The 72,089-nt window shown below is 37.9% G+C and overlaps 1 protein-coding gene across 1 annotated transcript; it reads right to left on the minus strand.

The window, feature by feature from the left end:
- Positions 1–50,707: 50,707 nt before the first annotated feature.
- On the minus strand, positions 50,708–53,865 carry LOC145087697 (polygalacturonase At1g48100-like). Its single transcript, XM_079025731.1, has 6 exons — positions 53,138–53,865; positions 52,863–53,030; positions 52,726–52,770; positions 52,401–52,608; positions 52,218–52,299; positions 50,708–51,490 (listed from the first exon to the last, which is right to left on the minus strand). Exons 1-6 carry the CDS (start codon positions 53,534–53,536, stop codon positions 50,986–50,988), a joined length of 1,407 nt encoding a protein of 468 aa, XP_078881857.1. The 5' UTR covers positions 53,537–53,865; the 3' UTR covers positions 50,708–50,985.
- Between the last annotated feature and the right edge of the window lie 18,224 nt (positions 53,866–72,089).

A 72,089-nucleotide genomic window follows, 5' to 3' on the forward strand; every position in this document is an offset into this window, starting at 1 on the left:
TTTAAAAACGATTTAGCCTTTATGGTTAAAAACAATCTTGATAAAAAAGATTTTGAAAAATTCTTCGAAGTTATTGAAAGACAAAATAAATTAACTATCAAGTTAACCCAGTCTATTGACAAACATTCAATTCTTTTAGAAAACTCTTTAAAAAACAACCAATTTGTTGAAGAAGTCGCCAAAAAGGCAAATATTGAGGGCACTCTTAAGGAAACCAACATTAAGATCACTAATATACATGATCAGTTAAAACAACTAATAGGATGACCTCGATACCCGAGCTCAATAGATCAATCACCTCGATACCCGAGCTCAATAGATCAATCAATCTCCTTAATGAAAAAATAGATGGGCTGATTATAAACTTGGACTTAACATTCAATAAATACGTAACCATTACCCAGTTGGAAGTAGCATCTGCAAAAATTATTGCAGACATTACTAAAGAGTTATCTGAAAAGATTGACTCTTGCCCATGTAATAAAGACATACTTGAGCACATCAAGAATATCTCCATCATAGAACAAAAAACCAAGCCTGGAAAATATTCAGGTCTTAAGAAATACTCACCTCCCAATCCTAGTGTTGGAAACCCTGACTTAGGAAGCTCAAAAGATTCCCAGAAAATTAACATTTTCAAGAAAGAATAAAAATGAAAGAAACAATCTCTGAACGTCTCGAGAAATATTTCTTTAACCTTCAATATGAAGATTATGATAAAACTGACCAAAAGCTTATTCAGCTTTTATCTTTAGAAACTGAAGAATGTGAAGAATTGTATCAAAAAGAACCCAAACTTTTTGAACAATATTTTAGAATGACTAAAATAAATGAACCCGATACTGAATCAGAACAAGAAGATAATTTTAAAACAAATACAAAGACTGTTAAGTTCGAATATTCAGATATGGAAGATGATGAAGCAGAATCTTCTTATACAGCCACAAGAAGAGGCAATAAAAAGAAATACGAGTTCAAAATGCCTGTCCACAATGGAATTCCAAATAGTGGCCAAGGACCCAATACGATCAATGTACTCAATATTGATTGTATCCAAGATTTAAAACTCAGAGAAAGAGTTGTAGAAAAATGGGTTACTGAGATTTCACTAATCTTACAAACAAATCCAGACGAATTTGAAAAAGCAAAAAATGTTCTACTACTTTTAGAACACAAAACTGATGGAATCGTGCAGAAATTCCTAAGAAACAATAATTGGAATGAAGAACTGCATGGCTCAGATCTTTTTGATAATCTCATAAATGTCATATACACTACTTTCTTAGGTCTTGATTATATTTCTAATAAAGACTTCACCATTAATAAGAAGGTTGACATAGCAAGAGTTTCAATGACTAAACTCCAATTACATGATATTAGTCTTCTCGACAAATACACATGTATGTATGAATCATATTTGTATGATATTCCACAGAGAAGTGAATATGCGCAATGGATATCTGCTTATCTCATGAAAATTCCAATTATTGGAGAAACCTGTACAGACAGATGGAAAAAAGAAGCTACTGGAGAAATCCAGCAAACCAGTCTTTCTTACGCAACAAAAATTGCAAAAGAAGAAATTGATAGAATCTGTCAAGACAGATATAAACAACAAAAGCTTAAAACAATAAGCAAAGATTGTTGTAGCATTCTCTCTGATTTCAAAAACTTTGATATTGGAAAGAAAAATTATACTAAGAAAAAGCATAAAAACAAAAAGAAATACAAATCTTTTTGGAAAAAGAAAAGAAGAAAATTTTCACCAGGAAAATACTTCAAGAAACCATCAAAAGAAACACCTAAGAAAACTACTTCTTGTCCGCAAGGAAAGAAAAAATGTAGGTGTTGGATCTGCAATGAAGAAGGACACTACGCAAACGAATGTCCAAATAGAAAAAAATACCCTGACAAAGTCAAGGTTTTACAAACCGCTAACAATGGAGGCTATGAAGCTCTTGAAGCAGAGTATGATGGTACGCAACATGTTTTTATATATCATGTTGAAACAGAATCTTCATCAGACACTGAAGAATACGAATCAACAACGGATGACTCAGACTAGTCCCATACATACCTCGCTTTTCAGGGAGGAGGAGATTAACCATTTTTGCGTAAACCTCCAGAAGATTGATGATTCCCTTATCATGAATCTTACTAATCCAAACTCTATTTATGTTTCTGCCTTCCTTAACTTTAAAGGATATAAAAAATTTAGAGTACATTGTTTTGTAGACACAGGTGCATCTTTATGTCTTGCAAGCAAATTCATCATTCCGGATGAACTCTGGGAAAACGCTCCCAAAGAAATTAGTGCCACTATTGCAAATGGTGAAACCATAAAAATTAATAAAGTTTGTAGAAATATTAATCTCGAACTTTCAGGAGAACATTTCAATGTTCCCACTATTTACCAACAAAATTCAGGAATTGATATCATAATTGGTAACAACTTCTGTCAAGTCTATGGACCATTCATACAATGGATAGATAGAATTGCCTTTCATCTTAATAATGATATGGTAATTATAAAAAAGGTTACAGAGGCCTATAGCAAAGGAAAACCAGGTTTTCTTGAAACTCAAGAAAAAGGTTCTAAAGAAAAACAAATTCCAGGTACTAATATAACTCATGAAGAGATTAATAAAGAAAGGATTATTTCTATTCAAACTACCAGGTTCAAACAGATTGAAGATCTTCTTGAAAAAGTTTGTTCTGAAAATCCTATTGATCCAAATAAAACCAAAGGATGGATGAAAGCTTCAATCAAGCTTATTGATCCCAAAACGGTTATTAGAGAAAAACCTATGGTTTACTCTCTACAAGATAGAGAAGAATTTTCCAAACAAATCAAAGAATTACTTGATATGAGACTAATTATAGAATCAAAATCCCCTCATATGTCTCCTGCCTTTCTTGTCAATAAAGAAGCAGAGAAAAGAAGAGGAAAGAAGCGAATGGTTGTTAACTACAAAGCAATCAATGATGCAACTATTGGAGACTCACATAATCTCCCCAATATGCACGAACTCTTGACTCTTCTACGAGGAAAAAACATTTATTCAAGTTTCGACTGCAAGTCAGGTTTCTGGCAAGTTCTACTTGATGAAGAATCGCAGCTTCTCACTGCCTTCACATGTCCTGATGGACTCTTTCAATGGAAAGTACTACCCTTTGGGCTTAAACAAGCTCCTAGTATTTTTCAAAGACACATGCAGAATGCTCTTCGAGGCCTTGAAGGTTTCTGCACTGTATACGTTGATGACATCATGATCTTCAGCAAAAATGAACAAGAACTCTTTTTACAGCGAGTAATTCTTTTTCATTGCTATGGTAGTTTTTCTCAGCTGCTTTGAAACTGCCAGAGGTGTACCTGCAAATTTGTTCTTCGTTTTTGGGGTTTTTAGCTTTTAAAACACCTCCCCAAAATTCATCAGAAGCATCAGTTTCAATAATTAAACTGTCTTCAATGTTTGGAAGATAAAGTTTTGGAAAATTGATTAAAACTTTCTTTATCTTTTTGATGTAGTCTGTATCAGCATTTGACCAATTCCAAATGACATCTTTTTTTAATTTTGCCTGTAAAGGTTTTCTCATGGCTGCAAGTTTTTCAATATATGTTTCAGCATAAGTTAAAACACCAAGAAATCTTTGTAGTTGCTTTTTGTCTTCTAAAACATTTGGAAAGTCATGTAAATGTTCAAGAATATGCTTTTGAGGACAATGGGTACCTTCATTTATTTCTAAACCTAAAAAATTGATTTTTGTTTTGAAAAGATGAGCTTTCTTTTTTGAAAGTATTATACCATATTTTAAAATAGTTCTGAGAACCTGTGTGACATGAACATAGTGTTCTTGTTCATTTTTGTTGAAGATCATGATGTCATCAACGTATACAGTGCAGAAACCTTCAAGGCCTCGAAGAGCATTCTGCATGTGTCTTTGAAAAATACTAGGAGCTTGTTTAAGCCCAAAGGGTAGTACTTTCCATTGAAAGAGTCCATCAGGACATGTGAAGGCAGTGAGAAGCTGCGATTCTTCATCAAGTAGAACTTGCCAGAAACCTGACTTGCAGTCGAAACTTGAATAAATGTTTTTTCCTCGTAGAAGAGTCAAGAGTTCGTGCATATTGGGGAGATTATGTGAGTCTCCAATAGTTGCATCATTGATTGCTTTGTAGTTAACAACCATTCGCTTCTTTCCTCTTCTTTTCTCTGCTTCTTTATTGACAAGAAAGGCAGGAGACATATGAGGGGATTTTGATTCTATAATTAGTCTCATATCAAGTAATTCTTTGATTTGTTTGGAAAATTCTTCTCTATCTTGTAGAGAGTAAACCATAGGTTTTTCTCTAATAACCGTTTTGGGATCAATAAGCTTGATTGAAGCTTTCATCCATCCTTTGGTTTTATTTGGATCAATAGGATTTTCAGAACAAACTTTTTCAAGAAGATCTTCAATCTGTTTGAACCTGGTAGTTTGAATAGAAATAATCCTTTCTTTATTAATCTCTTCATGAGTTATATTAGTACCTGGAATTTGTTTTTCTTTAGAACCTTTTTCTTGAGTTTCAAGAAAACCTGGTTTTCCTTTGCTATAGGCCTCTGTAACCTTTTTTATAATTACCATATCATTATTAAGATGAAAGGCAATTCTATCTATCCATTGTATGAATGGTCCATAGACTTGACAGAAGTTGTTACCAATTATGATATCAATTCCTGAATTTTGTTGGTAAATAGTGGGAACATTGAAATGTTCTCCTGAAAGTTCGAGATTAATATTTCTACAAACTTTATTAATTTTTATGGTTTCACCATTTGCAATAGTGGCACTAATTTCTTTGGGAGCGTTTTCCCAGAGTTCATCCGGAATGATGAATTTGCTTGCAAGACATAAAGATGCACCTGTGTCTACAAAACAATGTACTCTAAATTTTTTATATCCTTTAAAGTTAAGGAAGGCAGAAACATAAATAGAGTTTGGATTAGTAAGATTCATGATAAGGGAATCATCAATCTTCTGGAGGTTTACGCAAAAATGGTTAATCTCCTCCTCCCTGAAAAGCGAGGTATGTATGGGACTAGTCTGAGTCATCCGTTGTTGATTCGTATTCTTCAGTGTCTGATGAAGATTCTGTTTCAACATGATATATAAAAACATGTTGCGTACCATCATACTCTTCTTCAAGAGCTTCATAGCCTCCATTGTTAGCGGTTTGTAAAACCTTGACTTTGTCAGGGTATTTTTTTCTATTTGGACATTCGTTTGCGTAGTGTCCTTCTTCATTGCAGATCCAACACCTACATTTTTTCTTTCCTTGCGGACAAGAAGTAGTTTTCTTAGGTGTTTCTTTTGATGGTTTCTTGAAGTATTTTCCTGGTGAAAATTTTCTTCTTTTCTTTTTCCAAAAAGATTTGTATTTCTTTTTGTTTTTATGCTTTTTCTTAGTATAATTTTTCTTTCCAATATCAAAGTTTTTGAAATCAGAGAGAATGCTACAACAATCTTTGCTTATTGTTTTAAGCTTTTGTTGTTTATATCTGTCTTGACAGATTCTATCAATTTCTTCTTTTGCAATTTTTGTTGCGTAAGAAAGACTGGTTTGCAATTTCCTCTTCTTTTATATTTATTCCCTTCTTTGTTAAAACATAAATTCCGTACACATCCACACACCAAAACTGGTATCAGAGCCTTGATAAATATGGCATTACATTATAATAAAGAGATTGAAATCTCTCAACATAAAAGAATACTTTTCAATAATAAAAAAGACTTGGTGCATATAGATTTTAGAATTCTACAAGCACAAAATAAACATACTCACGAATATATACCAAACTTGGTTAATATACGTATGTATCTCCTGCATAAGCAAAAAGTACATCAAGAACATCTTGATAGAAATAAAAAATTAGTTTCAAAACTCAGAAAGTTTATTTTAACTTGTTAGCTTTTCTTAAAATGAATAATGAAATTTTCAACAACACTGAAGAAAATAATTCAGAAGAAAAACAAATCTTAACTTATGTTGAAGATGAAGACGGCTTTCATGCAAATCTTTTAATAAAACAAGACCTTCTCTCTAGAGTTAAGAAAATTGATTTAAAAATAAAGAAAGAAAACATTTTCAAAAATGTTCCTTCTAAACTTAGTATTCTAAATCCCCTTAAAAGGAAAAATGAAATCTTCTACTTTGTTAGTACTAAAGAAATGTCCGTAGACATAAAAGATTTCTTGGTGTTTTAACTTATGCTGAAACATATATTGAAAAACTTGCAGCCATGAGAAAACCTTTACAGGCAAAATTAAAAAAAAGATGTCATTTGGAATTGGTCAAATGCTGATACAGACTACATCAAAAAGATAAAGAAAGTTTTAATCAATTTTCCAAAACTTTATCTTCCAAACATTGAAGACAGTTTAATTATTGAAACTGATGCTTCTGATGAATTTTGGGGAGGTGTTTTAAAAGCTAAAAACCCCAAAAACGAAGAACAAATTTGCAGGTACACCTCTGGCAGTTTCAAAGCAGCTGAGAAAAACTACCATAGCAATGAAAAAGAATTACTCGCTGTAAAAAGAGTTATTACAAAATTCTCTGTATATTTAACACCAGTAAATTTCCTGGTTCGTACAGATAATAAAAATTTTACTTATTTCCTCCGAACTAAGATTGCAGGAGATAACAAATTAGGCCGGCTAATACGTTGGCAAGAGTGGTTTTCACGATATACTTTCACTGTTGAACATCTCGCAGGAAACAAAAACGTACTGGCAGACTGCCTCACCCGTGACTTCAGGTATACCTTACATCATCCATGATCTCACTCGCTCCTCTCGAGCCCTATAAAAGGATATGATCCTCATGACATATTTCCTCACAAAAACTTCACCTACAAAAAAGAGAGGGGGGGATTAGAGAAAAAAGTAAACAAAATTTGAGTTTACAAAAATGGAAGACCTCAACACTTTGAGGATGAAGAAACAAATGCTCCTCATAGAACTATCTGCAATTGAGCAGAAAATCAACTTGTATGAACAAGTAACAACGGTCACCAATGTACCGGAAAGCGAAAGCTCAAAAACAAAGGCTATTCCAGTGCAAACGGCACCTGGTAAAGAATCAACAAATCCGTTGAAAGCTGATGCTTTGCTAAAAAGCATAATAAAGGAGACAGCTACTCCTCTTCCTGATGGAAAAACTAGCTTGTTGGTTGATACCAATCCTTGTACTGAAGGAATCAGTAAAATGACAACCTTGTCACCCATTAACAAATCTGTGCAGGAGTTTACACCAGATTACAAAAAAGCTCTTAACAAAGAAGCTGAAAGATTTTATGTAATCTACAAAGGACCTCATGCCGGTGTTCATACTGACTGGGGAATTACAGAAACATTCTGTAAAGTTGATAAAGTTACTTGCAAAAAATTCAGAAATGAAGCATCTGCAAGATTAAGCCTTGCCACTTATCAAGACGATACAAGCAAGACTAACCAACCACTTCTTCGACCAAAAATTCATAAAGTCAAAGAAGCTCACAGAGACCAAAGGTTTGACGTTCCAAATGACGTTCAACAAATGGTTAACTATCCTGAAATCTCTTTCGAAGACTTCAGAACAATCTGGAAGAAAGCAAGAGCTGCATGCCCAGAAGACCTTGTTCATGAAAAGTTTTTCACTACGGACAAGAAAACAAAAAGTCTGTTCAACTTCCTCGAAGGATCAGATGCAAAATTAGTCTACCAAGCCTTTCAAGCTGGACTAATCGACAATATCTACCCAAGTTGCAACCTTCAAGAACTCATTTTCTTCCCAAGCAACATGGTAGAATCCATTAAAAACTTTCGAAAGAAAGTACTTAAAGCAAAAGATAATCCGATCTACATCAGATGCATCTCTTCACTCCCAGAATGGATTCAAGAATCAACTCTTTCTCCATACCACTTTCTGGAAATTGGTCTTTCTAAAGCCAATAGAGATATTGAACAATCTCAACCAATGGAAGACAAAGATCTACCTTTTACAGAGATTCTTCATCCCAATCGCATCAATGGTTTAAGAAGAATATCAGAAAAAATCATCAAGATTATCTCTGGTTCAAAAAAGAAGATTAATTATACCGACTCGCATTGTATAATTACAAGCTGGAGTTACAACAACACCAGCCAAGAAGATCTTCGTCAAGCCTCCAAGTTTGGCGAAAAATTCATGAACAATAGCATGGAAGTATCCAATGCTACACGCCAACACTTCTGCCGACATGCAGAACAACTTTTTGAAGAACATCTTTGTCACTTTTGCGAAAGCAAAGATTCGGAGACAATGGAGGGACCCCCCTCTGAAGATGACAAATCATCATCATCTTAAAGAAAGATGCTTCACGTGTCAAATGGCCCCCAGCCACTCAAAATAATAATGCCCTTCTTCATTATTAGAAGCTTTCTAGCTGTCCACAATAATGTAATCTTTAGTGGATAAAAACGTCATGCCTGACATATTAGGCAAGGATCAGACCCTCTCAATGTATCTATAAATTGAGAGTTATGTTTTGTTTTAGGGACATCGCAATAACGAGTGCAAGAAAAAACACTCTCAATCTAGTAAATTTTCAGTTCAATGTCTAGTGAGTAATTCCTCCCTTAGAAGGGGAAAAATGTAAAATATTGTAAGAGTCTTCCCTTTTTGGGAACTCTGTTATCAATAAATCTTTGTTTTGTTATTTTTGAGTGTTCATACAATTTAGAGTGATGAAACTTGTAAGTGACAGAGTGTCAGGTCGACGATGATTAACAGTACCACAGGCACCATGCCAACAGGGAAAGCAACCACACAGACCAATGAACGACACAGGCTGGCTTGAATAGTTTCTATCTATGTAAGTATAACACTCACTACATCACAATTACACATTTATTGATACAAGAGTCTTCTTTTCATAATTTTTATATTTATTCCCTTCTTTGTTAAAACATAAATTCCGTACACATCCACACACCAAAACTGGTATCAGAGCCTTGATAAATATGGCATTACATTATAATAAAACACTTTACAGAGTAAAGTTTGAACATATTCATAATAAAGAGATTGAAATCTCTCAACATAAAAGAATACTTTTCAATAATAAAAAAGACTTGGTGCATATAGATTTTAGAATTCTACAAGCACAAAATAAACATACTCACGAATATATACCAAACTTGGTTAATATACGTATGTATCTCCTGCATAAGCAAAAAGTACATCAAGAACATCTTGATAGAAATAAAAAATTAGTTTCAAAACTCAGAAAGTTTATTTTAACTTGTTAGCTTTTCTTAAAATGAATAATGAAATTTTCAACAACACTGAAGAAAATAATTCAGAAGAAAAACAAATCTTAACTTATGTTGAAGATGAAGACGGCTTTCATGCAAATCTTTTAATAAAACAAGACCTTCTCTCTAGAGTTAAGAAAATTGATTTAAAAATAAAGAAAGAAAACATTTTCAAAAATGTTCCTTCTAAACTTAGTATTCTAAATCCCCTTAAAAGGAAAAATGAAATCTTCTACTTTGTTAGTACTAAAGAAATGTCCGTAGACATAAAAGATACAATAGGAGCTGTCTTTCTACCCCTTTTAACTAAGGAACAAATACATAATAACTTAAAAAGTATTCCAGTTGAGATTAGATCAAAAATTAGAATGGTCCATATCGGAGCTGTAAAAATTTTGTTAAAATCCCAATTCCAAGCAGGAATAAATTCTCCCATAAAAATGGCCTTAATTGACAACAGAATTACTGACAGACAGGACTGCATCTTAGGTGCTGCAAAGGGAAACCTTGCTTACCAAAAGTTTATGTTTTCAGTCTATCCAAAGTTTGCTCTGGATTTAAAATCTGCAAATATAGATAAAACCTTATCTTTTATACATCACTTTGAAAGATGTTCTACAATCTGGATCATCGTCTCATGAATGTCAAATGAGTAAAAGAAGAAACAAAATTAGGGTTTTGGAAAGGGCATGGAAAAATATTACATCTCAAGTGAGTGACCATTTCTATATACTTAAAACATTCATAAGTTCTTAGGAAGTGAAAGACATAATTTACTTAAAACCTTAAGAAATAAAGAAGATAATGGGGATGGGTAATTGGGTTGATTGTTTGATGCTTAAATATAATAATTATATTATTGTGGGTTGAAAACCCTATATGCTCACCAGGCTTTCAAGCCTGGCCCACTGAGTTTTTTTTGTATTACAGGTAATAACACAAGAGTATAAGTCAGATGACTTGACGAGAGATTTTGGATTATAGACCAGTAGTTATAAATAACTGTTGTAAGGTCGAATTGTAATGTTTACGCTTTTGGTCTGTATCGGAACATGACATCCCAAGGTTTTATTATTTAATGAAAATACGTTATCTTTGAGAAAAGTTTTGATAAATTTTATGATATTTTGTTTTGGGAACGAATTCTACAACTCATTTAATCAAATGATTACTCTGATTTTATAAAACAAAGCATAAACAAATCGGTCTTTTCTGGCCGTGAATTTGGGGATGTCACAGTTGGTTTCAGAGCATCAGTTTAAGCGAACTAGGAAATTGTAGGATTTCTAGACTTAAACTTAGAATGCTAAGCAATGATTGTGAGATGAGTGTGCTATATTTTAGACACTAGCACTAGTTTATTTAGGAAAGATGCCTAAAATGTTTTATGTGCTAAATGTTTTATGTTATAGTTATAAAGATGTCTTATATGCTATTATTTGTTCGGATCTATGGTCTGTTGCCGACCGGATCTGGAAACCTTATGTGTTTAGGATTCTAAGCGTACGATTACGGTATTAGAACTAGCATGTGAACGTTTCGGAGTGATAAGGAGATTTATACGTCTATCGTAAATAAAGCTTTCTTATCTTGAATTCTCGCCCGGTACACCGAACTTCTGCTTGGATGTACAAAATGTTATGTTGAAGACTCATTGAGAATTGAGTAAATGGAGGAAATGAAAGGCTTATGATAGTAAATGACACCTATCGGAAGATATCATAAGAGTGGTATCTTGCCTTTAGAATATATCTGATAAAATACCGGAAAGTTTAGAGGAGTACGGCACGTCTGAAGTACACCTTCAATTGGCAGGATGATGGAACGGTAGGCGTAATTCTTGAAGTTGTCCCATCGCCTGGAATTCCCATCACCAACCGAGTTGAAGTAGAATTGATGAGTGAAGATGCGCGTGGAAGACGTCCTAGTAGAGTCTAGGAGAATTTTTATGATTAATTGGACACATTCGTAGGTGTTAAATTGTTTAGTGATTTTAGGACTTGGGGACTGCGAGACAAATACTTGCGGCGAGTATGAGTAGGTGTGAATAGTAGTAGAGATCTATACTACTGGAAGCACAGGACTCACGCTTAGATCAGGGAAAGTCACAAGGTTACCAAGAAGCTAGTGATTGGTCTCGTTTTATTCAAGTATGTCGTTACTATTATTTCGGTAATGACTAATGAGATGTTTGTTATTCCGAACCTAGTGGTCATATCAAATTGAGTCTGACTACGATGAGTTTGTTACGTGGTTCATAGAACCAAGTTCGATGTAACATCTGACCTAAGTTAGAAGATTGAAATCAATGTGATCAATAGCATCACGCTCTGGAACGTCCCAAAATTCAAAACTAAAAATTTCTTTTAATAAAACATTACTTTAAGCAAATTCATCATTTCAAAACATAAACAGAGTATTAGTTTCCAAAATACATGTTCGTTATCAGAGTAAACATTCCCAGGCTGTCTAAACTATGGTGTGTGCCATGCGATCACCCCGAGCTCCTCCCTTCGCTACCGGAAGTACCTGAAACCAAAATTGAAAACCGTAAGCACGAAGCTTAGTGAGTTCCCCACCCTACCACATACCATGCATAACCACATACGCACATACTAGGCCACGCCCCCTATCATAGGCCTCGCCCCTACCCCCGGCCTCGCCCGCTACAACGGTCCCGCCTGGCTTCGACCCCCGCTCAGATACAGATCTGTTTCACTTAGGCCTCACCTGTCACAGGGCCTCGCCCACTAACATATAATAGCACGTAAACATATCACATCACATCACATAATCTAAACACATACTAACGGATCTTGTCCTAAGGCCTCGCCTATATCTGGGCCCCGCCCTTGTCCTGCTACTGATGAGTCATGGAACCCCGTCCATACTCCTGCTGATAGTGAGGTACGGGCCCAACCCACCCTCACTCCTTCCCTAACTTGGGCCTCGCCCCTACTCTGCTGCTACTGAGATGTGGAACACCATCCACACTCTACTATTGGTGGGATACGGGACCTCGCCCACACTCACCTCCCTACCAGGCACATACAAGTATCACACAGACAGCAAGTATAAACTATCACATAAACCATTCCTTGGGCACCCGCCCTCTACTATTGGACCTCGTCCCGAATATCATACTAGCATACTGTGCCTAGGGCTAACCCCCTGGGTCTTCTACTCATAACTACATGGGCCGACATTGTGGCCTTAGACCCATTCACACAAAGGGAAACTCACCTGCACTGGCTGAACTTGCTAATGATCCCACTAGCTGCTGTGTAACATCCCGGAATAGAAAAGAGTATAATTGAAGGGCTAAAAGAGTAAAATTGGAAGGGGAACTCGGCGAGTCCATGGGTGGACTCGGGGAGTAGAGTCGCGACTTGGTCGCGTGTTAAGTGGCCGACTCGGCGAGTCAGTAAGATGGACTCGGCGAGTAGGCGCTGAATGGAGAAAACCCTAAATCCAGAAGTCGAGCCCTATATAAAGAACATTATGTTTCCTTCCCAACTTCCTTATCATCCCTTGAGTTCCAGAAACCCTAATTTCGTGGAGAAACCCCCATTGTTGAGTGAATTGGAGCTTGGAGAGGTGGTTGTTGAAGAGATCTTGAAGAAGAAGAGGCTTGGATCAAAGGGCTTTGCAAGGATTCGGGTTGATCTTTCCTGGGAGCTTCCTTTTGAGGTATCATTTCATTGTTTGAGCTGCTATTGTCTAGATTCTTCATTTTGGGGGTGTTAGAGATCATATCTTTTGGTGTTTTGGAGTTTAGAGGTTAGATCTGAGGTTGCTACCTCAGATCTGGAATGGAGAAGGGTTGGAATGCATGAAAGTCTCTGTTTGTGAGTGATTGATGGAGCCATTATGTCCCAAACCCTAGCCCTAGAGTGTAAAAGGCCTAGATCTTTTTGGATTCACGTAAAGTTTGCCACTTTACGTGATTGGTGGGTTTTAGGAGGCTAGATCTACGTTTTGGATCAATTGCATGGCCTGGAATGCTTCTGTATGGATTCAGACCGGTGGTACTCGGCAAGTCACATGGGTAGACTCGACGAGTTGCTTGAAGATGGCCTGGAACTCGACGAGTTGGAAGAACAACTCGGCGAGTAGGTTGAAGATAGCCTTAGACTCGACGAGTTTGTTCTTGGACTCGGCGAGTCTTGTCGAAGAGTCCCAATCTTTTCTGGTTGAGCCATGAATCGGTGAGTCAAGGGATGACTCGGTGAGTTGTGTGTGAGTGGACTCAGAGTTGTTAGACTCGGCGAGTCTCGGGGTGACTCGGCGAGTTGAGTCGCGGATTGGGGGAATTCTGAGCATGGGGACTCGGCGAGTCATCGGGTTGACTCGGCGAGTAGAGTCAGTTAGGGGTTGACTTTGACTTTGACCAAGGGTTGACTAGTGGTTTCTAGGGGCATCTTGGTAATTGTTGGATATTGTTTTGAGTTCAGTGCTTTGGTGGTTGTCCAGTGGAGGAGATCGTATCAGTGATCGGAGCAGCTTGGGTTGTCTGTTCAGTCGGCAGTTTCGAGGTGAGTTATCCTCACTATATCAACAGGGTCTACAGCACCAAGGCCGGCCCTTATCGGATTGAGATTCGGGTAGTTGTTGTTATGTTGTTGCTTTGATATGTTTGCATCCCGGTAGCTAGGATGGTATATGTTAGAGACGTGATTGAGATCGGTATCCTGAGAGATAGGGTGATGCTATGCTAGTGACCGGTTAGGTCGGTATCCTGGTTAGGATGATGATATGTTATGTGATCTGTTTGATCTGCTTGTTGACTATGAATTGCTATATGATTGTATGTATATGTGCACATGGTTGTTTGGACTGGAGTTGGGTTGAGGCGGGTCCTGCTTTGTGCTGTAGGCCAAGATACCCAGGGCGGACCGGTTGTCCCGAAGGCCCAGCGAGCGGTCCAGATAGGCTGTAGGCCCCAAGAGGGCGGACCAGACGTGCCGAGGCTCGGAGAGTGGACCAGGCCGACTGAAGGCCCGGTGCGGGCGGACCAGTCATATTGTAGACTCAGAGAGTGGACCAGGTGGATTGAAGGCCCGGTGCGGGCGGACCAATCACACTGCAGACTCGATGTATGTGGTTAGATTCGGAGAGTGGACCAGGTGGATTGAAGTCCCGGTGCGGGCGGACCAATCACACTGTAGACTCGAGGTATATGGCTAGACTCGGAGGGTGGACCATGTGGACTGTTGGCCGGTGCGGCGGACCAGTCCCACAGTAGACCCGAAGTGCATGGCTGTTCTGTGATCGGATATGTTATGGCATGTTATGCGTGTATGGTATATGTGGTTGGTATTTTGGGGATATCTCACTAAGCTTTCGGGCTTACAGTTCTGGTTTTATGTTTTTCAGGTTCTTCAGGAGACCGTGGCAAGGCGAAGGCGTGATCGTACCGCTCCTCGTGTTTATGTTGTGATGAGATTCTGGGAATACTTAAAATAAACCGTAATGAAAACCTGTTTGTAATAACTTTAATGGAATCGAGTTGTTTTCAAAAAATTAAATTGGTTGAAATTTTTGGTCATTACAAGTTGTTATCAGAGCCTTGGTTTGAGTGAATTGGAGGAACATTCGTGTGACTCCAGTCTCAAATCGAGGAGAGTTTTCAAAAGAGTATTTAAAATGGTTTTCAAAATGAGTAAAGGAGGACGCGGAGGTACGATCACCCGGAGCCAGTAAGTAACCCCAAAATACCATACATGATATTTTTTTTTGAGCTTTGTTAGAACAACATGCTAGTGCTAGGCCAGGGATCTTCAGGATTTCATGATAATGTTGCCTGATTTGTGATGCCTGTAGCCTAGGGTTTCCTTGTGGGAGATTTTCAGTGTTCCTCTAGCGGTGAGGGTTGAGAGTTGTTATGCATGTTTTCACTAGGGTGTTTTGGTAGTACTTCATGCAAATATGGGTAGGTGTGGAAGGTAGTATGGGCCCGTACTACTGAAAGCACAGGACCCATACGCGTATCAAGGAAACCATGACCTCTAGGGTTGGGTTGAGAGAGTTGGTTCTCGGGATAGTGGGAAGAGTCTGAGATTTTGTGTGGTGTTTTTCAGTATGGAGATTCCGAGGCATGCTGGGAGTGGATCCGGATCAAGAGCAGGAGCAGGAGAGGGAGTTCCGGGCGGGTCAGTACCACCCGAGGTTATCGGTCAGATGAGCACGTGCAAGTTGGATGAGAGGATTCGTGAGATCCTGTGTGAGGAGATTGCTGAGTTGCCGGAACTGTTTGGGTCGATCAAGACCGCCATGGTTGAGTATTTTGATGAGCGCTATGCGGGTCTCACAGAGACAGCTGCCGCGGCGGCTTATGCGGCTGTAGCTGCGGCATGGGGAGGAGCTGGTCGGGGCTTTCAGTATCAGGACTTCGATAATATGAAGCCTCCCACCTTTGTTGGAGTTCAGGACCCGATTGTCGCTATGAGATGGTTATCAGAAGTGGAGGGGTGTTTCTTCACGTGTTCATGCCCTGCTGATCAGAGGGTGAGATGTGCTCTGAACCTGTTGAGGCTCGAGGCGAAGGATTGGTGGAGATTGAGCACGGGGTCATATTCGGATGCGCAGAGGGCTGCGGTTTCATGGGATCAGTTCAGGGAGATGTTCAGCACTTGCTATGTTCTACGAGTTGAGAGGGAGAGATTGGCTCAGGAGTTCCTTGAGTTGAAGCAGGATTCGGAGTCGGTGACTGAGATCACCAGGATGTTCACTGAGAGGGCGATGTTCTGCCCAGAGTTCGCCTCGGAGCAGGCTCAGATGTCTCGATATCTGAGCATGCTCAAGAGGGATATCAGACAGTTTGTGTCTACGCAGAGGTGCGAGACCCTGTTGGAGTTGCAAGAGGCCGCCAGGCGGCGCGAGTTAGAGATTGAGTTGCAGTTGCGTGAGCTGAGGCAGGCTCCGGTGCAGTCGCAGCCGGCACCGAAACGGTCCAAGACCGTTGATGCTAGAGTGGGAGATCTGAGCAGCCACACGTGTGGGAAGTGTGGGAGGCGTCACACCGGAGTTTGTAGGTCCGGTGGTGCATGCCGCAAGTGCGGAAGGGAGGGGCACTATGCAAGGGATTGTCGGCAGTCAGCGCCGGTTCGGGATTTGAGGTTTTGTTATCATTGTCATCAGGTTGGACATTTGAGGGTCAACTGTCCACAGCTTGCTGCAGGACCGGTGTAGGCTCCAGCACCGGCCACTTTGAGGATCACAGGTGGAGGTCAGGGTGGAGCGGAGCCCCCAAGGGCCCAGGGTCGTGCTTTCCAGCTTTCAGCAAAGGAGGTCAGAGCAATGCCGGATGCAGCTGCGGGTATGTTTCTTCTTCGATATCTTGTTATCTCGTGATTATTGTGGTGTATCGTTTATGTGCTGGTATCTTTGTGTGGTTTTCAATGCGGTATTCGTCGTTTTGAGGGTTGGTTATGGGTTATTGTTTTGGGAATTTCGTTGGTTATCATCCATGAGGGTTATTAGTGGAAACCTGGCATTGGTTTGAAGGCCGGGTAGCATCTGCTTTCTGAGGAGTGGTTAGATGCAGGTTGAATTTCTTTCGAGCAGGTTAATCAGTGTTGATGTGGGATCTTGGTAAGGTTGTTTATGCCTGTATGAATCAGTCCGCGTGTAAGTGTTGGTTTTGTGCAGAGTTGTTATGGGAGGTCGGTGATGGCGACCGGTGGTTGTTAATCAGTGCTACAAGTGGGGGAGAATTGGAAAATTCTTCGGGAGATCGATGAGTATTTGAGGGTGCTTAGCTGTTGGGATTCAGCAGTGTTCCGTCAGTCCAGAGTGTAGGCTGGTAGGAGCAAGTGTCAGGCATGCGAGGCGGGATACAGACCTAGGGCATTTGATTATAAAGGGCATGGGGATCGGGCCGGGATCGAGTATGTATGATGGAGATAGAGTTCGGAACCCCTAGAGGGCTAGAACAGTATGCATGGGAGGATTTTCCCAGAGAGATAGCTCGGGATGATGGATGTTAGTTGAGCGGTCCGGATAGACTGAAGGTCGGTAGGCGTATCAGTCAGGCCGAAGGCTCGGAGAACGGTCCAGCTAAACTGAAGGCACTGAGAGCGGTCCAGATTGGCTGAAGGTTATGAGAGTGGTCCAGATTGAATGTAGGCCTGGTGAGGCGGACCAGTCATGTTGAAGACTCTGCAGGTATTGTTGGATCGGTTCGAGGAGATGGATTGAGTTTGTTGTGATGTGTTAGCATTAGAAGGTCTAGCCCCTGGTATTGATCTCGTTTGGTGGAGATGGTGCATGGACTCGAGAGTCCTTGAGAGTAGAGTCAGAGCATGTGTGTTGGATGGATAGCGGATACGCTATGAAGGAGTGGTGTAGCATTGGGCGAGCGTCGTGGCACTTGTGATAGTGTCAAGGCAGCCAAGTGGTTTTCCTTGGTAAGGAAAGAGAGAGGAGTGTAACTCCGAGAGGGAGTGCGAATTCACGGAAGTGAGCAGCAGAGCAGAGTTATGATTAGAGTGATCCGAGTATGGTTATTGAGCAGCGTGTTTGCGGCAGTGGAATGGAATCACATCCGGTTTGGGATGTCTGCTGAGGTCGCGGAGGGAATTCCGCAGGTGTAGAGCCAAGAGACTCAGAAGGGATGCAGGGAGGGAGTCTTGGGCTCTCAGTGTGATTCTGATCAGGGAATTGTGTATGTATTGGTGGTTTATCCTGGAGGACGTTTGAAGATATCATCAGTGTATCGGGTTTTCCCAACCTGAGGGTGCTAGAGCTAGTTCAACATGTGTATGTGATTGCAAGAGGAGAACTCATGGGGGTTGCTCTGAAGAATGTGTCTTTCTGTCAGCGGAATGATTAGAGTGGGCTTCAGATCGGTAATCCGGTGGTTCATGGTTATCTTCTAGCTCATATGGGTTGAGTGATGGTTGTGATTTGGAGCAGTGTTGCATCGTGAGTAGTACTCAGTAGTTAAGTGGTGTTATCAGAGGGTAAAGTCGGTGGCCGGTTTGAGTCAGTGGTTAGGACACCGTAAGAAAGGAGAAAGTGAGCTTCTGGTTTCTATGGTTGTGTTTTGAGGAACCTGGTTGGGTTAATGCCAGGTGGTGCGTGGCGGGGGTATGTCTGGAATTGAGTTCCCGCAGGCTTCGAGGGCGAAGCCTAATGTAAGTGGGGGAGAATTGTAACATCCCGGAATAGCAAAGAGTATAGTTGAAGGGCTAAAAGAGTAAAATTGGAAGGGGAACTCGGCGAGTCCATGGGTGGACTCGGCGAGTAGAGTCGCGACTTGGTCGCGTGTTAAGTGGCCGACTCAGCGAGTCAGTAAGATGGACTCGGCGAGTAGGCGCTGAATGGAGAAAACCCTAAATCCAGAAGTCGAGCCCTATATAAAGAACATTATGTTTCCTTCCCAGCCTCCTTATCATCCCTTGAGTTCCAGAAACCCTAATTTCGTGGAGAAACCCCCATTGTTGAGTGAATTGGAGCTTGGAGAGGTGGTTGTTGAAGAGATCTTGAAAAAGAAGAGGCTTGGATCAAAGGGCTTTGCAAGGATTCGGGTTGATCTTTCCTGGGAGCTTCCTTTTGAGGTATCATTTCATTGTTTGAGCTGCTATTGTCTAGATTCTTCATTTTGGGGGTGTTAGAGATCATATCTTTTGGTGTTTTGGAGTTTATAGGTTAGATCTGAGGTTGCTACCTCAGATCTGGAATGGAGAAGGGTTGGAATGCATGAAAGTCTCTGTTTGTGAGTGATTGATGGAGCCATTATGTCCCAAACCCTAGCCCTAGAGTGTAAAAGGCCTAGATCTCTTTGGATTCACGTAAAGTTTGCCACTTTACATGATTGGTGGGTTTTAGGTGGCTAGATCTACGTTTTGGATCAATTGCATGGCCTGGAATGCTTCTGTATGGATTCAGACCGGTGGTACTCGGCGAGTCACATGGGTAGACTCGATGAGTTGCTTGAAGATGGCCTGGAACTCGACGAGTTGGAAGAACAACTCGGCGAGTAGGTTGAAGATAGCCTTAGACTCGACGAGTCTGTTCTTGGACTCGGCGAGTCTTGTCGAAGAGTCCCAATCTTTTCTGGATGAGCCATGAATCGGTGAGTCAAGGGATGACTCGGTGAGTTGTGTGTGAGTGGACTCAGAGTTGTTAGACTCGGCGAGTCTCGGGATGACTCGGCGAGTTGAGTCGCGGATTGGGGGAATTCTGAGCATGGGGACTCGGCGAGTCATCGGGTTGACTCGGCGAGTAGAGTCAGTCAGGGGTTGACTTTGACTTTGACCAAGGGTTGACTAGTGGTTTCCAGGGGCATCTTAGTAATTGTTGGATATTATTTTGAGTTCAGTGCTTTGGTGGTTGTCTAGTGGAGGAGATCGTTTCAGTGATCGGAGCAGCTTGGGTTGTATGTTCAGTCGGCAGTTTCGAGGTGAGTTATCCTCACTATATCAACAGGGTCTACGACACCAAGGCCGGCCCTTATCGGATTGAGATTCGGGTAGTTGTTGTTATGTTGTTGCTTTGATATGTTTGCATCCTGGTAGCTAGGATGGTATATGTTAGAGACGTGATTGAGATCGGTATCCTGAGAGATAGGGTGATGCTATGCTAGTGACCGGTTAGGTCGGTATCCTGGTTAGGATGATGATATGTTATGTGATCTGTTTGATCTGTTTGTTGACTATGAATTGCTATATGATTGTATGTATATGTGGACATGGTTGTTTGGACTGGAGTTGGGTTGAGGCGGGTCCTGCTTTGTGCTGTAGGCCACGATACCCAGGGCGGACCGGTTGTCCCGAAGGCCCAGCGAGCGGTCCGGATAGGCTGTAGGCCCCAAGAGGGCGAACCAAACGTGCTGAGGCTCGGAGAGTGGACCAGGCCGACTGAAGGCCCGGTGCGGGCGGACCAATCATACTGTAGACTCAGAGAGTGGACCAGGTGGATTGAAGGCCCGGTGCGGGCGGACCAATCACACTGCAGACTCGATGTACGTGGTTAGATTCGGAGAGTGGACCAGGTGGATTGAAGGCCCGGTGCGGGCGGACTAATCACACTGTAGACTCGAGGTATATGGCTAGACTCGGAGGGTGGACCATGTGGACTGTTGGCCGGTGCGGCGGACCAGTCCCATAGTAGACCCGAAGTGCATGGTTGTTCTGTGATCGGATATGTTATGACATGTTATGCGTGTATGGTATATGTGTTTGGTATTTTAGGGATATCTCACTAAGCTTTCAACTTTCAAACATCGTCTCCATTTCGAAGATCCAATTCATGACTTCCATCGGTGTCGGACTCCCAGATAGACACGACGACTTAGATGCCATGAAATCTTTGTATTTGCACCTGTGTCCATCAATTCCTCCATCTTGGTTGTCTTGTCTAACTATCGGTGGGTTGGCTTGACCAAAAGTCCCACTATAGTTCCCTCCTACTGATTGCCCTTCATTCAATACGGGCTGCTCAACAGGCATCGTAGTCTCTTCCCTATGTTGTTGTAGTAATCGCCTTGTCTCCTCCATCTGGCGATCTAACATCATCTGGATCATTGCTTGTACCCCAGCCATCGTCATTGCCTCAGGTGCAGCTCCTACTGTTGGATAAGGTGTCTAAGTCCATAACTTATTTGGTACATACTTGACCCGACCCGGCATGGTCCATTTGGGTTGCACTTCACCCGAACTATTTATGGATAATTTTATGAGAGTTATACACATATGTTTATTAATATATTGTAAGTTATAATATATTAATATGAAGTTATTTAATTAGTCTTAGTCTTAAATTAATTATGAATTAATTTAGAGATAAAAAGGAAGACTAATTAAATTGTGGGATATTGTTTTATATGTTGTGGGCTAACACTCATTTGTTAATGGGCTAGGCTTATATGGAAGTCCATGGATGATCCATGGAGCTTTTAACCCATGTATCCTTGGAAAAGGAAAGGTCATGGGTTATTAGGGTTTCACCCTAACCATGTACACTATATAAGCATGCTTATGTTGCATGAAATAGCCACTAGTGTGGTTTTGTGTGTGTGGCCGATTTTCTATGTGTGTATACACAATCTCTCAAAGTTTTCCAAGTGTTTGTGGTGATTTGTGATTCCATTTGAGGCATTCACACTATTGGTGCTTGGCTCTCAAACTCCAAACAATCAACCATTATCAAAAGGTATGTATTTCTACTACTAGTTTTATGATTCATAATCCTTATGTTATGCTAGTTAGGAAGAAACCTTGGAAATTATTATTTGCATGTATTTTAGAAGAAAACATAGATCCAAGGTTTATTAGGGTTGCATGCACACTTAGGAAGTGTTAGATTGCTCAAAACCCAACAGTGGTATCAGAGCCTAGGCTTGTTTTCTTGAATACTTGATGCAAATTGCTAAAAATCGAAGATTTTATGCTGTCTGCACAGTAGACTCGCCGAGTCCATGAAGGGACTCGACGAGTCCAAGGCAAAACTCATCCAACTCGGCGAGTTGGTTCATGCACTCGACGAGTTGGACCCCCAGACAGCATATCTTCGAGTTTTGGTGCTGGAATTGGTCTAGAATCATTACATTAAACTGTTTTGGACTCATAAAACCTATTTTTGATGTGGTAATGATGATGGTGGACCAATTTCAAAGTTATAATCAAAATTTCAAGTTTATATGTGTTCATATGATTCTTGAAATTGTTGATGTGGATGTTCATGTTCATATGAGTTTTGTTAGATCATAGGAATTATTTGCAAATTGTTTGTTAGTTAATTCTTGATCTTAATGTGTTTTAATGGAATTCATAATTTGTCCTCAAGTTATGGAATTCCAAAAGTTTTTTCTTTTAAATGTTTTTTAAGAAGTCATAAGTTATATTTTCTTGAAGAGTTTTCTAATAAATGCTTTTATGGACTCCATAACTTGTCCTCAAGTTATGGATTTCCAAGAGACTCTTCATTAAAAGTATTAAACACTTAATTAAAACTCATAAGTTATGAATATCCAAAAGTTTATGAATTGTTCAAAACTTGCCCTCAAGTTTTGGAACCTGTAAAGTCTCACACAAACTTTAATTCCATACCCTAGAAGTTTTAAAAGTTAAAATTCTACCCTTATACTATTATAAGATTAATGGTTAATTATTATATATATGTATAAGAACAAGTCGTTTTACCGTTAGTAGGCCTCATTCACGAATCCGGTCTATAAGGTGGGTATAAGGTTGTTGCCTATAAAATGGCGACTTAATGGGTGTCCACTCTCACCCACCGCTTGCTTGACTGGTGGAGGGTCGTTAGCCGAACGGGTAAGACAATGACTTTAAATTCTCATTAAAAGTATAAGGAATATTATAAAGTAACTAAATATTTTTTTATTTAATTCCCAATCTTAGTTACTTTAGGAAAAATGTGAATTTGGTGCTAGCCCATGGAATTCACACTTTGTACCTTACCAAGTCGTTGGTGGAGCGTGTGTGGTTAACCGGCACACTAACTTGGACTAGTAAGGATCACGAAGGGTGACTTAATGTTTGTCATAGATCAATGGAGCGTGTGTGGTTAACCGGCACATTGATTAGGTGATAATATTAAGGGTACCAAGTGAATTGGTATGGTTATTCACACCTTGTTTTGTGATCCTCGGCATCCCAGTCACAAAATTTGAGAGGGCAAACTCGAGATTGAAACATGCCATTGAAAAGTTCAATGAATCTCAAAAGATCTAGGAATTTCAAATCCAATTAAAACCTAATAAATTATTTCATTTTTCATGGTGGAAATTGGTGAATCGTCATTCGCCTACCTTCAAATATTTTATAACTTGGATTACGGCATCCCTCTTCCAAATTATAAAATATTGTGTTGGGTCCTAGCCTTAATATTTCATATTGGGTGTTATATTAAGGACTTTGAATCAACTAACTTGATTTTCTCCCATTATAGATGTCTGGTTCAGACAACTATGATCTTCCCAAATCTCTTGAAGATGGTGTTCCTCAACATCATGCTTCACTTCCTCCACCTCCTCCAATTATTCTCCCTCACCCACAAGTTCTTGAAAAGTTTAAAGTCACTCAATCCCTATTGGCGAGCATAGTATATGTGTGCTCACATCTTGGAGATAAAGTCACTTATTGACAAGCCGGGAGAGTTGGGTGTCAAAGTCTTGTGAAAGTTGGATGTTCAATCACTTTCTTAGTAACATAGTGAGTCTCTTTGGGACTACTATGAGACAGACTATGACATGACCCTTAATGATGTTATCTATTTGCTTGGTGTTGTGGAATCAGCAATGATTTGGAACACCAGTAAAGCAAATTTGATTAAAAGAACAACTTCCCAAGTCTTAAATGGACATTGACAATGGTAGCATTGGATATCTAGAAGAGGATTTCTCCTCCCAATGGAAAGGGATCGGCCATAGTCAACTCGGTTGACCAAATGGTAAAGAGAAAGGCTAAGTCTGAGATTGTCTCATGTGCCATTACCAAAGGGTCCATGTGTTTTGTTGCTAAAGGAAGGGGCATTGGTTGCGAAGCTTCCCTATTCACCTGAAAGGTCATAAGGTTGATCAAGTCAAGAGGTTTGACTCTACTTCGGGTAAAGTCCACTATCTAACTCTATTAAGTTCCTATTTGGAGATTCTTATTACATAATGTGAATGGGTCACATGTTGATGTTTTAAGAATCAAAGAAAAGATAGGAAGCTTAAAGTAAGTATATGTTGATTCTGATTGCAAAGGTGGGTTTTCGATCGCATGGTTCGACAATCAGAATTTTGAGATGTTGCTTAAGAGTTATAATATATTGCTTATGAATAGATAACAACAATGTTTTCATGTGGATTGTAAGGATAAGTTTTTCCGCAAAGTTTTAAAATAAAAGGAAAAAAAAGGGTTTTAATTTTATTTATTTTAAAAATATCTTTACAATGGCATCTGTGGAAAATTGTTGCTTATATGTTTCCAGTAATAGAAATATTGGAAAGTGGATTTGATTCTTTCATTTGTGGTAGTGTCTGAATTTACCAAATGAAGAAAGGTTTTCATCACCCAAGTTTCAATTGGACAGAAACTTGGAATCATACAAGTTGTATTGTATGATGAATGAGAATTTTCATCTCTGAAAATTAAGACTAATTCTTTGATCACATGTATATGTAAGTCAATTGAAGGACTAAGGAATTAGGTACACTGGGTGTGCGTTGGTCAAGGTCCACCACAAAGATTGATTTGTCATGATTTACTGAAGATTAGTAAATATGATTATACTTATAAGGTTAAGTATAATTCTGTAACATTGGAAAGGTTACAATGTATGACAAAACAAATGAGAAGAATCAAATTAGCCAGAAAGATAAAAGTTTCTCAAATCTGAAAGGATGGGAGAGTACTTTAGTATCGTATTTCATGATCATCTTAATGATTATGAAACCATATCACAAATTCATACTCTAAGGATGTCTTAGTGTATTGTTATGGCTAAGAAGAGAGGTCATGAATTGTTGGATTGGTTAAAATCAAGAAGATGAGTCATACTTCGTTCCAAACCAATTCTTAGAGTCATACTCCAAGATTGTAACCTTGAGTGACATAAAGGAAGATTTATTAACACTAGTCAAATGTAAGAGTAAAATGTTTTCTACTCTTGTACATTTGAGATTGGTAAGTTGTGATGTCTTGGATGAGACAAAGACCAACTAAGACCAATTGTGTGAAGTGTTAGTCTTGATAAGAATCCGCACTATCCCTTGAATATTTGTTTTATCAAGGAATGGTTCTTGACTGGGGAAACTTATATGTCAAGGGAACAATGGGAGCCTTAAAGATCCTGAAAGAGTTTCAAGATTTAATCAAGAGTAAAACCTGTAATTTATCACTAGCACACGACTTAAGGTTTGCAACCTATCGTGTTGACATAATTCTTATTTCTGTACCTACTTCAAATAAGTTGAATTTACATGTGAGTTATCAGAGTTCAACTTGGAAGCATTGGTGGGCCTTGTGCTACCAAGGTGACAAGAAACTAAGACTGAACAAGTTTAATCCATGTAAGGCTGAAAAAGACATTAAGAAGTTATATATTTTCCATATATATCAAAACCTCGGGATGTCATGTTCCGATACAGATCAAAAGCATAAACAAGACATTATAAGCCTTTCAACAGTTATTTACAATTACTGGCCTATAATCCAAAAATCACTCGTCGTCCTCCGACTATGCTCGGGGTCCACTTCTTGTAACATAAAAAGTTGAGTGGGTCAGGCTTGGGAGCCTGGTGAGCATATAGCGTTTTCAACCCACAATAATAATAAACTTACTAAGTTCATCAATCAACAATAACCCTGATTACCCGTTCCCGTTATCCTTACTTTATGTCCCTAAACACTTTTCACAAGGGACCTAACCTAAAGAATATCATCGGGATGGACACTACTGCTAAGGGGTTTCCTCAGCCATACATGTCCTAAAGGAAACCACGAGGGGGATGGAGTACAACGAATGAACACCCAAGTTCATTAACACCTACAGGTTGCGGACATGCTAATGTTACCCACTGAACCGTCTAGAACGTCCGTGGTCGTCATCCAAAATCCGCTAGGTGACTTGATCTCAAAACTCATCGAGGCCTCTCCTCAAATTTTATTTTACCACACATCACTATGTACCCATGCTCTACCCAACATATTTGTAGATAAAAATATTTATACAGTTTAAAACTTGTATAAAACGTCAACTCAACAGTCACCTCAAATAAACAATTAATATATTTACACATAGCACGTATTATAAGTTAAATACTTCATATCTATGTGTAAAATGAAAATGACTATACACTCACATGATTTGGTGATAATCGGGCAGCAATTCATTTCCTAAAACGATCGTTTCTAATAAAACCGGGAGTTTTATTGAGAAACCGGGCTTTGCAAAAGTCGGGCTTCGAAACCGAAAAAATAAATTTTCCGGGCTTCTCGGGCACTTCGTGGAGTATTCCGGGCTTTACAATCGATACCGGGGCTTTGCGGGATGTTAAGATGAAGAAAATATGGGTTTAGGGGTTAAAATTGACAAATTTTCAAAGTTACCCGGGAGGTCTCGCACCCTTCTATTTATAGGGGCAAGGCTTCTGATCGGATGGTCAGGAAGAAGACACGCGGCAGCAGATCTGAAGCTCGCAGGGGGTGGCTCGCACATGGGCTGCGCATGTGAAGGCCTCGCTGGCAGCTGGTGATTGGACCGAAGTCTGGATCCGATGAGGGGGTTCGTGGCACCTGCGAGGGTTCGGACGCACGAGGGAAAGAGGCACGCGTCGCATTTCTACTGGACCGAACCTCGGACTCGCGAAGATCATGACACGCCTCGCTAGGTGGCTTCGGTGACTCAACAATTTCTGGACACGCGTCGGATGCGAAGCGAGGGTGACGTGGCCGAAGTCCACGTGTGCGAAATTCCTCGGTTTTGGGGATTTTTCTCGTTTTTCGCGCCAAAATTTCTAAAATCCATAACTTTCACATACGAGCTTCGTTTTTGACGTTTTTTATATGCACGCGTAGCTAAAATTACGCTCTACAACTTCCATTTAGACTTCGCCGGCTAATTTCGACTTTAAATTTTTATATTATTATTTTTAACAGACCGGGACAGGAAATCCGTTAAAAATTCACAACTTCTTCATCCGACGTCCGTTTTCGTCAGACTTTTTACCGTTGTGCTCCTAATGACGAGACCTTCGATTCTCGTTTAGGTTGTGTCGGCTAAAAATCGCTCGATCTAAAATTCGAGTTTTTAGTTGTCTACTGCTAAGCTGAAACTTCGAAAAATCATAACTTCCTCATACGAAGTCAGATTTGGGCGTTCTTTTTATTGAACTTCTCGGTTTAACGAATACTACGACTTTCGTTTAGATTACTAAGGCAAAAAAGTAGTTTATCAAAAACTCACTTTTTACGACATTCAGCACCGTGCTGGTTTTGTCGCGAAACTTCGACAGGTCATAACTTCTTTGTTATAACTCGGATTTCAGCATTCTTTATATCCCCGAAATCCTTGTTTCGACCACTACAACTTTATGTAAAGATATTGGGCTTATCTCACACTTTAATTTTGACGCTTATTTTTATTCTTAATTAATTAAACCCTAATAATTAAGCATAAAACACATAATTCACATAAAATTCACATAATTCCTTTTCATTTATTTTAAATGAGTTACAAAGGTTAACCTATACCATTATGTCAATATTAATGCCTAGCCTAGAAACACGGGCGTTACATTGACTCTAAGAGACATGAGTCTAGGCGTTGCATCATACGATGAGAGGTCATTAGAACATGACCCATCGATCTGTTACAACAGATAAATGAAAGTATTTATCCTAAGAAGAAGAAGGAGTCCACAATAAGGACTTATTTTGTAACCTGAAGGTTTTGATTGAAAGTTCAACATAGTACGAAAAGCAGATGCAAGATTGAGCATCGTCTGCAGTCAAGAAGCCCTAGAGTTAGATACCCTTTCGAGGAAACATAGAAGTTACGGTTATTACCTAGGATGAAGAGAAAACATATGGAATCATTATTCAATCCCTAATTCGTTGATGATTTCGGGACGTAATCATTTTAAGGGGGAGATAATTGTAACGCCCATAGATTATTTTGAAGGAACAATCTTAACTAAGTTGTAGTATATGTTACAAGGATCTCGTACATATAGAGAATGTTGAAATCCGAGTTATAATGAAGAAGTTATGACCTATCGAAGTTTCGCGACAGAACCGGCACGACATTGCGCGACGTAAATAGTGAATTTACGATAGAGCGATATTTAGCCTTAGTGATTTAAATGAAAGTCGTAGAATAAGTTAAACTGAGAGTGTGCATAAAAAGAACATCTAAATCTGACTTCGTATGAGGAAGTTATGATTTTTCGAAGTTTCGACTTAGCGGTATGCAGCCCAAAGTTCGAATATGAGATCGAGTGGTTTCTAGCCGAAACAATCTAAATGAGAATCGAAGATCTCGTCGATAGTAGTCCAACGGTAAAAAGACAGACGAAAATGAACGTCAGATGAAGAAGTTATGAATTTCTAACGGAGTTTTCCTGTCCTGGCCTACTAAAAATAATATAATAAAAATAAAATTCAAAATTATCCGACGGAGTCTAAACGAAAGTTGTAGAGTATAATCTCACCCACGCGTGGATATATAGAACGTTTAAAACGGAGATCGTATGCGAAAGTTATGATTTTCTGAAGTTTGAGACACACATCCCAATGGGGGAACTCACCACATTCAATTGGGGAACGCCCTGCGTTCAATACATGGCTCTGGATTGGCCACGTCGTTGCTGACTCAACGGATAAGGGATAGGATCGGAACCCTGCTCCTACACACTGCGTTCGTGTGGAATGCACTGCGTTCGGGGAACACCCTGCATTCCCAGAAGGAACGCACTGCGTTCGAGGCCGACTTCAGCACTATAAATAGAATTCATGGGCAACCGAGTTTTGTTGCTCATTTCTTCCTCTCTCTCTCTCTTGTTTTACCTCGTTTTGCATGCAATTTATACCCCCGAACCCCGATATCATTCCCGAGACCCAAAGCAAGTCTCGAAGCCCCAAAGATCCCGAGAAGTAAAGTTTCTAAGCCGAAACTTTGCCTGCGTGAAGCCCGGTTTTTGGAAAAACGTCTCGGTCTTATCGGAAAAGATTATTTTAAGAGACAAGGTGTTGTCCAATCATTGTCTTATCAAGTGAGTGTTTGGTTACTTTCTTCTAACACATAGATATGAAGTATTTGCTATAAAATACGTGCTATGTGTTTATATAATTTTTGTTTACTTGAGATGGGAGTTGAATAAATGTTTTATATAGGTTTTAAATGTTTTAAACTATATGTGTATTTAATATCTACAAATATGTTGGGTAGAAACACTGCGAACGGAGAAACTCTATGCGAAGTTCTCTAAATGCGAATTTTGGATTCGAAGAGTCGAATTTCTAGGCCACGTTGTTAGCGAGAAAGGTATACACGTGGACCCCTCCAAAATTAAGGCCATCGAGAACTGGTCGGCACCAAAGACACCTACAGAAATTCGTCAATTTCTAGGTCTCGCTGGCTACTATCGCAGATTCATAAAGAACTTCTCTAGCATTGCGAAACCTCTTACTACATTAACCCAGAAAGGCGTGGCCTTTGGCTGGGAAGCGAAACAAGAGAAGGCATTCCAGACGCTAAAACAGGCCTTGTGCACCGCACCGATACTATCCCTCCCCGAAGGGATAGAAGACTTCGTAGTGTATTGCGATGCGTCAAATCAAGGACTAGGTTGTGTTCTTATGCAGAGAGGGAAGGTTATTGCTTATGCCTCCCGACAGCTTAAGACACACGAAGTGAACTATACGACACACGATCTTGAGTTAGGAGCAGTGGTATTTGCTCTGAAGATCTGGAGACACTACTTATACGGAACAAAGAGTACTATTTTCACCGATCACAAGAGCCTTCAACACATTTTCGATCAGAAGGAACTCAACATGCGGCAACGACGATGGGTTGAGTTACTAAATGACTACGAATGCGAAATTCGTTATCATCCTGGCAAGGCCAACGTGGTAGCTGACGCCCTCAGTCGAAAGGAATACATTGGTCGGAGGGTCAAATCTCTGACTATGACTATCCATTCCCACTTATCCACACAAATTAAGGCAGCACAAATGGAAGCTTTGCAACCTGAAAATGTGGTGGGTGAATCCCTGCGAGGAATGGAAAAGAATCTAGAAGTCAAGGGTGGCGGAGCCTACTATCTCATGGACCGAATCTGGAGCCCGAATCATGGTGGTTTCAGAAACGTAGTCATGACCGAAGCACAAAACTCAAGATATTCCATTCACCCAGGTTCGGATAAAATGTATCTGGATCTTAAGAAACTGTACTGGTGGCCTAACATGAAAGCAGAAATTGCTACCTTCGTAAGTAAATGCATTACTTGCGCTAAGGTTAAGGTCGAGTATCAGAAACCGTCAGGATTACTACAACAACCGGAGACACCAGAATGGAAATGGGAGCGGATTACTATGGACTTCATAACCAAGTTACCCAAGATGATGAGTGGACTCGATACCATATGGGTCATCGTCGACAGATTAACCAAATCCGCACATTTCCTACCCATCAAGGAGACTGACAAAATGGAAAAGCTTACAAGGACTTACTTAAGGGAAGTAGTGCGACTGCATGGTGTTCCGATATCCATTATCTCTGATAGAGATAGTAGATTCACTTCAAGGTTCTGGCAGTCACTACAAAGTTCCCTGGGGACTAGGCTAGACATGAGTACAGCCTACCACCCACAAACAGACGGGCAAAGTGAGAGAACGATACAAACTTTAGAAGATATGCTAAGAGCCTATGTGATTAACTTTGGAAAGGCATGGGATATCCATTTACCCCTTGTCGAATTTTCATACAACAATAGTTATCATACAAGCATAAAGGCTGCTCCGTTTGAAGCCCTCTATGGTCGAAAGTGCAGATCCCCTCTATGCTGGACTGAAGTTGGCGATACCCAGTTAGCTAGAGGAAGAGTTCCTGAAAGCACTCTCACCGGTCCGGAAATCATACGAGAAACGACAGAGAAGATCGTTCAGATTCGTGAACGATTGAAAGCCTCTAGAGACCGACAGAAAAGCTACGCTGACCAAAGGAGGAAACCTTTGGAATTCCAGGTAGGAGACCACGTTTTATTAAAGGTCTCACCGTGGAAGGGTTTAATATGCTTTGGAAAGCGTGGGAAACTAAATCCAAGATACATAGGGCCTTTCGAGATTCTTGCCAGAATCGGCCCTGTGGCTTACAAACTTAACCTACCGCGTGAACTTAGTAACATACATCCAACCTTCCACGTCTCGAACTTGAAAAAGTGTCTGTCCGATGAGACTCTTGTTATTCCACTCGACGAGATCGAGGTCAACGAGAGCCTCAACTTTGTGGAAGAACCAGTAGAAATCATGGACCGAGAGGTCAAACAAACAAAACAAAGTCGCATACCCATCGTGAAGGTTCGCTGGAACGCCAAGCGGGGACCTGAATTCACATGGGAACGCGAAGATCAGATGAAACAAAAGTACCCTCATCTCTTTCATGTTCACTAGTATCTTTACTACTTTAAATTTCAGGACGAAATTCCCTCTAACGGGGGGATGATGTGACAACCCGATATTTCAACTCTTGGTAATGACCTAAAAAGTCAAGTATTGTAACCACTTTTGAGTTAATAAAATTAACTTTGATAATAAAATGTCCAAAAAGTTCTATTTAAATTCCTTCTATGTTTAAATGTCATTAAACCATGATCGTACGTAAAAAGAGTGCCCAAATCCGGCTTCGTATATTGAAGTTAAGATTTTTCCAAGTTCGGCTTAGCAGCAGACAACTAAAAAACTCGAATCGGAGATCGAGCGACTTTTGGCCGGAATGACCTAAACGAGAATCGGAGGTCTCGACAATGGTATTTCAGCGGTGAAAAGTCTGGCAAAAACCGATGTCAGATAAAGAAGTTATGAATTTTTAAAGAAATTCCTTAATCACGTCATTTTAAAAATAAATAATAAAAATAATTTCGGAATTTGCCAACGGAATCTAAACGAAAGTTGTAGAGCGTAGTCTCACCTACGCGTGGATATAAAGACCATCGAAAACGGAGTTCGTATGAAGAAGATATGATTTTTTGAAGTTTATTAAATAAATTATATATAAATTTAATTCAAAAATTCGTTAATATCCGAAGGAAGAGTCAGCGTCCTCATCCGAGTTACGCGCTGCGTAACCCCGTACGCCCCGCGTACCCGAGGGCCTTGGTCTCGGTCCGTCCACGTCGCCCCTATGCGAGCTATCCCCTTTCCGTCCCATCCGAAGCCGAGGCAGTCGAGGACTCGGTCATGCATGATGTACGAGTACGCGCTGCGAACGAGCGTACGCCCCGCGTACCGAGGCTTCTCAGACCCCCTATAAATAGAAATGCGAGGGTTCCCGGAAATTCACCCTATTTCTCTCCTTTCTCTCACGATCTTGCCTCGTTTTCCATGCCCGCACTACCCCGAAGCTCTGGTCTTTTTGCTCAAGTCCCGAGGGTCGATTTTACTCCCGAGATTCCCGAGAAAAATCCGTTTCTCAAGACGAAACTCTGCCCGGTTTTCCATCTCGCTATCTTCAAACTTTCAAGTGAGTTCATACCCCTTAATTAACCTTTTTAAGATATTCTAAATGCTTTTATATGCTTTCAAGGGGGGGATACAAGTAAAACACACGAGTATTATCGTGTGTTACATAAAGAATTATTTTATATGCTTTTATATATCCAAATCACATGTGATTTATAAACTTTATAGGAAACTTTCGTATATAAAATATGTTACAATAGAATTCTATCTTTTGAAATATAAACTATTGTAATGCATGTATAAACTAAACATTTTCTTAGATTTTATGTATACTTGTCTATCTTAGGCTCTACAAAAATCTATACTTTCATAACAAGTGATTCCTTTTCTAGGTATTTCTAAACAAAAGAGACACACTTTTAAAACTATATTAGGTATAGTTTTACGAACAAATTTCTAACTATTACATACTAGAAACATGATTTTCAAGAAGTCACTTTCATATACAAGAACAAACTAACATTTTAACACGTAAATCTGTTTTTATACCACGGTTTTGTGAGACATAAACTTCACGTACGTTCGAGTACACATTTCAAGTCCTGTATTATATACCAGAATCCCTTGGAGGGGGGCATGGTGTTTGTGTATAGATCTATACGGGCTTGACAACCCGCGCCCTGACTGTTAGCTACAGTCCACCATTTGGGGTAACAAACGTCATAACATTCCAACGCCTGAAGAACATTGTGTATAGGCATTCCGAGTCAATAGTATGGTTATAAAACTCACATGGGGTATTAAAAATGCATTGATTTACAAGGTTTTCAAACACATTGGTTATTTTACACTTACATACATTTTAGAAACAAACATGGGTCTTGAGAGAAGGCTACTTTTATACTAGTAGAAAATATAGGATTTTCTAAACATAACACAACCAAGGACAAAACATTTCATTTCATACAAACATTGTCATTTAAATACTTATGAAACTCACCAGCTTAAATGCTGATCTACTCTTTCAAAATTACTTGTATGTCCCAGGAAATCAGTAATTTCAGGTATCATTATGCTTTTGATGAAGGGATGCTGCGGCGCCAGTTTAATCTCATATTTTGACATCATATTGTAATTGGTTTTGAACATGTAACTTTTGACAAATGTAAACTTTCAATTATATATGTGATGGTTGTATTGCTTTCTTTACTATGTATTCATTTGTTACGTTACCACATGAAGTCATCCGCCCCCGAATGTTTCCGCCGTTCAGGTTTGGGGGTGTGACAACTATGGAGTTAGTGCCTGATAGCTATGGATTTAGTATCTGATAGATAAAATTTAGCAGCAATGGACTTCGTGCCAATTCCATAGGTAAATCCTTAGGAACGAATGAATAAAGGATAGTTGATTCTTAGGGTAAAACTTAAGAAATAAATAAGATAATGGGGATGGGTAATTGGGTTGATTGTTTGATGATTAAATATAATAATTATATTATTGTGGGTTGAAAACCCTCTATACTCACTAGGCTTCCAAGCCTGACCCACTCAGTTTTCTTTGTATTACAGGTAATGACACAAGAGTATAAGTCAGATGACTTGACGAGAGATTTTGGATTATAGACCAATAGTTATAAACAAATTTGTAAGGTTGAATTGTAATGTTTATGCTTTTGGTCTGTATCGGAACATGACATCCCGAGGTTTTATTATTTAATGGAAATACATTCTCTTTGAGAAATGTTTTGATTAATTTTATCATATTTTGTTTTGGGAACGAATTCCGCAACTTTTTTAATCAAAAGATTACTCTGATTTTATAAAACAAAGCATAAACAAATCGGTCTTTTCTGGCCGTGACTTTGGGGATGTCACAATGCATATGAATGGCTTAAAGCCATTCCACCCCAGTATTGGTCCAGCTCTCACTTCACAGGTAAGTCATACATAACAATATCCTTCAATTTTGTTGATTTTATGCATCTAAAAAGATTACTGACAAATTTTGTGGCACATATATTTCTATAGGAAAAGCACATTGTGATGCATTATTAAACAACCTTTGTGAGACATTGAATAGCAATATTTTCAAGGGTCGTGACAAACCAATTATAACATGCTTGGAATTTATTAGAGAGTACATAATAAAGAAGCTTCTTATTATCCAAAATACAATTGACAAATGTTGTGTCCCACTAACTCCTATAACTACTAAGACTATAGAAAAGATCAAAATTAAAACGGCAGTGTACATGGGTGTGCTTTATGGAAATGAAAAGTATAAAGGTGAAGGTGTGGACCAATGTGTGGTAAACATAGTACAACCATAGCACCCAGTTTTGAAAGTGTTCGATTGTGTCTTTGGAGGCCAAGAGTATAAGCGTAATCTGATGATTCGGTCATTTATGGGTCTCGGGTTTTATTCGAAAGGTTTTAAGGCTTGGGGTGTAGCTAGGAGCATAGGGCTTCATGCCACCTTTTCGTGGATATAAATTCCGTCGAAAACGGACTTAGAATGAAGAAGTTATAGTGCTTCAAAGTTGTTGGCAGAATTGGTCCATGAATGGAAAAGCTTGCATTTCAGCCCATGCATGCAAGGTGGCAACCAGGTGAGTATGCCAAGGTGGCAACCAGGTGAGTACGCCCAGCGTAGTGTTGGTTAATGAAGCGTGGGTGCTAAAGACGTACGCCTAGTATACGGGGATTACTCCTAGCGTACGTCCAGGATCTCCAAAACCCTAATTTTAGGGTTGGCTCACTATTTAAAGCACCTTAAGTCCAAGCGGGTGCGCCTCCCTTTCATTCTCATAGCCTTAAATCCTAATTTCGAGTGGTAGCTTCATCTAAGAGTGTTGTGAGCTTTGTGGGTGCATTTTGGGTGGTTTTTGGTGCATTTCAAGAAGATGGAACTTGTTGCAAAGATGGGAATCAAGGAGGAGCTTGTGGAGCTGGCTTTTGGGACTCATTCTCAACTTGATGAATGTATAAAGCTTTGAACTTGATCATTCATCTGTTAGATCTACCATTGTGAGTTTTAGTTCATTTTGGTCCCAAAGATGAAACTTTATGGTTTAAATCCGATTCTTAGGCTTAGAGTAGCCACTCTCAGTGTTAAATGAGTCCCTAAGGCAGAAAGTTGCCATCTTAGAGGTCTTAATGGATTCATGCATGAGTTAAGAACATTTTCATGGAAGCCGATTATCATTTTTGGAGTTTGAGCTTATGCGGGACATGCAAAACAATCAAGTAAGCAACTTTATGGTTTAAGACGTTGAAGAGGACTTGGATCTATAATTGTAGCTTCTGGAGTAAAGTATTAAGCACTTAATGGAAAAATGGCTTAACAGAGGGGTATATTGAGCATACATGCAGGTACGCACAGCGTACACTCCATTCAGCCAGTACACTTAGCGTACAGAAGAGTACACCCCACGTACTCATCAGTTATGGGTTTGGTGTGTTTTGGGCCTCGTGTTGGGCCAAGCAATGGACTTCGTGTTTTGTGGCCCTGTTAGGCCATCAGGTTTTGGGATTGATATTTATTTGTGGAGGCCCATTATAGTTTTGAGCCTATTTTTGAAATTGGGCCATTAAAGGACTTATGGACATTATAGTGTCGGGCTTTTGTTATTGGATTGGGCCTTAGTTTTAGATCATATTGGGCCAGGTGTAGAATAGTCATTTTACCCCATGCATGGATGAGGGATTATGGTATGGGACCCAATTGCTAATTAGGTATATTGATTGGTAGTGACAGCTCGGGAAGCTGGCGGGGCAGCATATAAGGAATTCATATGGGAAAGTTCTGCAGTGCGAGGTAAGTCTTCTCACCATGCCAATGGGTTTAAGGCACCAAGGTCGGATCATGTTATGTTATGTGGTACACTAGCTGTAGTAGAGATATGTGGTATGATAGTTAGCTTTATGCTAAGTGGTATGCTTGTGATTATATGATATGTGATACGTTAGTTGTCTTTGTGATTATATATGTTATTGCATGGAAGACCTCGGGGGGAGCCTGTGGAAATTGGATATAAGACCATGTGGGTTAGCCCATGACGCAATGGTATAAGACCCTGGGGGAGCCCACGACATCCATACAAGTTTATGCTTGTGTTATGTGTAGATATTTCTGTGATATATGATATGTTATGTGATTATATATGTTATTGCATGGAAGACCCCTAGGGGAGCCTGTGGCAATTGGATATAAGACCATGTGGGGTAGCCCATGGCATTCCCAGGTTAAGACCATGTGAGGTAGCCCATGGCACAATGGTGTAAGACCCTAGGAGGAGCCCACGACATCCTTACATGTTTATGTATGCATGGCTTATGTGATATAGGTAGCTTTTATAGCTAACAGGTTATGTGATATGTGGATTGTGTGTGTGGTATTCTCTAGGAAGCTCATTAAGCTTTGTACTTACAGGTTTGTTTATGGTTTCAGGTATTCTCGTTTTGGAAAGGAAGGGCTCGGATTGATCGCAGTGCACACACCTATGATTTCCGCAAAGAATGATTCTGGGATAAACTCTAATAATTGTTTTACTTAAGGATGATTTGGAATGTTTGAAATAAATGGTATCAATGTTTTAGCTATACTAAAAATGAAATTTTTACCCTTGATTTTTGGGTCGTTACAACAACATGCATGCTCATGTAACAGGTGGGAGGTCACTACACGCCATGCAAGCACACCATATCATCAATGTCGTGAACCGAGAACAAATCAATGGTAAAGGATACCTGAAACATGGGTTCACCCTACATACTAGTTGAAGACATGGAAAGAGATGTATACCTTTAAAATTGAACCAATTAATGGGAGGGTGATGTGGGAAAAATTCCTTGTCCAACAAAGTTACTACCACCAAAACTAGGGGTAAGCAAAACCGAACCCGGAAACCCAAAACACGATGAAACTGAAACCGAGAAATAGAGACCAAACCCAAACCGCCGGGTTTGGGTTTAAATTTTTAAAAACCAAAAAAAAAAAGATTTATGGCTTTGGTTTTAGTACCACAAACCGACCCAACCTAATATTATTACATGTTTTTCAATAATATGCTATAATTTGACTTTGTATATCGAAGGTAATATACGTCAAATGCAAAAGGAGGTGAATTTTGGTAGTAAATTACACCAAATATATGACATGTGTCGTTTTAGTGAAACCGAGATTATTACATGGTTGTTTGCTACTTCTTTTTGTTTCTAAAAAATTGTTAAACTTGGTTGTTATAAACTTTTAGTAACATACGTTTGATGTTGTGTTGGTGTTGAAATTGTTTTTTTTTTAGTTTTTTTTAATCTAAGTTGCTAAATTTGATTCATTTCTTAAATTATAAAGATTTTTTGAAAATGGGTTACAACCCAAAACCCACAACTTTAAACCTAAACCCCATCAATCCATGGGTTGAACCCAAAAATCAATAAAACCGACCCAAGAACCCTAAAACGGAAACCGACCGAAAACCGAACTTGATAGGTTCTAAAACCTAGAAACTAAAACACACGAGTTTGGTTTGGTTTTACCCCAAAACTGACCCAACCCAGCCCATACTCACCTTTAACCAAAACATCATGTGTCTATTGGTAGGCCAACAAAGAAAAGAAGAATATCTGCTACAGAATATGTTGGTGCTAGAGTGAGCAGAAGGACCAAGTCAGTTAGATGTTCAAAGTGTGGAAATGTTGTGCATAATGGTAGGAGCTACAAGGGAAAGATAGTTGGAGGATCACAAGTCAGTGGTAATGGTGTGGGAAGGAATGCAAATTTTGTGAACAAGGGAAAAAGTCTGATGGTTTAGTGTTTGTGTACTAGTTTCATGTCTTTTGGTTGGCTAATATTTGTGATGCACTTGAATCAATGTTCTTAAATTTGGGTATGTAGCATGCTACTTCTTTTACTATTTTGGTAATGTACTTCAAACTATGTTGAGTGGATGAATGTTTGTAATGGTATGAATGAATGTTTAATTTGGTTATTAATGCATTTTCTATTTTTATTTGTAATGGTATGTTATAAATTGTAATGGTATTAATGCATGTTTTTTCAATTACCAAAAATAACACCATAATTTCATTAACTTGCAAATTGATATATCTAATACAACTTCCAAATTGATGTATCCAATACAACTTGAAAACTGATATTATCCAATACAACTTAAAACAAAATGTATATGATAACTTAAGCTACACTTTGTACACTAGAACTAACACAAACAAAAAGCAACTAATAGCTAGCTACAACTTCAATTTCAAATTTTGTTGTTCAAGTTTCATCCTAATGTTCTCACAAGCACATTTTTGCTCCTCCACCACCCAAACAATGAAATTGAAATCACGACCCTGCAAAGTTAAATTTTCAAACATTTAACAATGGTAATAATTATAGAAACTATGAGATGGTAGGAGATTAGGTTAGATTTATCAAGAAATCAAAATTAATCGGGTTAGAACAAGCATAGTAAAGTTTTTCACGATTGTTCTTGCTCAACGAAGTAAGTATGAATCACAACTTCAACTCCACAATTGCATTTAACAACCATTTTGAATTTTAGGTGGAGAAAGCTAATCACAACTTCAGCTCCACTCACAATGAGGTGTACACAACTTCAGTACCCACTTTTTTTCGTTTATCCTTCGATGCCCCATTAGTTAAAATATTTCTGTTATTCTCGATATGTCTACCATGGAAATTTTAATAACAAGGAAATCCCAGTGTAGTGTGATAATGTAAGGATGTGTGGGTATCGAGGTGCTCAGTGCTCGTGTGACTCGATTCACAGCCTTTCCGGCGAGATTTCAGCTTCCAGCGACGAGGAAGGAAGTGAAGGAGATCAATAAGCGGCAGCGTCGGTACGGAGAATTAAATATCTTCAAAGGCTAATGTCTAGACAAGCTAAAAAAATGTTTTATCGTTATTATAAGTTTTTATTTTAAATAAAAACATATATAATATATAATAAAAATAAAATAGATTGAACCTTGTGCAGTTGTCCACTTTGTCACTTCAACACCCCAAGCGGCTATGGAAAGGATATAAGTGTAGTCGAAGGAGAAACACCAGATATCTTGGCTCTTGGAGTCGTGCCTTCCGATGAGCGAGAGTATTGCAAGAAGAAGCGTTGGCTGCTTCCTTTTTGCGTCGCCTGGGAGAGAGCCAGGTATTCCCTTGAACAAATTAGTTGGGCTGCATGAATGAATAACTATAGAATTAGGCCCCATAATTATCATTTGTTAGAATTGGGCTGTTGTGTTTTAAGCGAATTGGATCTATCCCCATTTATCTTTTCGATGATGGACTAATGTACAAACTGGATTTCAATTGTGGGATTAAGAAATGGATAAATTAAATAGTGGGACTTATGAATTTACCTGATTAAAAGATATGTATAAAATGAAATTGAGTTTAATTTTATTATTAAATAGAGTTGGTAAAGTTATTTAACCATTTATTTATCTAATAGTCATATGAGATGATATACATGACGATATCTAATAATGGAGTTTAGAATGATAAACGGTTAATGTGTTATTTAATAATAATGTAAAATAAATATAATACTAAGTATTAGTAAGTAAAACTTTATATATGAGCTAAGTAGAGATTATTGATATGGGTTGTAGGCGATCAGGGAGCTAGACAATTCATCTTAGTCATTCCAGTGGTTTTATTCTGCGTTCAGCTGTTTCAGGTGAGTTCTCATAAACTTACTTATTATATGGATTATGTGATGTTATATGTGTACGTTACACCACCGAATGTCTTAGTGTGGGTAGGTGGTGCAATGTTCAGACCATTGAAGGTCTCAGTATGGGTAGGTGGTCGACCACTGGAGGTCCTGGTATGGATGGGTAAGTGATCTATACAGGGCGACTAAAGAATAGCCTCTCGGATGAAAGATCTAGTTGCGACCGGTTATTAAGAATGCTAGCATGCGTATGTGTTTACTTATATGTGATAAAATGTAAGTAATATGTGATTTATTATTTGATGTTTATATGTGTTATAAATTTATGATTTATTAATGGTTATGTATAAAACTTTTTGATAAAACATACATTCTGATTTTCAAAAAAAATATTGTTGATTTTTGGGATGTTACAATAATATATGTCAAGTTCTTGTTAGTAAATTTAGTGTTATCAACATACTTTAGCGTAGTTATTATTAGTATTAAGATGGGTTGAGTTCTATTTACTCACCAAGATTGGAGGTGCGGGGTGCACATTCGAAGTGATAAATGTGAACTCGAGATACGGGAGTCCAGTGGCAGCGCCCCTTGATACAGGGTTCCAAGGGGCAGCTCGCGTAGCAGGGTCTAGGGGCAGCGTAGAGCCCCTAACAGTTTGCAGGGCTCGGGTCAGCGCCCCGAAACCTAAGCGAATTTCTTTATCATGAAAGGGTCTGGACATGCATTTTCCAACAAAAAAATAGGTTGTGACATCACTATGACGTAAGAATCGGTTATGTCTAAATAACCATATTTCTAACCATCATTTTTGGCGCAAAAATGCATGTAACCACCATTAACTACTTTCCTCCTTGTATAAGAATATTGTGATTCTTCCAGAAAAAAGTACTACATTCCATATATACGAAAATCACTCATGTAATTCTCTTTATCTCATCAAGAACACAAAACAGCAAGGTATTATTCTATGTTTTGGATTTAAAAGTGGTCTGACTTCTAAATTATTTGTCTTGGATTATCTCAAATCATATTTCGTGATACCCCAGGCATAATGGTCGTAATCACAGATTTTGGAAAGTTAGGCCCGATCCAAACAGTGGGCAACCCGGGCGGTCACCCAGGACCTATGTCTTTAAGGGGCCCAAAATTCCTAGAATATATTGTATATATAGAAAGAAAAAAAAATCAACTATCTAAAAATTCTAGGAAAAATATTTTTCTTTAAATTAGTTGTTTTTGTAATGTTGTAGCCATATTTTTACTTTTTAATATTAATAGTGAATTTTATAACGGTTTATCTATTTTCAACTTTAGGAGTCTATTTTTTCTTTTCGCCCTGGGCATACTATATCTTTGGACCGACCCTGTGGAAAGTGATTGCAATCACAATCCTAGACATTATCCAAGTAAATATTGATATTTTTAGACCTCAAAATCTAGTAGTTCTTATATCTTACAAATGCATAGACAGAAACTTATAGTTATTAGCAAAGTTCTAATTAACGTACCGCGTGACTTGGCGGCAATGTCAAGCCTCAAGCTTTTCTGAGTCTTAGCGATCCACGTTGTTTGTAAGGTGTGACATAAGGCGGAAAATTTGTATATAATTAATATTTTTATATGTATTTTCAACTATTATTCATTTTTATACACATATATGAGTTAAGGCGACGTTTTGGTAAACCTTAACGGCAGGTACAAGCCTTGAAGCCATGGCGAGCTTTTTAGAACCTTGGTTATTATTCTTACATACCGACTACTAATTATGAGAACCCAACAATGTATAGTTTTCAATTCATGTAACTCTATAAGAGCTTAAGTGCGGGGCTAGTAAATAGTTTAATATTTGTAGGTTTATATTTTTTCTCCCTGAAATCCATGCTTAAATCGGTTATATTCTTAAACCAATGTCATTGCATGTTTGATATTGATGTTCTAATTCTGATACCTTCGCTGAAATCGTTGCTTAACTAATTCGAGTTTTACAAAATATTTTAAGTTAAAAAAATTAAGTTTATTAAAATTTCAATTTACTTTTAACAACATACAGACTTTAAAAAACAAACAATTTTTTTTGCAGACTACATACATTTGGTTTACATCTTCTACGTATAGATGTGATCCGCAAAAGTGTGTAGACCTTTTAGCACTTTAAAAACAAACAACACCCTAGTCATTTAGCTCTTTAGAATCTACCCACCTTCAATTAAAGTGTGAAGCCTTACCAATTGTGACATCTCAATATTTGGTTAAGTTCAAATTTATAATTTGAAAATAAATATAATCTGTAAAATTGCAGACGGATTTATCCAAATAATTTATAACATTTAACGAAAAAATGTTTAACAAAAACTATGAAGGATGTCAAATCCAATATCAAACCATAAGTAAATATATAATAGCAGTAAGTGAAAAATATGCCAATGATAAACTCTAAATAAAGACACTTGTGCTCCTTAATCCCAACTATTTTTTTAAGAGCTAAATATTATATATCCATGTTAGAAATAACTAACGAGAAAAAATCAATGATTACAAAGGTAAAGACATAATTTGGTTTTTCTAAATAGCCCAATTAGTATTAAGTTTTCTATTCCTGTACACAGACCATTTAAAAGAAAACTTCATTATCGTTTCTGTAAGAGAGTATTTTCTAATTTTATCTATTGTGAAAAGGATGTTGGTCCTGAATTTCCAAGTCACCTGCCACGTAGTCATTATGATTCCTTCCACCACAAGACGTTTCATAGAGGAAAGATGTATCGGGTCAAGCCAATCAATGATGTCTTCCACCGAAGAGAACATCAGAGTATTTATATCACACCAAACAAGAACAAAAGACCACAATCTCACAACATTCTTGCAAATGATGAAACTACAAGTAACATCATCTATAGCCTTGGAACACATTAGACAAATAAAAAATTGAACATCCATGCACACCTCTATTGATAAGGTTGGAACATGATGGTAATCTATCTGAACGTAATTGGAAGTACATAATGCTCAGTATCCTTGGTAAGAATCTGTTTCATCTAGTGAAAACTTGACCGGTTAGTAAAGTAACGTCATCAATTTGTCTTCTTGTCTCGCTAACTAAAAAAGCATCCATAACCCCTAATTTCCAAATCCAAGTACCATGCTTAGAGGTTAGAATGAAATCAGAAAGTACTTTTGTTAAATCATTTATTTGGAATTGTTCGACCCCCCCCCCCCTCTTAAAGCATGACGTCAATTCCACGTCCACGAAATGCAACACCATCTATCTTTTATAATACAATCTTTTTCCATTTCCAAAAGGTACAACCTTGTTTGTTCCAATCCACATCTCCTTCCAGAATAAAATCTCATAGCCATCACCCACTTTTCATTTAACAAATTGATCAAGCTTATGATCTTGCCCCAAGTACCCTTAGCCAAAGTTACCAGCTTAAGGTCATCACAACCACCATCAATACCACAAATAGCTTTTATAACCTTCACCCGCAAAGCTCTCTTTTCATTTAAAAAATGTCACTTCCATTTATAAAGAAGCGCTTTATTGAACGTGCCCAAATAGACAATATCAATACCACCTTTCTCTTTATTAGCTATCATTTGATCCCACTTTATCCAATTCATCTTCTTTTCCCTTAAGTTTCCACCTCAAAAGAATGTTGATCTCAGGATTTCCAAAAGTTTAAAAACTTTAACATGCATTTTAAAAATTGATATGTAATAAATGCCTAAAGAACCAAGCATTGATTTCTAAAGCATCGAACCACCACCAATAGAAAACATATTTATCTTTTATTTTGATTACTTTTTCATAAATCTTTCTACAACTACCATTTATCCCTCTGTCCTCGACATATTACTCCTCGTAAGGAGACCAAGATAAGTGAAGGGGAGTTTCTCAGCTTTACACCCCTTAACAAAGCAAACCATTCCACCAAAGTCGACATATTACAAAGGTTTGATTTATGTAAGTTGATATTCATGCTAGAAACCAAGAAAATGGTGTAAAATCAAAATAATATTTTTGATATTATCCTTGGATCATTTATGGATAAAAAAGACCCCATCGACATAAAATAAATGAGATAGTTTCATAGATCGTCGATATCTCAACTCCATGGTAAAAATCAAGGTTGTTAAAATCGTGATCTTGTTCATAAGATCATAGGATCCAACCTAGGTAAATCAATCTCGATCATACTAAGATCGTTTTTTGGTAGGATTCATATTGTAAGATAGTCTGATCGATTGTAAGGTTGTAAGATCGTAACCATCTTTTTAAATCTAATATTTTGTCTTGAACTAGTTAAATGAATCGAATATGAACCTTAAAAAACCCCTTTTAAATTTTTATTTTTAAATGATATATTTAAGGACTTTTCATGTTTTAAACTATTTATTGTTAGCATAATAGTTTGCTGATTGATGAACATGTATTTTTTATGTTTTAAACTGTTTTTTGGGAAGACCCTACGATCCCGATTCAATCTTAAGATCAAGATCTCACAAAGCGTAAAATAGTCTTATATAGGATCCTGATCTTGACAACCTTGATAAAAACAAATTTTTGTTGCACATTGCATCGCCACATGTAAACCTTCCATATAAATGATGGCAAGGATGAAGATAAAGTGTCACATTACCTTAGCCCTCTCTTTATCACAAACTCGTTCGTCGGGCTCCTATTAATCAAAATTGAGGACCTAGTTACCTGACTTCAAACACATACGAATCTAGCTAATCCACTTGTGACTGAACCCTATAAACTTCATAATTTGAAACATGTAATCCCAAAGAGGCGAGTCATATGCTTTCTTTACATAATAACAATAATAATAATCTACATCTACATTTCTTATAAATGAAACCTAAAATTGACATGTGGCATCTTCCTAGGCTTTATATTTGACACTTAGCAATTTTTTGTTCACCTATATTTTGAACTAGGTGTGAGACCCATGTATTACATGGGTTTATTTAAAAAAAATTAAATATAAAATTTTAACAATTTGAAAACTTTAAATTTATAAGAAAAATAAGAAATTTTTTGAATTATTAAAATTAATGAGACTTTAATGCATTAAATACATTACATATATAAACCATTTTCTAATAAATACCTTACATATATATTACCTTATATATTGAATGTGAATTTTAATTTAATAAAATCAAAAATACAATAAAATGACAAGTGGAAAATAGAAAAATTTAAAATTTCTAGAAAATGTTATGTGTCCAAATAAATGTGAAGAGGACATGTGGCAAAGTCATTTTCATTTATTAGGGTAGATTCCACTCATTTTCATTCTCAATCAGATCAATTCGTCTCCTAAATAATCAAGAAATATTCATTTTTATTGTTTTCCGGTTTGTTTGTTAATCTCTAAAATTGGACATCTTCAATATATCCCACGAAATCAGGAATGATTTATCTTCAATCCAATATCAATAAATCGCGATTGAAATCAAAGTTATGAACGACCCATTATTATCATAGTTTTCTTCTTTCACTGAACCACCACCTTACCACCACTGTTACACCCACCAATGCTTCTGCTAATCTAAACTAATACCCAAACCACCTCAGCCAATGCAACCATGCCATATCTTTTCCACCATCGCACGCCTTCCATCACTCCCTGACTTTATGTTGTCATTTGTGTCACTTCCTTCTCAGTCTCTCTTACTTCCGATTTGGTTTTCTTCCCAAGCATATTACGACTACAGAAAAAGACATAACATAAGCAATAGATGATTCGATTTGAAGGTAAGGTATTTATGATTCCAAATTTTCATGTGAGGTATTTGTTAGAGATTTTATAAAAATACGGTGGGGACAATTATTCAACTTAAGAAATTTGCAGTTAGTTGTTTAATTGGCTGGATGCCATTTTTATATAAGCTTTATGTTAAATTTTGATAAAATTATAGTATGAAAGCTAGCTTCAACATTTCTCCTTTAGAACTAACCTGATGCAGATATATATTACCCTTTTATCTAAATCGTTTTTTGTATAGTTAATCTATACTTATATTCAAAGAAGGCATTAAAATACTGAAGTGGGTGAAGGTTAGTATTGTGTATGTTCTTTTGCCTTTCCTCCAAACAATTAGTGTAGTTTATGTTAATTAGTTAACTCTTTCAACATGACTATTATGGCCTTAGGTTTCGTTATTTGAGCTTTACATATTTAACGGGACGATAATCATGGGATTTGGTCTACTCATGTTTTAAGTAATTGTTGAAAGATAGGTACTCATTGGTGGAGATGTTGAGATCTAAATTGGTAAACTTTCACCTCCATTAAGCAATTACTTAGTTTTTCTACACTATAAATTTTCATCATACAACAATAAGATACAAGGGAGAAAGAGTATGAAAATCTTCTCGAACTACTGTTAAGATATATTTCATTTTGGATTCCCATTTATAGTTAGTTTTTTTGTGTATTAAGTGGTTTATGATTATACAGTTTGTGATTTTGCATTTGCAGACTCAGATTCAGAAAGAACTTGAATGCGAAAATGTGAGAATTAGTATAGAATTTCTACTTTACTTTCTCTTTATTATCTTATGTATTATTGCTATTATTAGATAACGCGTCATAATATTTTTAGGAACCATTTTATAAAGGGTTGAATGCAAGACATATACTCAAAAAAAAAAAAAAAAAAAAAAAAAAAAAAAAAACTACCGATCTATGTAAAATTTTCTTTGTACATGAATGAATGACATTTAAACTTAATTTTTCAAAGTGCATTGATGTTATAGAAATAAATGAAAGTAAGACGCATTAATAAATAACGGAAAGTATGATGGGATTTATTTAAATAGACATGGACTTATTCTAGTTAAATAGTATTAAATACAAAATAATTTTATTTTTATGAAGAATAAAATACAGTCAACATGGTTTCTAAAAACAAAATTTGATGAATGGGATGTAGCTTTAAGATCAAAGAATTGGGTAATATGTAATTTGAATATTTGTCAAAACATGTTTAGACCATTTATTGAAAATTACATTCTAATATGCATTTTTTAGGAGAGAGAGAGAGAGAGCAAAAGCTACAACAATTTAAGCAGACCATACAATATAAATGTAAATTAGGTGAAATGACCAAACAAGTGATATTAGTAATTTGTTTCTTTTTTTAATAAAATTTATTGATCATTCATGAAATCATAATTTTGACATTTTTTATCTATATAATAATTTTAAACATATCGGTCGTGGTTTTCATGGATTGTAACCTAGTAATAATAATACATTGTATATTACCGGAAGCTGACTATAAATAGCATAATTTAGCAAAATAGAAAAAAATTGGAAAGTTGTAGGATTTTTTTCGGAAAGAAGATTAAACTTAAAATGTAAAACCACAACCCTTATGTATCTTTTATGATATTAATCGTAATACATAATTATAACAGATTAAATAAATACTTTCAACCCATAAAGAAATGGATTTCGAACATCTTAACTCGAAGGTCATGGTCCACTCTAAAATACTTTATATTCAACCCCAGACCCAATGTACATTCTAAACTATTAAACTCGAGTTAAGGACATAAATAAAAGGGAAAATGATTTAAAAGGATAATGAAGTTCCAAAAATATATGAAAAAGACTATAGTCGTTTTATTAGTATACAGAATATCATTAAAGTATTTTTTTTATACATAGAATATCATTGAAGTACACATATGTTCAAATAAAACCTTGTGGTAACCGGTTACCCCAGGTAAACGTAAAAATAACTTAAAAATGCAACGAAGTTTTTAAATTGTTCAAAAAATACCATTGTTTTGTAGTTCAAAAATACCATTGAAGTATACTATTTGTACACAGAATACCAACAAAGTACATATTTTAATACAAAAAATACCATTGAAGTTTCCAAAATGTTCAAAAAAAATATAATTGATGTTTGTTCAAGGCACATTTTGTTAACTTCGTTGTTTCCGAATTATGTAGAATACGATCATCGAAGATTATTCACCGTCGTACTAGTTCACACCAGTTGTGTACTCTCTTTTATTCTCTCACTCGATCAGTTTCTATCTAAATATAATCATAAAAAAACACATAAGTAAGAATCCATCAATTTAGATGCAAGTCGTTCAAGCGCTCTAACACATATGCTTCTCCCTCTACGTTGACTACAAATCGTCATCAAATCAGCCATAATCAGCCACATGGCGTTGAGTGTTCCTGGTCATTCATCTCTCATTGGTCCCGGAGAATTAAACACAACTCCTACTCTCTACATCTACACTAAGGAATTCTCATGACACAACGTCACACTCGTTTCTCCTTTGTGTCGCAACACTAATGAACGGCTAACTTTGATGTATAATATGGGTATCTATATAACGTAGATATGTTTTAGGTTTGAGGCATATAATGTGATCAGGAAGCAAGAATGTTTAACTAAGCTTATTACCCACTTACTTTTCATGTTACCACAAGAACGATCAAGTAAGGGAATGAAAAAGATTACACAACTGTTATGAACTGATATGATGGTGCATGTTCTCCGGTGACTGTGTTCTACATAATCCGACAACAACAAAGTTAACAAAAATTCTGGTATTTTTTGAACATTTTGGAAACTTTGTTATGTTTTTAAGCTATTTTTCTATTTACTCGAAGTAGTCGATTACCACAATGTTTTATTTGAGCACATGTATACTTCGTTGGTATTTTGTGTACAAAATGTATATATTTTAATGATATTTTTTGTACTAAAAAACAACAATAGTATTTTTTTAATATCTTGGAAACCAAGTAACCTGATGGATACCTATAATAATAGCTGGTTCAATGGTATTTTGTGTACTAAAAAAATAATGGTCTTTTTTGTATATTTTTTAAACTTCGTTACCTTTTTATTTCATTTTCTCTAAATAAAACTGTTGAAATGTATGTTAATTTCCAAAACCTAATTTCTTCTAAAGTAGATGTAGAAAAAGCTGAAGAATCAATCAATCATCCAATATAGTGTAAGTTTCACACCTAAATGTAAATACCGCCTTTTTTTCTTTTTGTTCTTTTTATCGTATTTTTTTCTATTAGTAGTAGTAGTAATTAGGTCATCTCCAATTCATTGAACTCATATGAGTTCAATGGATTGGCACATATACATTCTACTTACTACACAACATTACCTATTAAACTTTACACTCCATTAAACTCTATACAATTTAATAGATTGTCACATCATTTATCATTTTCTTTTTACTTATTGTTATTTTTTAAATAATTAATTAATTAAAATGAAATTAAAAGTTAAAAACTACAATTAAAATTAAAATTAATTATAAATTATAAATTATAAATTTGAAATTTGAGAGAGAGAGAGAGAGATGAGGATTGAACTCCTCATTTTATTGAATCTTAGTCACTTTCCTAGGGGTGCAAATGAGTCAAGTTACTCGCGAGCTACTCGAGATCGGATCGTTAACAGCTCAACTCGAAATTGATTTTAAACAAGCCCGAGCCGAGCTCGAGCTCAAGCCTATGTCATTAAGCTCGATTAGGCTCGCGAGCCTAAACGAGCCTTTATATAATATAATTTATTATTATTATTATTATTATTATTATTATTATTATTATTATTATTATTATTATTATATATATATATATATATATATATTAAAATAAAAACATATTAGGGGAATTATGAATTTAGGGTATTAGTAAACGAGCTTTTTAACGAGCTCAAGCCGAACTTAAGCTTATTTAGGCACGTCAGATAAAAATGAGTCGAGCCCGAACCGAGCTTGTATAACTCTTTACGAGCTTGAGCCGAGCTCAGTAAAAGGAAGCTCGAATCGAGCTGAGCTCGAGCTCGAGCCTCATATAACTTAAACGAGCCCTTAAACGAGCCCGAGTCGAGCCTGGCTAGGCTCGGGCTCGGCTCGGCTCGTTTGCACCCCTACACTTTCCTATAATAAAGATTTTGAGCTTAATGAGATTAAACTCTCCGTTAAACCTCTCATTGAGATGGCCTAATAATAGTTTCAATTTAAACATTTTATATATGCAGTGTTTCTATCTGTCGAATACTATACATCTGTGTTTTAAAAACCGGTTCGAACTGGCCGGTTGAACCAGTCGAACCGGGAACCGGAGGTGAGGACGGTTCAATTTGGACCGGTTTTATAACGATTTCCTGTGAACCGGTCGGTTTTGGTAAAAAACCGGTTCAACCGGCTGATTGAACCAGAATGGACCGGGTTGAACCGGATATTCTTGGATTTTTTTGTTTGTTTTGGACTTCTTTGTTTGATTTTGACTTCTATAATGATTGTTTTTATATGTTGGATTCTATTTACGTTTGAAATACTAAAAACATGACAAGTTTTGTAATCAATGTATGCAAGATAATTAAAAACATATAAAAATATAGAACCGATTTAACTATCCGGTTGAACCGGAAAACGTCACCCGACCGGTTCAATTAAAATACAGTTTTTTAAAACATTGCTATATATAGGATGAGTTAACATCTTCATAAATGTGATTTCTCAACACACATATTCAAAAGTCAAACAAACAAAAACTGAGTGGACTGATTCTTCATCTAAGTGGAATATACATACATATGACAAACCATCACACATCCCCAATGACATCCTAATTCCATTAATGTATTATACTTATAAATTTCAAGAAACGACTGTGTGAGGACACACAATTTCCCAATCGCAACAATATAATTGGGTTCTATACAGTATTTATAACTCTATAGAGTATAGATATATATAGGTCTAAACTAGAATACCCAGAAAAAAGTCATACCCAAACCAAATACGCATCAAGAGCACTCATATACGCCTTCATCAGACACCGATTGTGGCATTCCATCTTGTAAACAATCAATCGGAGGAATAGTCAAAGTCTCTTGTACCCCATAAGCATTCCAACAAAACGGATCATCCACCAATTCCCCTTCAAAGGGCAAAAGCTCCACCTCCGACATGGTTATGTTAGTACAAGCGACACTGTCACTACAAGCAAAATGAATTGGAGGGCTTCTCACATCGTATGTCCCCTTTATGTTTCTGAAAGATATGTCTCTAACATACACAGCTGACGTTTGATTTTCACAGTTCTTGTTTGCACAGTAGTACTGGTCTATGATGGCGCAATTCCTCACATTCTCCATTTGAATGTTCTCAAAAGCTATCCCTGTTACCGATCCGGCCCCACCTTGCCATGTCTTTATCCTAACTCCGTTGTCGGAATCGCGTATTATCACATTGCTTACGGTTATGTTGGAAACACACGCCTGTGAGTTGTGCACCCCGAGGCTCCCAATACTGCAAAAGAAATTAAACGGGTGTGATTATTTTGAACTAGATTTTCTAGCCAACAAAAAACAATGAGCTCCACACACACACACATATATATATATATATATATATATATATATATATATATATATATATAGAGAGAGAGAGAGAGAGAGAGAGAGAGAGGGAGGGTGAAAACTTGATTGAGATTGGTTTAGACTTGTTTTCAGTCACCTATGCAGTGAAATTTTACTTTGTATATATTGCTATAACCGATAGATTTTTAAAAGTACCTTGTATGTTGTAGTACTAGTTGTGAGACCGTATGTTATACGGGTCTGGTAAAACAAAAAATATATATAAATGTTTAAACAAAAAATTATTTATATTTGAAATTTTAGATTTGAAATTTGAAATTTGAATTTAAAAGGAAACATATTAAATACAATATATAAATACTAATATTGTAATTTATTTACTATTTTTAATTAAGGCAATTAGTAATTGGTGTGTAAATTTGATTGTTAATTAAGAAAAGATAAAAAATGAGAAAATGACAAATGGAAAAAAATTTATTCAAAAATACCAAAAAATGACATGTGTCCAAATTAATGTAAGAGTGACAAGTGGCAAAAATAAATGAATATTATAATAAACAATTATATGAAAGTATGTTGGTATTTCGATCATATCTATTTTTCTGAAAAGTTATATTCGAATTGACGACAATGTCACAGTAAAAAACAAAACACACCTGATCCCATGACTAGGCCCACATGTAACACCCTCTATGTCAACATTTACGCACCCGGGTCCAATTGAGATGCAGTCATCACCTACAACAATTATTATAAGTCATAAACGTTAAATACTTACACTATAAAAGTAGAATATAACTTTAATTAAAAAACCTATGATCAAATGATCATAATCATACCATTTCCTATCATTGAATTATAAATCCCCACAGACTTTGTGTTCTCGATATGAATACCATCGGTGTTTGGGCTTAGCTTAGGAGAAGAAATTGACACTTTATCTATCATTACCCCTTCACATCCATCAAATTTCACATGGAACATTGGACTATTTTGTATTCGTAGTCCACTCAAATGCAAATTTGAGCTCATAAAAAACCGAATCAACTGACATAAAGAAAAAAAAAAAAAAAAAAAAAAAAAAAAAAACACAAATTTTTAGATATATAAATGTTAATGATCATCTTCCCAACACATTGAAGCCTGATGAATATTTGTACTTACTGTAGGGCTGTCACATGGTCCAGGTAATGTTGTTCCACCAGGACCCTGAAAATCACGTTAATTTCTTAAGTTATTGTAAAATTTTTGAAGCCCAGAAAACTAATTAATATTTGGTAAAACGTTAATTAATTAATTACCCGATGAGGCTTGCAGGGTAGGTCCCACCAGTCTTGGCCATTGCCTTCAATGGTGCCCGTTCCAGTCAAAGTCATGTTATCGAGTTTATAAAACACAAGCCATTGCTTTTTGCTATCTTTTTCCGGCCAGCAGTCAGGTCCGGCAGGTGGCGTTAGGATCCCATCTACCTTAATTTTCATATACAAAAACACCACATCAACGATCCAGATCATGAGATAAACAATTGTTTATATGTAAAATTGTCTACATTCGTAACCAGTTCAAGAAATCTTACTTGAAACACGAGTCCTGATTTGCAAGGTCCGGAGAAAATGGTGGAAGTTATCATGAAAGTGCAACCGGAGGGGACTAAAATTGTAGCGGATGCTACTGCACAAGCAGCCTTCCACGCCGCCTTGAAAGCAGGAGTGTCGTCGGTGGAACCATCTCCAATGGCACCATAATCCGTCACGTCAAAAACACATGGCCCGGAGTCCGTATCATCACCCGGGTTGGTTGGAGCAGAACCCGGGTCAGAAGGAACTGATGGTGGGTACACAGGAGGTTGAGGTTGAGGTATAGTTGCATTAGAAGGAGGATCAGAGGACGCTTTCTTTTGATTCTTGTGGAAATGGTATCTTCCTTCCACATTCATGGAGAAAACTAGCAGGCTGAGGAAGATGATGATCTTCATTGAATCTTGAAATAGTGTAGTTATAATCGTATAACTTTTCTTGACAATGACTAGGAAGTCTATATATATAATAGTAGCTTTTAGGTAGTAGCCTTTATTCCTCCATAAGAGATGGAAGTTATAAAGATGAAGAAAAAAAAGAGGAGTTAACAGTTAGTGGTGTGAGAAAGTGGCAATGCAGAGGCTGTGAATGAATGTGATTTATATTAAAGCTCAGTGAGTACCTCTGACTAGTGACTAGCATAGATTGATCGATCTCATGCAAAAAAGCAGGTTGACAGGTGTCAACTAATCGTTGGTTTGTCTTCCTCTGCTAAATTTGGATCCTTTTCACTTTGTTTATTTTCTACATATTTAGTCGACTTATATAGACGTATATGCAAAGTGCTCATGTGATATATATATACCACGTAGAAATGAATAATATTCTATGTGGTTTTCTAATTTTTTTAACATCTTGACAAGTTATATGTTGTTTTTATTGAATGGTATTTTAGACATTTGATTAGTAGTAGTTTATATATTTTTTTTTTCTTGAAGCATATGGGTGGTCAAACTGTGAGGTCTTGGTTAAAAAGAGGAATAGTGGGTGGATATATAAAGCATATATGTGGTTCTGATGTTTTGTGTTTGGCATTTCTTTTAAAAAATATATATATCTTTTAACAGATATGTTCTATTTCTGAATGAAATGCAAATGGAGACCTTGTGAGCTGCTCATGGTCCTTTTCTTCTCAAAAGTTGTGCCGAATCACGCTAAATGTCTTGCCCAGGCATGTGTGTTATTTTATGAAAATAATGTACTTAATTTTATGCAATATACTAAAAAAACCAACTATATGTTTCATTTACTTATGTGGTTTAATTATTAGGCGAGAAAGAGCCATGTCATCCTTTGGTGCACGGCCATTTTAGTTTCATCTTAGTTTTTTTTTATCTATCACATCTATGCTACATGGATTTTGCCGCACACCGTTTTTACCATGTCATTTAAATAATAGGTGGGTGCATAATTTTTTAGTATAAAAGTCATTAAGTTTATATTAAGATTTTAATTGACAATATGTATTTTTTTTTTAAATTTGACACTATATTTTTCAATTTATTACAATTTTGATCACTTAATAAGTCAAACCGGTTGTCTGTTTATGTGCATTATGGCTTGTTAATTTTGATAACATGGCATGTCGGTATATCAAAATTGAACAAAATGTTACAAAAGATACTAAAATTATACTTTTTATCAGTTTTGACGCAAAGTTTTTGTTTTTCTTATTTTTTCAATTCGGACACTCAATTTTTTTGTTCCAAATTGATCATCATTTTTTCAATTTTGTTCAATTTTGATGACGTGACACTCCAGTTTTTTGTTCCAAATCGGGCATTATCTTTTTATTCCATTTGAAACCGAATAAATATTGTTTTGACATTTGAAACCGTAAAAATATTTTTTTCACTTAAAAACCATAGTTTGTATAAATATATGGTTTTTACATTCAAATCATGTTATGTATAAATATATATTAATTATAGTATAACCGTATTTTTCATGCACTATTTTAATGTTAAATTAAGAAGAAATATATATGAAAGAACCAAAAATCACGAATTTATACAACGAACGGTCATTTGGTAATTAAAGTGAACATCGACGTGTTCCTAATATCAAATTAGTTTATCTGATTGTGCACTCTATATCTCCAAACTCATTTTAAAGTTGCGCATTCAATGTAAAATACGGTTATAATATAACTAATACATATTTATACATAACATTATGGTTTGAATGTAAAAATCTTGTATTTATACAAAAATATGGTTTTTCAATGAAAAAAATATATTTTATATGTTTTCAAATGGAAAATGAACAATATTGAACAAACTGAATGAAAAAAAAAAAAAAAAAAAAAAAAAAAAAAAAAAAACTTGTTCTATTTGGAACAAAAAAAAAGTGTCAAAAAAACTTAGTGTCAAAATTGAATAAGTAAAAACTTAGTCTCTTTTGTGAAAAAAAAATTGCATGTCAGTATGTCACGTCATCATAACACGTGTAACGCCCGCAGGTTCGGAATAATCAATTTAAAGATAATAAGCGTTAAAAATAACTTTTTGATAGAAGATTATTTAGCATAAATATCTTAACCAAAGTTATAGTATATGTCACAACGATTCCGTACATATAAAGAACGCTGAAATCCGATTTATAACGAAGAAGTTATGATTCGTCGAAGTTTTGCGATTAAACCGACACGACTCTGCATAAAGTAAAAAGTAAATTTTTGATGAAATACTTTTTAGCCATAGAATTCTAAACAATAGTCGTATTATACGTTAAACCGAGAGCGTGAATATAGAGAACGTCCAAATCTGACTTCATTTATGGAAGTTATTATGTTTATAAGATTTTGCATAGCAATATACATCCCATAAATCGAATTTTAGATCGATCGAACCTAAACTAGAATTAAATATCCCATTAATAGGAGCTCAATGATATAAAGACAGTCGAAAACGGACATTGAACGACAAAGTTATGAATTTTTAACGGACCTTGATTGTCTAAGACTGTTAAAATATAACTTTAAAATAAAGTCAAAATTAGCCGACGGGGTCTAAACGAAAAATATAGATATTATAAATACCTACGTGTGGATATAAAGAATGTAAAAGACGGAGCTCGTATGCAAAATTTATGATTTTTTTAAGAATGGTTGTTTTGCCTGTATCCAGCGCCATAGGTCAGCACCAGGCGAAGCCTTGGTGCCTACACAAGTTCACGACGTGAATGGCATGTGTCACGACGTGAAGAGCCCTTGGACAGCTTATAAATAGAGCCAGAAATCACTCCATTCTTCACACCTTTCAACTTCATCCTCTCTCAAACCCCCCAATGTCCTAAGACCTTTTCTCTAGCACCTCCTAGGTGTTACTAGCGAAGCCCGGAGCGCCGAAAAGCCCCGAGGAAAAGAGCTTTCAGCTCATAAGTTATGTCTGCGCATAGCCCGTATTCTCTCTAAACCCCTTGTAAGTGAGTTATGCTTACCCTATTTTAAGTATAACTTATATTTAAGTTCATTATCGTTACTATAAACCTATAAACAAGATTTATCAGTGATTCCAAGTCGATATATTAATTGATCTACTTACAAGGATGATGTCTAGGTTGTGATTTAGTAAGGTGTTTTGTAACACCCCGTTTATAAAATAAATAAATAAATGTATAGAAGCCCTAAAATGAATAATAATTGAGCAAGGCGTTAATTTTGAGGAGTTAAAGGTCATAATTATAGAAGGTGGGGGTTAAAATGTAAGTTTTGGGTTAGTTTCGTAAATAGTTATGAAGGCAATGGCTCTGTGGTAATTATTGTGAATTAATTTGAAAAGATTTGAAGGCTTAGGGGGCTGAATGGTAATTTCAGGACCTATTATGAAAAGATTCTTGAAGTCGGGGGATGTTTGGAATATGTTGGATTTAAATTGAAAGAGATTTCCAAAGCCATGGTTAAATGGGTAAATTTGGACTCATTTTGAGAGAAAAGAGGGAAGGAGGGGTCGATTATGTCATTATGGAAAGGAGTTTAGAGGGGCACCGAGTATATAACCCTTATGTGAACCCTAACCTTAATGGGAGAGTTTAGCCGCCATGTGTGGAGTCAACCGCCCCCTCTTTTCGTTCACCGTTCCGATCAGTCGGGTTAGCCGACGACGTCATCACCGTAGAAGCGCTTCTGTTCCATTCGCCGCCTCTGTTGCCGACGATGACAAGCTCGACTGTCGGTGCTACTGTCGTGGTTTGAGGAAGCAACTCCCACCGTCGGGTGCGATTTTTCCAGTCGCCATTTGGTCGCGCTTTTCCGACCAGCCAAGCCATCAAGCGTAACAACTTTATCTCCGGACGAGGGCAGTCGACGGCGTGGTTTTCGGGGGTGTGTGTGTGTGTTTCGCCATTGTTCCGCCATCCTCCTCCTTCTTTTTTTTCTAGCGTTGCTCATAGTACGACTCGACTGTTCCGGCATCGTTCTGACCACCCTTCGCCATCATTTTCCCAACAGACGTATGGCCGCCGCCACTACGAGCAACCGATGTGCGACGCTACTGCCGCCTCTCCGGGGTTCTGCCGTCGCCAAGCGCCACCAGGTGGTGGTTGTGTTACTTTTCCAAGCATAGGGGTGGGTGTGTGTTATTTCAGGGATGTATGATTGGGATTGTTTGGCCGGAAAATTGAGAAAGGGCCACAGCCAGCACCGTGAGGTGGTGGCTGCCGCCGCGAGCCACCACCGGCCACCATGGTGTGGTTGTGTGTGTGTATGTTTAGATTAGTTTTGTGTGTGTGTGTGTGTGGTTATTTTAGATTTAGCCTTGTAAAATGTAATTTGAATTTGGAATAATGAAAATGAACTAAACCACCACCGTAAGGTGCTGGCCACCGCCGCGAGCCACCATCGACCACCACTACCCGAGGTGGTAGTGAGTGGTGCCCCGCTATCAAACCCTAATGGGCTTAGATATTGGTTTTGGGCCTATTGGGCCATGTTTGGGTGGAAAACCCTAATTATGAGTATTGGACCTTAGACTTATTGGGCCCACTTGTGGGCCATTGGGATTGGATTGTGAATTAAGCCCAAATGATTCCATGTCATTTATCTAGTAGAGTAAAGGAATTAATGGATCAAGTCCTTAATGGGCTAATTGAGAAAACCTAATATTTGAGAATTTATCAGGACACACACGAGAATTATTTAATAAGTGAAATATTAAATAATAATCATTGGGAGAAATTAATCTAAGCAATAATGGACTTAATGGATTAAGTCCTTAATGGATTAAGTCCTTAGTGGGTTAAGCCCTTAATGGGTTAAGTGAGAAACACATAACCCTAATCGTCATTTTATGAGAAACCCTAATTTAACTTGGGTATATTATTGGGCCTTAATGATTGGGTTATTAATGGGCGGCCATCCAAGAATAATCAAATGGACTAGGGTAATGAATTGGGACCAATTTGGAAGATTGGGCCATAGTTTGGGCCTAGAGAGTTGTATGATATTGGGCCCTTAGAATGGGACATGTTGGACTGGACTGGACAATTGGGCCATAAGGGAAGTCCATGTAGAGGTTTGGGCCCAATTTGGAAAGTTGGACCATATGTTGGGCTTTGATCCCTAGTTGACTTTGGGCCTATGGATTGGACCTTGGGCTTGGGTAAGCCAAGCTTGGGGTAATGTAGTAATTATCCAAAGTATGTAATTATAGTTATGTAGTGGAACCCAATTATTAATTTGGTGTTATTTTGATGTTGACAGATCGGGAATCTGTCATCCAGCAGCTGGGGTCGAGTCTGCGGGACTTCAGCAGCGTGAGGTGAGTTTTTTTCCAGTAGGAACGGGTCTACGGCCATAATGCTGGCCCGTTTAGTTAGCAGTAGTTCCGGACCTCAGTCTGATGCAGTAGTTAGAGTGCTTGATGTCTTTGTGATTCAAGCATGTTTTGTGTTATGTCTTCCGGACTCTGGTCCGATGCAGTATGCAATATATGTATTCATGCTAGTTGATATGTTTATGCTATGCTATGTTCAGTCGGTCTTCGGACTTCGGTCCGATGCAGGGGACGGGGTCCCATTCAGTTCTGCACTTCGGTCCGATGCAGTTAGTTCCGGACTTCGGTCCGATGCAGTTTCCGGACTACGGTCTGATGCAGAGGGCAAGGCCCTGGTTAATTCCGGACTTCGGTCCGATGCAGTGGGCAAGGCCCAATATGTGTTTATATGTTATTGTATGGTATGTGGTAGTTTGGGGGAGCTCACTGGTGGGATGTCAAGCCCTACAAGCAAATTACACCCTTTGATTGGTAAATAAACGTAATATAATGGTAAAAAGGGGTATCGATCCTCGGGGAAATGGTTGTATTTAATTACCAATGCAATTCAATAGAACTAGTGAAATTAATCTAACTAACTACAATTAAACTAAAAAGGGGGGTGTTTGATTACTTGAAAACTAAAATGATTGAATAACTAAAATCCTTGCAATTAAGCAAGTTGATGAGATGCTCAAAGGTTGGAAATAATTGGTTAACTAAGGCAATTCAACACAATGAACTTTTGTGTGTTTATCATTAGGATCTAATACAAAGCTTATCCTTCATCCCAAATTGGTTATAGCAATCATGAAGCATGATATGCCAAGATTCCTCATAGGTAGTATGGAGGTTGGGGAAGCCCACAACACACCTTCTTAATTAAAATCAAGGCTCAATTGAAGCAATTAATCCCAAGAAATCAATTAGCCTTAAGAATGAAGGGATCCCCAATTCCTAGAGGATGTCAAATGCTTACACATCCATAAAGGAGATATGATTCATAAGCTAGAGATGATTTCTACCATCATAAAGCCTTTGTTCTAGATAAACTCAATGATCCAATGCAAAATCAATGAAATAAATCAACCATTGCTCAATCAAATACTAAGCTCATGATCAAAGCATCAAATAAGCATAAGAATTGCAAACTAGAATCATAAACATGGAATAAATTGATAATCAACATATATCCTTCAAACCCCACAAACATTCATTGGTTTTCAGCCAAAGTCAACCAAATAAGAGTATTAGCCACTCATGGCAACTAAGTAACAAGAAAAATAATCTAATTGCATAAAGAAACTACCTAACATTTGGAAAGATGAAAGGAAATGATTTCTAGCTCCCAAAATCGCCTCTTGCAGGTCTCCAATGGTGGAAAAATCGTCAATGAGCCTCTAGATCTGATCCCTAAGAGTTATGGTGAGCCAAATGACCAAAATGCCCAAACTGGGCAGTTGCGCGGGTACCCGCGCGACGAAAATTCCACTCGCGCAAATGTTGTTGTGTTGCCATTGGTCCACCAAGCCACTCCACCCTTCCACTACCAAAGATTCCTTTGGTCCCCCCCCCCCCCTTGTCCATGTAATTTGAATTGCACCGATCATCATTTAGCCACCAAATGGATGCTCCAAGCCCAAAATTAGAAATTTATGATCCATCTTCACAAGCCCAAATAATCCAAGCTAATAACTTTCAAAGCCCAATTCTTCTTCTTTGATTCCGCCAAGCCCAAGAATGCCTCGGGAGCCCACTAAGCCCGTCTCCAATCAACCCGCAACCGTAACAAGCACCGAAAAACCTACAAAATATCTCATGCAACATAACAAGCATCCGGTACGATCCATACTAAAGAAAAATAAATAAAATACAATGCATTAATGATAAAAAGATCTAAAAATCTAAAATAAACTAATAAAAATAAGGAAATAAAATAAGGTATCACTCACTAAGTTTTGTGCTTACAGTTTTTAGTTTTGGTTTCAGGTACTCAGTTTTCAAAATAGGAGCTCGGGAAGATTGCAGTGCACACACCATTTGTTCAGCCTGGGATGTTTATACTCTGATATACTTGACAGTTGTTTTAGTATTTTGAGATACATTGTTTATGATTTTTTATATGAGGTTTATTGACTATGGTTTTTATTATTAAATTAAACGAAATTTTAAGACTGTATTCCTGGGATGCTACATGTTTAAAGTAGGATCTCCAAACAGTATACTTCGTATACCAAACGGACCCTACCTCCAATATGATCCTACCTGGTTGTTCCTTACTTGATAGATCATGAAAGTAGACTTTAAGTTAATGATGAATCTAGACTAATAATTAGTCGCAATAAATATTAGACTAAAATTTCGTGATAATAATACTAAGTTTCGTCAACGGAAAAGACAATTGTTAGAAGCGAAGAGTTGCCCGAATTTCGAGTTGTCGCTTTAACAAGTGAGTGCATAGTCTCTTTCAAGAACATAATTTTAATACAAGTATTAATTAAAGTATTAAACATATGTTTATTTGTGAAATATTTGATATTGCCTGAAATACGTGTTAAGAGCATATCTGACAATATATGATAATTTAGGATACAAAATAAACCTAAATTTATTAATAGGATTATTGGGTAGTATCTTCTTACGAGTACGAGTAACATATACACGGAGGGTAGAACTTTAAATTTTGCCATTAATCCGAGAGCGTGGATTAGACATAGTCATTCGTCCTTAGTCCGAGAATGTGGAGAGAGCATAGTCATTTGTCATTAATCCGAGAGCATGGATTAGACATAGTCATTTCGAGAGTATGGAATGGGCATAGTCATTTGTCATCGATCCGAGAGCATGGATTAGACATACCTGATCCGGGAGTATGGATTAGGTAAAGTTGTATATTGCGAGTTCTAATATATATATATATATATATATATATATATATATATATATATATATATATATATATATATATATATATAACATTGTGGGATTGAAATTTTTATGTGCTCACCAGGTTTCTCAATCTGACTGACTCAATTTATTGTATCATGGGTGGATATATGAAAGATACATTATGTTGAGAGATTCAAGGAGTATTAGGTCACTGGTTTAATTACTATAAGGCTTGTAATATTTCGTTATGCTTATGTTTCTATATTGACGATGACATCTCAATGTTTTAAATAAAAATACATTTCTTCGGAAATGCTTTGATAACATCTTTATCATGTTTTCTGGGAACAAATTCCGTAATACTATTTTTCAAAAAGGATACTTGATTTTTAAATAAGCATATAAACAAATCGTTCTTTTCTGGCCGTGAAAATGGGGATGTCATAACATGTCAGCAAGCAACCGGTTTGACCAATCAAGTGGTCATTATTGTAACAAATTAAAAAACACATTATCAAATTTGAGGCATAAAAGAACACAATATCAAATTAGAATTTTGATGTAAACTTAGTGACTTTTGTATTATTTTCCCTTTTTTTAAACTAAAATTTCTATTAAATCAAAACAAAAAACTAAACCATGACAACTCAAAATAGCATTTTCATCAAAATAATCATGAATGAGATGTTGGTGGGCAGCGATCACGGTCTCTTTGTATATATATTGTCTTTATCTCTGTCTCAAGTTTCTTGTCTTCTCGTTGTTTGCTTCTTTAATTCTTTTCTCAAATAAATTAATTGTTCAGTTATGAATTCTTGTCCAACATGGAGCACTTAGAATCAAGTGGAGCACTTGGATGAAGCATTTTGAGCTCATCTAGATCACTTAGAACCCAATGGAGCACTTGAGGTTCATAGAGCATGTGACAAAGGAACGGATCATCTGAGAAGGGTATAGATCATCTAACAAAGGATGGATCAATTTCCAAAGAAATGGATCACATGGAGGGGGGTTTGGAGCACATGGAAGAGGTTTGGAGCACTTGGGAGTGATATGGAGCAACAAGGGGACCTAGTTGCGCCATATGATAAATGGATGTGCGAAGAAGGATGTTGTCGCACCATGGTATTCATTCTTGCATCATGATGCTCCCTCGTGCAACATGAGGGGTTCCTTGTGTGCCATGAGGTATGTTCTTGGCCATGCAGGGACTTGTTATGCCATGCATGTTCCTGTTGCGCCAAGGTAGTGATCTTGCTCCAACCTAGAATTTCTTGCGCCATACTTGATGCATGTTGCGCCATCCATGCACATGTTGCGCCATTATGGTGCAAGATGCACCATTTTGGTTCCTTGATGAGTCAAGTATGCAATGAAGTCCTCTATGATGCTCAAGATTGTTCAATGATGATCAAAAGTTGGCATTGCTCAAGGGTTACACCATATTGTGCCACCATTATGGATATTGGACCATTAGTGTGCATAATGCGCCACTTGTACATCATGATGCTCCACTATGGCACAAGGTGCTCCATCATGTGTGTTGTTGATACTCATGGTTTGTATGACATGGATGAATGTTCCAGAAGGTGTTGCATGGCAGAATATGATTGGCTGTCACCATTCATGGGCCTATGGTCCAATAGGTTTGGCCCACTAGGGTTTTAGGTATGATCCCTAAAGTATAAATAGGCTCATATCTTAATCATTATGTGTGTGTATAAATTTTCAAGAGAGTAATCATTATGAGGTTGAGAGCACTCATTTGGAGCAGTTAGTAAGCAAGAGAGATTCTTTTGTTTTGAGAGCTCAAGTGAGGTGTAACATTTATGTGTGATTGTAATTGTTATTGGAAGTTAATAAAATCCTCTTTCTCTCTTTCTTTCTCTATCCCTCTCTCTCTCTCTCTCTCTTTTTCTCTTTCTCTCTCATTCGCCCGTGGATGTAGGTCACCTCGACTAAACCACGTTAAATATTGTGTTCACTTGATTTACATTTTCAAAAGTTTTATTTCATCAAGTTCACCGAAGTTTGTTTTGATACTTGTCTGAAGTGCTTAACTTGTTTTTTTGTCACCCAACAAAATGGTACCAGAGCCATGGATAAAGACGGGAGAGTTAAGATCGACAAATTTAATGGGAACGATTTCGGTTTCTGGAAAATGCAAATCGAATACTACCTCCACCAGAAGAATTTACATGAACTAGTTTCCAAAAGTAAACCTGAAGAAATGAGAAGGAAGATTGGGAGTTGTTAGATTGGAAGGCACTTGGTGTGGTGAGATTATCCTTGGCAAAGAATGTAACTTACAACATTGTCAATGTGAAAACTACTCATGAGTTGATCAATTCACTATCTAACATGTATGAAAAACCTTCAACAACGAACAAGGTTTCACTTGATTCGACAATTGGTAAATTTGGTCCATTTTAATGAATTTTGAGTCAGATTTGGGAATAAAATTTGCAAATTTATTACTCTCCAAGGTTCCAAGAACATTGTATGTTTCAGATATGGACTCCAACACCTTTTGATCAGTTTAGAATGTTTTCTTGGACCTCATGGACTAGGAAAGTTTTGATATTTTCCCTTCCCTTTCAGTCATGCAAGTTCTTTTGTCCATTTAATTCATTTTGGTATACTAGAGTTTAGATCTTGAAAGCGTGAGACCTTATTATGGATAAAGTTGGAAACTTTATCCATCTAAACATTATGTTTATTCAGATATGAAGGTTGAAGACTTGGACTTAATGGATTTAGCTGAGAAAGATGCATTCTTGGTCCCTTTGAGACTAAAAGACTAGATCTTGGTTGTTTAGACCATCCTAATAGATAAAGTTGGACACTTTGTCCATTATGAAGCTATTTAGGATATAGATATGAGGTTATGGCCTTGTTCTGAAGTGATTAAGCACTTAATGAAGATTTTGGCCTTTTGACCAAAAGTTACGACATGACATAAGATGATTCATTACATGACGGTACCCAGAATCGTGATTGTTTTGTCGTTGCATTCTCACGACGTGATCAAGGAATGGCCACAACATGACATTGACTTTGACTAAGCCGATCATTGACTTTTTGACTAGTTTGACTTTTGGAGGTCAGACTTGGGTAGAATTAAGTATTTGGCTAAGGATTTGTTTCGGTTTGGCTTTAGGAAGCTTGGGTTGGATGTTATGTTGCTAAGGTAGTTGTTGGGATTCTGTTGAATATTTCAGGTGAGTCTCCTCACAGTATTTGCGGGTCGAAGGCACCAATATCGGCCCATTGTTATGTTATTGTAACATCTGTAAAATTCATGAAAAATTAAACTTTTTAAATATCCCAAAACATTCATTGTTTACAGATTGTTTTCAAAATAATATAACATCAGAGAATCCCATAAATCATGACATAAAATGTGAGGAGGTGCAGGATCAAGCCTTCGCCTTCCTGCGGTCATCTGAAGTACCTGAAACAATATCCACAGCTGTAAGCCCGTAGCTTAGTGAGTTCCCCCAAAATACCAACGCCATATAACAGAACAATATCATATACAAATAGTATGCATATAGAGTCTTCAGCATGATTGGACCGCCTCATCGGGCCTTCAGTCTATATAGCCCACTCTCAGAACCTTTAGCATGTCTGGACCGCCTCATCAGGCCTTCAGCCTGTCTGGACCATTCTCCGGGCCTTCGGCCTAACTGGTACGCCCCAATGGGCCTTCAGTCTATCCGGGCTGCCCTGGGTCTGTTGGCCTAGAGCACAAAGCAGGACCGCCTCAACCCACCCGCAATCACATCATCACATAAATATCAAACGCTAGCTAGCACATACAATAATCATACAGGCCTAACAGATCATCAATCATAGCATCATCCTATACACTAGGATACAGATCTAACAGATCACTACACATAGCATCATACGATAACCAGGATAATAATCCAAAAGGGTCGGCCTTGGTTCCTTCGACCCTGTTAACATAGTGAGGAAACTCACCTTACAATGCCGAACTGATGTAACGACGTAAATTTCCAAACCAAATTTTTCCATTTTCCAAACACATATCACATTTCACCAAAAACCTCAAGTATCAAATATCAGTACATTTTTCAAAAATCGTTTGTCACAAATCCAGGATCCAAAATAAATATAACTCCAGCTCAGATGTGTGTGTACAATCAAGTCGGTGCCTTCCCGCGATCCTCGGAAGTATCTGAAACACATAACACATAACACGATAAGCACGAAGCTTAGTGAGTTCCCTAAAATATCATGCACAAATTGTAATGACCATAAAATTCCAACCAATTTAAACTTTTAAAAAACAACCCAATTTCATAAAGTTATTACAAAAAGGTTTTCAATACAATTATTATCAGAGTATTTCCCAGAACCATATCATAAACACATAAACACGAGGAGCGGTACGATCATGCATTTGCCTTGCCACGGTCTCCTGAAGTACCTGAAACATTTAAACCACAACTGTAAGCCCGAAAGCTTAGTGAGATACCCCTAAAATACCAACCACATATACCATACACATAACGTGCCATATCATAACAGAACATAGAACAACCATGCACTTCGGGTCTACGGTGTGACTGGTCCGCCGTACCGGGCCTTCAGTCCACCTGGTCCACCCTCCGAGTCTAGCCATATACATCGATTCTACAGTGTGATTGGTCCGCCCGTACAGGGCCTTCAATCCACCTGGTCCACTCTCTGAGTCTACATTATGATTGGTCCGCCCGCACCGGGCCTTCAGTCTGCCTGGTCCACTCTCCGAGCCTCGGCACATCTGGTCCGCCCTCTTGGGGGCTACAGCCTATCCAGACCGCTTGCTGGGCCTTCGGGATAACCGGTCCGCCCTGGGTATGTTGGCCTACAGCACAGAGCAGGACCCGCCTCAACCCAACTCCAGTCCAACAACCATGTGCACATAAACATTCATCATATAACAATTCACATATAATCAAACCGATCTAGTAGATCACATAACATAACATCATCCTAACCAGGATATCGACCTAACCGGTCACTAGCATATACCATCCTAACTACCAGAATGCAAACAAAGCAAGAAATAACATAACAACGATACCCGGATTACAATCCGATAAAGGTCCGGCCTTGGTTCCGTAGACCCTGTCGATATAGTGAGGATAACTCACCTCGCAATTGCCGAAACTCTGACTGAAGAAGCAGATGCCTGAACCACTGTCTCACCAAAAATCCCGAACTATCCAAAGCAGCAACATAACAATTAGCACAAGCACAATATCCTTCCAAGGGGTAAATTGACCAATTTGCCCTTAACTCAAACTGGTCCAAGACTAAGGCCCAACACTAGAATATGAAGGGCCCAACACTAGGTAAGCTTCTCAAGCCCACTAGTGACCCACCAATGGCCCAATTTGCTACATTTGGCCCAATCCCTTAATGGGCATCAACCTAAGCCCACAATATAATCCTTGGTCCATAAAATATGATTTCTGATGGCCCACTAAGGCTCAAATACCCAAACATGCCCCAAACCACGGCCCAAAAACTCATGATCCATGCAGACAGAGTACGCGGGGCATACCTCCCATGTACGCTAAGCGTACAGGCAGAATGGTGAGTACGATGGGCGTACATCACTTTACGCGGGGCGTAAACCCGCTGAACTCAAAGTCCTCATAAGTCCTTAATGGTTTAAGCTCTTAAGCCCAAACTTCAGATCCATCGACCAAACATGCCTAGGATCCAAAAAGTCTCAAACTTTATCACTTGGGACGTCCATAAAGCTCTTAACTCAAGGTCTTAATCCATTAAGGCCCATCTATATCACATATGAGACAACCAAAGCCCTTGGGACCTCATTTTTCGTACTCAAAACCTCTCATAAGGTCTAAAAGGACAGCTAATCTCAACCAACTCGAATCATGCATCAAGATGAGGCTTTTAGGACAAGAAAGATGTCAAAACTTCATAACACCAAGATCCACACAAAATAAGTGTCAAGCAAGAGACTTTATACCTCAAAAGGGCTCCAGAAGATGATGTTATTCCAGATCTAAAAGCTCTAACTTCCCAAGTCCTTCTTTGACAACTTCCTCTTTTCCTCTTCCAAGCTTAAACCTCCAAAATGAGCTTCCCAAGGTCAAGATCTCACAAAAAGGAAGGGTGAGGCGTTCTAGGGTTTCTCTGAGGTTGGGGAGACTGATAATGAGGCTAGGGTTTGAGCCATTATGTTCCTTATATAGTGGCTCACCCTCAAATTAGGGTTTGAAGACTCTGGACGTACGCTGAGCATACATCTAGTACGTTGGGCGTACGCCCCCCATAGACTCGCGTTCATTTACCCAATTACGCTGGGCGTAACCCAGCCTACGCTGGTCGTACCCAGCGTGTCCCATTCTCATACTTGGCCTTCCTTATCAACTTTTCCCATTAAGGGCTATAACTGACAATATCTTCGAAATGCCATAACTCCTCTATTCTAAGCCCGTTCCCGATGAACTTTATATCCACGTAAAGGTGGCGAGAAACCCTATGCTTCTATCAACATACACCGGTCCGAAACCTTCTTGGATAAAACCCATTGCCCATAAAAGACCAAAACGCCCTTACTCTTGATCTCGGGAACCCATGAATAGATATTTTAAGAACGGGGCGTTACACAAATAATTAGCCACTCAAGGCTATAGCTCTGTAAGACCCTCCGGTCAATGTGTCTCAGTGGGACCCTCTAGTCCCATAGCTCGTTGGACCCTCCGGTCCGGTCTAAGTGAGGACCCTCCGGTCTCATAGCTCGTTGAACCCTACAATCTGGTCTAAGTATCACATAATATAATAGATAGCACATATTACACAGAAGATGCATAAGTCAAGCAAGCACATACGATGTGACATCCCCAAACTTCACAGCGAGAAAAGACGATTTGTTTATGCTTTGTTTTAAAATCAGAGTAATCGTTTAAAGATAACTGTTGCGGAATTTGTTCCCAAAACAAAACGTGATAGGAATTTATCAAAACATTTCTTTAAAGAAATGTATGTTCATTAAATAACAAAATCTTGGGATGTCATGTTCCAATACAAACCAAAAGCATAAACAGTATAAAATAGACCTTACAATAGTTATTTATAACTACTGATCTATAATCCAAAATCTCTCGTCATGTCAACCAACTTATGCTCTTGTGCCACTACCTATGATACAAAGAATACTGAGTGGGTTAGGTTTGGAAAACCTGGTGAGTACATAAGGATTTCAATCCCACAATGTTATAATATATATATATATATATATATATATATAATTTAGAATTCGCACAATATAAAATTTTTTGTGTTTGTGTGTGTGTGTGTGTATATATATATATATATATATATATATATATATATATATAACCAACTCTTACCCCACACCGTCAATCCTCTCAACGAGACAATCCATACCCATGGATCTCAAATTCTAACTCTTACTCCCGGATCTAATCCATGTTCTCGAGTCCATAATTGTGTCCATTTCATACTCCCGGATAAGGGATAATTGGTCCATGTCTAAATCCATACTCCCAGACTAATGACAGATTCTATGTCCTGTCCATACTCCCGGACTAAGTACAACTGACTATGTCTTAATCCATACTCCCGGATTAATGACAATTAACTAATTCCAATCCATACTCTCGGACTAGGGACGAATAACTATGTCTAATCCATGCTTCCGGATCAATGACATATTTTAAAGTTCTATTCTCCGTATATATCTCGCTCGTACTCACAAAGAGATACTACCCCATAACCATTATAACAAACCTTAGGTTTACTCTTTAAGCTAAGTTATCATAAAAAAAATCAGGTATGTTCTTTAACACATAATTCCGACATCATCAAATAACTCACACAAAACATATAATTAATACATTCAAACAATACTTGTATTAAAATCATGTTCATGAAAGGGACTATGCACTCACATGATAAGACGATGCTCGGACAACACTACGACTCTTAAAATAATAATCTTCGATGAAACCGGGATATCTTCCAAAAACCGGGCTTCTCGAGGGAAGAGTTTCGGCTAGAAAACTCTATTTTTCGGGATCTTCGGGGCTTCGGGACTTGCTTCGGGTGTCGGGACGATACCGGGGATTCAAGGGTATATTTTTCATGTAAAAAGAGAGTATAAGAAGTAAGAGGAAAGAAATGAGCAACAAAACTCAGCAGCCCTTAAGTTCTATTTATAGGGGCTGATCCCTGCGATTACGATGGGCGTAATTTCAGAGTACGTTGGGCATACTCCCTCTACAAGCAGTACGTTGGGCGTACATCGAGTACGCTGGGCATACCAAGCAGATCAGACCAAATGCGTCACTGCTTACGGACCGAGGGCACTCGAGTGGTGGAGTAGGGCGACGTGGCCCAACCCAGACCATGAACCATGAGTATGTTGGGCGTATTCCGCATTTCCAAACTTCAAAAATTCATATCTTTCGCATAGGAGCTCTGTTTTTTGACGTTCTTTATATCCACGCGTAGGTGAGACTATGCTCTACAACTTTCATTTAGACTCTGTCAGCTAGTTTTGATTTTATATTTATTATTATATTTTTAACAGGCCGGGACAGGAAAAGTCCGTTAAAAATTCAAAACTCCTCCATCCGACGTCCGATTTCTTCTGTCTTTTTACCGTTGCACTACTATTAACGAGATCTTCGATTCTCATTTAGATTGTTTCGGCTAGAAATCACTCGATCTCATATTCAAACTTTGGGTTGCATATCGTTAAGTCGAAACATCGAAAAATCATAACTTCCTCATACAAAGTCAGATTTAGACGTTCTTTTTATGCACGCTCTCGGTTTAACGTATTGTACGACTTTCATTTACATTACTAAGGCTAAATATCGCACTATCATAAATTCAATATTTACGTCACGTAGTTTCGTACCAATTCCGTCACGAAACTTCGACAGCTCATAACTTCTTCGTTATAACTCGGATTTCGGCATTCTTTATATATCCGGAATCCTTGTCACGGCCACTACAACCTAGTTAAGATTATTCATTCTAAATAATATTTTATCAAAAAGTCACTTTTGATTCTTATCGTCCCTAAATTGACTAGCCCGGATCTACGGGTGTTACATACGACCCTCTGGTCGCATATAATTACCACTCTAGGTAAAGTATAGTGAGAAGACTCTCCTCGTAGCTAGCAAGTAATAGACACGTACTCGGAAATCTCGAACTAGCCTCCACCTAAAATATTAGATAAGCATCTCTAATCAATAGCCCATTCTTACTCAAATACACCGAAAGTTCTCTTACTCTCTTTCTAACCCTTGGAATGGGAAAAAAACCATTTTACCCCTCCATGGTCTCAAATGCTCATTCTTGACCCAACCATAAAGTCAACAGAAGTCAATACGAGTCAACGGTCAAAGTTGATCAGACTCGCCGAATGCACTCTTGTGACTCGCCGAGTCCACTCGTATCCTCAGAGCTCTTCCTAGGGTTTCACTCGGCTCGTCGAGTTGACCCCCAACTCGACGAGCTATCACTAGGTCCAGAACGTTGGGGCAACCCGATTCGACTCGTCGAGTCATCTCTTAGACTTGGCGAGTTGACTCATTCAAATTTATCTTACTTTCTTTCCAACCTCTAGATCTAGCCTCCTAATAGCCAAAAGTCACGTAAAGGTTTGATCTTGATGAACATGCATGGCATATATTGCTCTATATGTCGTCACTACTCCATTAATGCTTCCAAAACACAAAACTCCTTGGTTGATTCACTAAGGCTCAGAACTTTTGGACTCTCTAGACCTCACAAGGTCCAGATCTGAAGTCTAGACTCAAAAAGGGGCTTGATGCATCCACAACCCCATCGAGAAGGTGTTACAAGCCCTAAATCTCAAGAACATGAGATCTAATCATTCTACAAGAAAGGTAAAAGCTTTTTACGTTGATCTGAAGCTTGATATGAAGAAGAAATAGATTTACTGGCCCTCCCTTCTTGATCTTTGATGAACATTCCTTCCTCTTCAAGGAAATGAGCCAAAATGAATACAAGATGAGCTATCCTCACCACTCTAGCTCACTATGGACGTTAGGGTTTCTCTTAAGGGTGTAAGGGTTCTGGTGAGACGAAATGGAGGCTATAAGTCCCCTTAAATACGCCACAGGCCCGAGAATTTAGGGTTTCCTTCAGCAGTGCTGACTCGACGAGTCGACTCTCAGACTCATCGAATCAGCTCATTAATCCACGTCACCAGTCACGACTCTACTCGACGAGTCGAGGCACCAACTCGTCTCGGCAAACC

Source organism: Lactuca serriola, chromosome 1 (genome assembly GCF_051521515.1).
Source record: "Lactuca serriola cultivar US96UC23 chromosome 1, Lser_US96UC23_V15, whole genome shotgun sequence".
In the NCBI taxonomy this organism is placed as follows: Eukaryota; Viridiplantae; Streptophyta; class Magnoliopsida; order Asterales; family Asteraceae; genus Lactuca; species Lactuca serriola.

Excerpts from the sequence above, each read along its gene's own strand:
- LOC145087697 (XM_079025731.1), bottom strand. The coding sequence starts at position 53,536 with ATGAAGATCATCATCTTCCTCAGCCTGCTAGTTTTCTCCATGAATGTG. Across the intron at positions 53,031-53,137 it reads AATCAGGACTCGTGTTTCAA|GTAGATGGGATCCTAACGCC; the intron begins GTAAGATTTCTT and ends ATGAAAATTAAG. Across the intron at positions 52,771-52,862 it reads TACCCTGCAAGCCTCATCGG|GGTCCTGGTGGAACAACATT; the intron begins GTAATTAATTAA and ends CGTGATTTTCAG.